The sequence below is a fragment of the Sus scrofa genome, chromosome X (assembly GCF_054392235.1).
Source record: "Sus scrofa isolate SSC_HxYL_T2T_F1_AM1 chromosome X, Sscrofa_HxYL_maternal_Yorkshire_Landrace_v2.0, whole genome shotgun sequence".
Taxonomy (NCBI): domain Eukaryota; kingdom Metazoa; phylum Chordata; class Mammalia; order Artiodactyla; family Suidae; genus Sus; species Sus scrofa.
In genome coordinates, this window is record NC_139401.1 from 93,178,785 (window position 1) to 93,239,732 (window position 60,948).

The 60,948-nt window shown below is 41.0% G+C and overlaps 2 protein-coding genes and 1 pseudogene across 22 annotated transcripts in view; all 3 read left to right on the top strand.

Moving 5' to 3' along the window:
- Nucleotides 1–3,493, top strand: part of ARMCX4 (armadillo repeat containing X-linked 4) — a 9,724-nt gene extending 6,231 nt beyond the window's left edge. For all 3 annotated transcript variants that reach the window (XM_021079813.2, XM_021079817.2, XM_021079818.2), the window contains exon 4: nucleotides 1–3,493. This exon is cut by the window's left edge and continues 5,024 nt beyond it. In XM_021079813.2, coding sequence (XP_020935472.2) covers nucleotides 1–3,146 — 3,146 coding nt within the window. In that variant the 3' untranslated portion in view covers nucleotides 3,147–3,493.
- Nucleotides 3,494–32,501: 29,008 nt separating this feature from the next.
- Nucleotides 32,502–60,377, top strand: ARMCX1 (armadillo repeat containing X-linked 1). 18 transcript variants are annotated; one of them, XM_085007199.1, is made up of 6 exons: nucleotides 32,502–32,617; nucleotides 32,937–32,992; nucleotides 33,098–33,155; nucleotides 33,498–33,601; nucleotides 34,358–34,424; nucleotides 34,725–36,444. In XM_085007199.1, exons 5-6 carry the CDS (start codon nucleotides 34,419–34,421, stop codon nucleotides 36,201–36,203), a joined length of 1,485 nt encoding a protein of 494 aa, XP_084863325.1. In that variant the 5' UTR covers nucleotides 32,502–32,617; nucleotides 32,937–32,992; nucleotides 33,098–33,155; nucleotides 33,498–33,601; nucleotides 34,358–34,418; the 3' UTR covers nucleotides 36,204–36,444. The 18 variants fall into 18 exon arrangements, with proteins under 18 accessions (XP_084863325.1, XP_084863324.1, XP_013846849.2 ...); XM_085007198.1 differs by lacking the exon at nucleotides 33,098–33,155 and having other exon boundaries at nucleotides 32,880–32,992; XM_013991395.3 differs by lacking the exon at nucleotides 33,098–33,155 and having other exon boundaries at nucleotides 32,934–32,992.
- Nucleotides 59,257–60,377, top strand: LOC100621834 (protein ARMCX6 pseudogene; annotated as a pseudogene). The gene has a single exon (XR_014835092.1). The product of XR_014835092.1 is annotated as a protein ARMCX6 pseudogene (transcript).
- Nucleotides 60,378–60,948: the final 571 nt, after the last annotated feature.

A 60,948-nucleotide genomic window follows, 5' to 3' on the forward strand; every position in this document is an offset into this window, starting at 1 on the left:
GAGGACCAAGGCCAGTGCCTGAGGCTCAGTCTACTGGATGGTACTATGCTTACAGTGGGAATCATGCTAGTGTAGGAGGGTCCTGGGCTGGGGCTGGTGGTCAGGTCATTGGAGGACTTGGGCTAGGACTCATGAACCCATCCAGTGGTGGGTCCTGGGCTGTTACTGGGAATCAGGTCAGTGGAGCATCTTGGGCTGGGGCTGTGGGTCAGGCTGTTAGCTGTTCCAAACCTGGATTTGAAGATCAGGCCAGTGCAGGAGCATTTTGGTCTGGTGCTGAGGACCAGGCCACTGGAGGGTCTAGTCCAACGTCTGCAGATCAGTCAGATCAGTCCAGTGGCGGGTCTTGGGCTGGTTCTGGGAGTCAGACCAGTGGGCAGTCCTGGGTTGTGGCTGGTGATCAAGCTAGTAGCTGTTCCAAACCTGGATTTGAAGATCAGGCCAGTGCAGGAGCATTCTGGTCTGGCACAGAGGACCAGGCCACTGGAGGGTATAGTCCAGCATCTGCAGATCAGTCAGATCAGCCCAGTGGTGGGTCCTGGGCTGGTGGTGGGAGTCAGGCCAATGGGCAGTCCTGGGTTGTGGCTGGTGATCAGGCTGGTAGCTGTTCCAAACCCGGATTTGAAGATCAGGCCAGTGGAGGGGCGTTCTGGTCTGGTGTTGAGGACCAGGCCACTGGAGGGTCTAGTCCAGGGTCTGCAGATCAGCCCAGTGGTGGGTCCTGGGCTGGTGGTGGGAGTCAGGCCAGTGGGCAGTCCTGGGTTGTGGCTGGTGATCAGGCTGGTAGCTGTTCCAAACCCGGATTTGAAGATCAGGCCAGTGCAGGAGCATTTTGGTCTGGTGCTGTGGACCAGGCCACTGGAGGGTCTAGTCCAGGGTCTGCAGATCAGCCCAGTGGTGGGTCCTGGGCTGGTGGTGGGAGTCAGGCCAGTGGGCAGTCCTGGGTTGTGGCTGGTGATCAGGCTGGTAGCTGTTCCAAACCCGGATTTGAAGATCAGGCCAGTGCAGGAGCATTTTGGTCTGGTGCTGAGGACCAGGCCACTGGAGGGTCTAGTCCAGGGTCTGCAGATCAGCCCAGTGGTGGGTCCTGGGCTGGTGGTGGGAGTCAGGCCAGTGGGCAGTCCTGGGTTGTGGCTGGTGATCAGGCTGGTAGCTGTTCCAAACCCGGATTTGAAGATCAGGCCAGTGCAGGAGCATTTTGGTCTGGTGCTGTGGACCAGGCCACTGGAGGGTCTAGTCCAGGGTCTGCAGATCAGCCCAGTGGTGGGTCCTGGGCTGGTGGTGGGAGTCAGGCCAGTGGGCAGTCCTGGGTTGTGGCTGGTGATCAGGCTGGTAGCTGTTCCAAACCTGGATTTGAAGATCAGGCCAGTGGAGGAGGCTCCTGGACTGGCAGTGGGGATCAGGCTGGTAGAAAATCATGGGCTGGGTCTAGGCCTGGGAAGGAAGCCAGTAGAGGGTCTAGCTTGGGGCCTGACGAGCAAGCAAGTGGAGGGTCCTGGGCTAGGGCTAGAGACCAGACCAGTGGAAGGTCTCAGGTAAGTGCTAGGATGGAGGCCAATGAAGGATCCTGGCTTGGGGCTGGGAGTGAGGCTAGTACAGGATCCTGGTTCTGGAGAGGGGAAGAGTCTGGTATTGTGTCTAGTCCTGGAGGTAAAAATGAAGCCAGTATTGAATCCAACTCAGGGGTTGGGGAAGAGGCTGTCATTAGTTCCAGATTCAGGGCTGAGAACAAGGCCAATATTGGGTGCTGGATCAGATCTAATGAAGCCACCTGTATGGATTCCTGTTTGGGGGCTGAGTCTGGGACTGAGGTCAGGCAGGAGTCTTGGCTCTGGGATGGAGATGCAGCCACTACAGGGTCTAGGCTTGGGGCTGGGGAAGAGGCTGACATGGGGTCCTGGACTTTGGCTGAGGATGTAGATGAGGATGAGGTAAGTAGAGCATCTAGCCCTGATATTGAGGAGATCAGTTTAAGGTCATTGTTTTGGGCTGAGAGTGAGAACAGTAATGAATTCAGATCCAATCGTGAGAAAAATGTCAATTTTCAGCAGGGGGCTGAAAATAAGACCAGCACCAAGGATAAGCTTGAGGCTGCTGGTGGAGTTGATGTAAAGTCTTGTTTCTGGGATAGTAATGAAAACAAAAGTGAGGAAAAATATGTACCTAAGACTAAAGCCAAAAAGTCAGCAGAATCAAGAGTCACATATCCATCCATGGTTCCTGGGGCAGGAATGGGGTCATGGGCAGGAGCAATGATCTGGACAGAAATGAAATTTCCATACCAAAATGAGTCTTGCTTCCCACCTGAAGATGAGCTCAGAAAGCAGATCAGATCTGGGGAGAAAATTCAGCCCTGGGCCTGCCGCTGTAAACGTGAAACTAACATGGATCCACAAGAGCTTGAAAAACTTATTTGCATGATTGAGATGACTGAAGATCCTTCTATTCATGAAATAGCCAATAATGCTCTATATAACAGTCCTGATTACCCATTTTCCCATGAAGTCATTCGTAATGCAGGTAGAATCTCAATTATTGAAGGCTTGCTCAATAACCCCTACCCCAGTGTTAGGCAGAAGGCTTTAAATGCACTGAATAATATCTCGGTGGCTGCTGAAAATCATCGGAAGGTTAAAACATACTTAAACCAAGTATGTGAAGACACTATCACCTATCCCCTGAATTCAAATGTGCAGCTGGCTGGATTGAGATTGATAAAGCACCTGACTATTATTAGTGAATATCAGCATATGGTTACAAATTACATTTCAGAATTTCTTCGTTTGTTAACAGTGGGAAGTGGAGAAACTAAAGACCATATTTTGGGAATGCTTTTAAATTTCTCTAAAAATCCATCTATGACAAAAGACTTGCTCATTGCCAATGCACCAGCATCACTGATTAATATTTTTAGCAAGAAAGAGACAAAGGAGAATATTCTTAATGCTCTTTCACTATTTGAAAATATAAATTACCATTTTAAAAGAAGAGCAAAAGTATTTACCCAGGACAAGTTCAGTAAAAATTCCCTTTATTTCGTATTCCAGCGGCCTAAAGCATGTGCCAAGAAACTTCGAGTCTTAGCAGCAGAATACAATGACCCTGAGGTGAAAGAAAGAGTTGAGCTATTATTAAGTAAACTCTAATTAGTTGTAGTTTTCCAAACAAATTTGAGTAATATTGTGGTTTTGCAGCCTGGAAGTAATGCACATTGTAAATTGCATTGTAACTTCTAAACTGATGTTGCTTCTGATGGTCTATAGCTGGACCATTTTATGAACACCTAATGAATTCAAACTTGTACTGAAAATACATGTGTTGATTTTTTACCTTGTCTGGATTGAGATATTTTTGGTATGCTTCATGAGCAGAAACTGAACTGATTTTTCATAAGTAAGGTTATCTTTGGTCCTTTGTGTGGACTTATTGTTTATACATTTGAGACTTTATTTTTATGTCATCAATAAAGTTGTGTGTTTTAAGCAGAAAAAAAGACACGTCTTTGTCCTTGAATTTATGCCTGTTTGGAAAGGCAAGATGTATGGAAACAAAAAGATATGAACAAAACTCAAGAACCTCTGATAATGGTCAGCTGTTTCTATTATGCTTAGAGGCAGCAGAAACTTCTGCAAGCAACAGTGGTCAGGGAAAGTTTTATAGAGGAGGGGACACTTAAGTAAGCTGGGCATGAAGGATAGGATAAAAACAGGCTGGCTGGGCACTGGAGGAGGGAGGAAGGACGGGAAGAAGGGCATGGAGGTGGGGATCTTGCTCCAGAGAGGAGGCTGGCCTGCCTGGAGTGCAAAGTGTGGGAGGGGAATGATGGGAAATACAGTCCAGCACTTGGGGTGAGTCCCATTCATGGGAAACCCTGATTTCTAAGCTGAGATGTTTGCATGTTACTCCAGCCACCTCAGGGAGACACCAAAGCCTCTTGTGACTAGAGGAATGACAGGATGAAAGGAAGGCAATGTAGCTGAGTTGTGTGCAGAATGGGTCAGAGTTGGGGTGGAGACAGGAGTGGCCACTGGAGGTTGGAACACTGGTCAGGACGTTAGCACCATAGTTCAGGTATAGATGCTAAAGGCGTGAGATTTCACTGCTGGCCATGGGAGTGGTGAGAGGAGGAAGGAAGTGAGAGATGCTTTGAATGAAGAAGTGCTGAAATCTGTCCTTGGGACATAGAGAGGGGGACAGGTATTTTAGGGTCCTGAGGGTATTTGCTAGGAAAACATCCTCTTTCTTGTCCAAGTCTGGTGTCTATGGGAGTGAATACATCAGTTATTATTTTGAAATAAGAAGGAAATATAATAGAAGAAAGAATATTTTTTAGTGCTTCCGTGAGATTTCTTTTATAAGGTTGGTTGTGGCAGAGCCTTTATGGGACCATGGAAAAGGCTGTTGGCATCCATACTGGTGAGGATCCATCTCTCTTCCACCCCAGAGTGTGATGAGAATGTGGGCGGGCGGGGGAGGAACACCCTCAAACTGTGCTGGTGGGAGGGCACTTGGTACAAGGGCCATTTGGATACATGTTTCAGAAGCTTTCAAGATGTGTGTGGTCTTTGACCCAGTAATTCCACTTCTAGAAATTTATCTTTAGGAGATAATCAAATAATCAACTTGTACAAAGCTGTGCATCTTTTCATTTTTAAAAAAAATTTATTTAAATATAGTTGATTTACAAAGTTGTGTTAATTTTGCTGTAAGCAAAGTGATTCAATTATATATGTGTGTATATATATATTTATAAAGATTTTTATTTTTTCCATTATAGCTGGTTTACAGTGTTCTGTCAATTTTCTACTGTACAGCAAAGTGACCCAGTTACACTTACATGTGTACATTCTTTTTTCTCACATATCATGCTCCGTCATAAGTGACTAGATACAGTTCCCAGTGCTATACAGCAGGATCTCATTGCTTATCCATTCCAAAGGCAATAGTTTTCATCTATTAAGCCAAATTCCCAATCCATCCCACTCCCTCCCCCTTGGCAACCGCAAGTCCATTCTCCATGTCCATGATTTTATTTTCTGTGGAAAGTTTCATTTGTGCCGTATATTAGATTGCAGATATAAGTGATATCATATGGTATTTGTCCTTCTCTTTCTGACTTACTTCACTTAGTACGAGAGTCTCTAGTTCCATCCATGTTGCTGCAAATGGCATTGTTTGGTTCTTTTTTATGGCTGAGTAGTATTCCATTGTGTGTGTGTGTGTGTGTGTGTGTGTGTGTGTGTGTGTGTGTATGTGTGTGTGTGTGTGTGTGTGTGTATCCCACCTCATCTTGATCCATTCATCTATCGATGGACATTTAGGTTGTTTCCATGTCTTGGCTATTGTGAACAGTGCTGCAATGAACATATGGGTGCATGTGTCTTTTTCAGGGAAAGTTTTGTCCAGATATATGCCCAAGAATGGGATTTCTTGGTCATATGGTAGTTCTATGTGTAGTTTTCTAAGGTACCTCCATACCGTTTTCCATAGTGGTTGTATCAGTTTACAGTCCCACCAACAGTATGGGAGGGTTCCCTTTTTTTCCACACCCTCTCCAGCATTTGTTATTTGTGGACTTATTAATGATGGCCATTCTGATTGGTGTGAGGTGGTACCTCATGGTAGTTTTGATTTGCATTTCTCTAATAATCAGGGATGTTGAGCATTTTTTCACATGCTTGTTGGTAATCTGTATATCTTCTTTGGAGAAATGTCTATTCAGGTCTTTTGACCATTTTTCCGTTGGGTTGTTGGCTTTTTTGCTGTTGAGTTGTATAAGTTGTTTGTATATTTTAGAGATAAAGCCCTTGTCAGTTGCACCATTTGAAACTATTTTCTCCCATTCTGTAAGTTGTTTTTTTTTTGTTTTGTTTTCTTTATGGTTTCCTTTGCTGTGCAAAACTTGTCAGTTTGATTAGGTCCCATTGATTTATTTTTGCTTTTATTTCTGTTGCTTTGGGAGACTGACCTGAGAAAACATTTGTAAGGTTGATATCAGAGAATGTTTGGCCTGTGTTCTCTTCCAAGAGTTTGATGGTGTCCTGTCGTATATTTAAGTCTTCCAGCCATTTTGAGTTTATTTTTGTGCATGGTGTGAGGGTGTGTTCCAGTTTCATTGATTTACATGCAGCTGTCCAGTTTTCCCAGCACCACGTGCTGAAAAGACTGTCTTTTTCCCATTTTATACTCTTGCTTCCTTTGCTGAAGACAAATTGACCATAGGTGTCTGGGTTTATTTCTGGGTTCTCTATTCTGTTCCATTGATCTGTATGTCTGTTTTCATTCCAGTACCACACGGTCTTGATGACTGTGGCTTTGTAATGTTTCCTGAAGTCTGGGAGAGTTATGCCTCCTGCTTGGTTTTTGTTCCTCAGGATTGTTTTGGCAATTCTGGGTCTTTTGAGGTTCCATATAAATGTTTGGATTGTTTGTTCTAGTTCTATGAAAAATGTCATGGGTAATTTGATAGGGATTGCATTGAATCTGTAGATTGCTTTGGGTAGTATGTCCATTTTTACAATATTAATTTTTCCAACCCAGGAGCATGGAATATCTTTATATTTCTTTGAATCCTCTTTAATTTCCTTGAATACTGTTTTATAGTTCTCAGTATATAGGTCTTTCCACCTCCTTGGTCAGGTTTATTCCCAGGTATTTGATTTTTTGGGGTGCAATTTTAAAAGGTATTTTTTTGTATTCCTTTTCTAATATTTCATTGTTAGTACACAGAAATGCGACTGATTTCTGAATGTTAATCTTATATCCCTCTGCTTTGCTGAATTTGTTGATCAGTTCAAGTTGTTTTTGGGTTGAGTCTTTAGGGTTTTCTATACATTGTATCATGTCATCTGCATACAGTGTTATCTCTTCCAATTTGGATACCTTTAATTTCTTTTGTTTGCTTGATTGCTGTAACTAGGACTTCCAATACTATGTTGAATAACAATGGTGACAGTGAGCATCCTTGTCTTGTTCCAGATTTTAGTGGGAAGGCTTTCATCTTTTCTCCATTGAGTATTATATTTGCTGTGGGTTTGTCATAAATGGCTTTTATTATGTTAAGGTATGTTCCCTCTATGCCCACTTTGGTAAGAGTTTTTGGCATGAATGGATGTTGAATTTTGTCAAATGCTTTTTCTGCATCTATTGAGATGATCATGTGGTTTTTGACTTTTCTTTTGTTAATGTGGTGTATGACGTTGATTGATTTGCATATGTTGAACCATCCTTGTGCACCTGGGATGAATCCCACTTGGTCATGGTGTATGATCTTCTCTATATGTTGTTGTATTTTGCTGGATAAAATTTTGTTGGGAATTTTTGTGTCTATATTCATCAAAGATGTTGGTCTATAGTTTTCTTTTTTGGTGGTATCTTTGTCTGGTTTTGGTATTAGGGTGATGGTGGCATCAGAGAATGGGAATCTTCCTTCTTCAACCTTTTGGAAAAGTTTAAGGAGGATGGGTATAATTTACTCTTTGTATGTTTGGTACAATTTGCCTCTGAAGCCATCTGGTCCTGGACTTTTATTTGTAGGGAGTGTTTTTATGACATATTCAATTTCATTTCTAGTGATCAGTCTGTTCAGTTGATCAATTTCTTCTTGATTCAGTTTTGTAAGGTCCATTTTTTCTAGGTTGTCAAATTTGTTAGCATACAAATTGTTCATAGTATTCTCTTATGGTTTTTTGTATTTCTTCAGTATCCATTGTGATTTCTCCTTTTTCATTTCTTATTTTGTTTATTTGGGTTTTTTCTCTCCTTTTCTTGGTGAGTCTGGCCAGGAGTTTGTCAATTTTATTTACCTTTTCAAAAAACCATCTCTTGGTTTTATTGATTTTTTTCTATTGTTTTTTGAATCTCTATTTTATTGATTTCCTCTCTGATCTTTATGATTTCCTTCCTTCTGCTGACTTTAGGTTTTGTTCTTTTCTAATTCATTTAAGTAGTGGGTTAAGTTGTGTATTTGAGATTTTTTTTCTTCTTTTTTTAGGAAGACCTGTATTGCTATGAATTTCCCTCTGAGCACTGCTTCTGTGGCATCCCATAGATTTTGAGTGGTTGTGTCTTCATTATCATTCGTCTTGAGGTATTTTTTAATTTCCTTCTTGATTTCCTCATTGACCCATTGGTTTTTTAGTAGCATGTTGTTTAGTCTCCATGTAGTTAGTTTTTTCCCATTTCTTTTCCTGTATTCTTTTTTCTAAAATGTTCTTTTCCATTATGGTTTATCATAGGGTATTGAATATAATTCCTTGTGTTATACAGTAGGACCTTGTGTTTATCTATTCTATATGTAATAGTTTACGTCTGCTAACTCTAACCTCTCAGTCCATCCCTCTTCTAGCCCCCTCTGCCTTGGCAACCAAAAGTCTGTTCTCTATGTCAGTGAATCTGTTTCTCTTTCAAAGATACATTCATTTGCTTTGCACCATTTTGAAGAGTGAAAAACTGAATAACGTGAATGTCTCAAAATAGCCACTTGGCTAAGAAATTAAGGTATGTCTACACACTGAGACATTATGTAGCTGTTGACAATTTTGATGGACAATTACACTTATTTACATGGGAAAAATTCAGCATATAATCTTAGATGGAGAAAATGGGCTGCAAAAGCACATACTATGCTTTTCATGAAGAAAGTGCTTATTTAAATCATCTCTGTGTTATAAACCTTGCTGTGTATGCTCTGAGAATGTGAATAGTTCCTTATGGGTGTTAGATTAATGGACGATTTTGTTTAAATATTTTTTACTTATCTGTATTTTCTGATATTTATACAATAAACCAGGACTTTTTTTGGAGTTCCCGTTGTGGCTCATTGGTTAATGAATCCGACTAGAAACCATGAGGTTGCGGGTTCGATCCCTGGCCTTGCTCAGTGGGTAAAGGATCCTTCGTTGCCATGACCTGTGGTGTAGGTCGCAGATGCGGCTTGGATCCCACGTTGCTGTGGCTCTGGTGTAGGCTGGTGGCTACAGCTCCGATTAGACCCCTAGCCTGGGAACTTCCATATGCTGCGGGAGCGGCTCTAGAAAAGACAAAAATAAATAAATAAATAAATAAATAAATAAATAAATAAACCAGGACTTTTTGCATAATTTACCAAAAGCAAACATGAATTTAGCCCTTTCATAGCATTTATATTCAAGCAATAGTATAAATGGAGGTTCACATATTTACGTCTGAATATTTGGAAGGTCTAAGTTAAAAAGTTAAAATGAATATTATTTAAGCCTTAAATATAAATGTTCTAAAACATTTTTTTTTTGGTCTTTTTGCCTTTTCTAGGGCTGCTCCCATGACATATGGAGGTTCCTAGGCTAGGGGTCTAATCGGAGCTATAGCTGCCGGCCTACACCAGAGCCACAGCAATGTGGGATCCAAGCCACGTCTGTGACCTACACCACAGTTCACGGCAATGCTGGATCCTCAACCCACTGAGCAAGGCCAGGGATTGAACCCGCAACCTCATGGTTCCTAGTTGGATTTGTTAACCCCTGAGCCATGACAGGAACTCCTAAATGTTCGAAATTTTAAATCTCATTAACTGATTTGGAAGTAAAGCTTGTCTCAATTCTAGCATTTGGTGGTTACCAAATTTTCAGTGGAAAATAGGATGTCACACTTGTGGTGAATTCTGCAATCTGTTGCCCTAACCCTCCTTCAGGAATAAAGAGTTTATTATTTCAGTTGCTAGGAGTGCTGCCAGCAGACATCCCTCAGCTGTCAGCCCTCTTCAGGAATTGCCTCAGATAGAGAACCACCTCCCCCAAGGTCATAGCCCCTTCCTGGGGTACTTCACATTCAATGACCGATCTACACGGCCTTCTTGCCCCAAATGGGACAGCTTAACATCTCCCTCTGTCCAATCCTGCTTCCTTCTTTTCCTTTCTACAGGTTTTGATCCTAAGAGCATTCCCTGATAAAAGCCCTTCATGCTGAACACTGTCTCTGAGTCTGCTCTCCAGGAAGCCAACCTACAACAGTTGGTACAAGAAGAGGTTCAGAAAAGCATATACAGGGATGAAATTTTGGAGATGGATAACCTGATGCTTAGTGGCAGTGAGGACCCCATCATTCGTGGTAGGTGGAGTAGATAGATACCTGGAACAGGTGGCAGAGAAGTTGTTAGAGCTTTCACTGGTGGTGAACTGGAATGGTACTGGTGGAAGGGAATGCATTTACTGATGCCATGAGGTGGAACTTGGAGAAATAGGTGAGGAATATTAACTATAAGAAAGGCCAGAAAACTGGGTGGCTGTTTCTCAGCTTGACTGACCTCTAGGAAAAAATAATGAAAAGCTGAATTAAATTAATCAGTAATTTAAGCTATGTGTGAAAGCCAGGGGGTTTCATTCACAGCATATAAAGAGGCCCTCATATTTTCCAGGTGGAGAAATTGAGGACCAGGTCCAGGACTTACTGAAATAAGCTTCAAAGAAAGTTAAAAATCCCAATCAAGGCAAGTCTGTTCTGCCAAGATCAGGGCCCTTGTTCCAAAGGAAGGTGACCTTGACACATGAAATGGGGACCTCTGGATTTATGTCCCTAAAAGTCTTATCTATTAAGAGTTCCCTGAGTCCCTTGAGCATTCAAAAATGCCCCACTCCTTCCTACTAAGGGTTAGTGCCTCACCTCACTTGGACACACAGAGCTCTTTCCCCTGAGAGATAACATGTTTCTTGATCAATCTATCCCCACTTACCATCCTAGCCACTGGGACCATATCTATGATTAAGCCACATCATAACTTCATTGGCATTGTGCTGAACCTAATAAGAAAGGAAAAGGAATACCCCAAAAATGAGCTGCAGGGCCTTTTCAGCATGTTCTAACAGGTGCTGAGGGGGTAAGCATGGGACAGAATTCTGAGTGCCTTCCTCAGGGGCACTAGAATATGACACTGAATAAGGGAGAATTAATTGATTTGAGAGTCTTCTCCCAAGATACAGGATTTAACACCCTGGAAAAGACCCCAGGAGATCATGTGAACTCACTACTAGAATGGCTCCTCAAAGAATGGAAAAAAAGACAATGGCGCACATTAAGTGAGGTATGTGCACCAGAGTTGCCACAGCAGATGGTGGGAGAAGGGATTAAAAGCTCAGGAAAGTGGGAATGATAGAATAACTATATTATAAGGCCAGAAAACCTTCCAGAGGACTATGTTCTTCAGGAGGACCTAAAGGGCACTCCATTTGTTAAAGCTATAAGAATGCACTGGTTAAAGGAGGTACTAGCATCACTAATAAATTCAGTGGTAGCCTGCCTCTGCAGACCAGTGCTCAGAGTAGAAGGGAACATTACAGGACAAGGATTGCTGACAGAAATGATCATGCCACTGAAGTAATAGAGTCAGTATAACTGTATTCAACTGTCAGAAGTCAGGTGAATGCAAATATCATAATGCACCACACGGTAAGAGTAAGACAGGGAGATCTGATCTGCAGAGAGCTTTGGAGAGAGTTAGAACACAGTGCTCCTGGTGGATAGATGGTTAAGAGGTAATAGAATTGGGTGGTCAATATAACATTTGGCCCCAGGGAAAATAGGCATCTGACAATTCATATGATAATAAATAAAAAATCAGAGCTGCCCAGGAGTCTGAGGGAAGATGCCTCAATAAAAAGTCACACTCTCTTGCTCAGCTCTGGCCTTAAGTCAGTTTTTGAGGCAAGGCACACTGTTTGAAGTAGTGGGGCACCCGGGAAGCAGGACCTTACAATATGTTCATAGTAACAATTCCTCCAGTCCTTCCATTTACTAAGGTAACTGTGTACTGGGGAGAGGGGAATATGCAAACATTTTGAGGATTGATGGACCCTGGTTGTGAGTTGATATTGATACTCAGAGATTTAAATTGTAGTCATCCCTGCCTTGTTAGAATAGGAGCAGATGGGAGCTTGGAATTAAATGGGCTCCTAGTCTATGTTGGCTTTACACTGGGTAGACTCCACTGGGTCCATAGATCCATCCAATGGTTATTTTCCTGGTTTCTGAATGTATAATTGGAATAGACATAATGATAGTTGGTACAAGGCTCACATTGGTTCCTTGGCATATGAAGTCAGAGCTATTTTAGATGAGGTCAAGTGGAAAAGTTATAATTGTCTTCCCCTTCCTTAGCAAAGATAGTAAATGAAAACATATAGATAGCATCTGGAGAGGATGGTAGAAGTTAGTGCCACATTTAAAGACCTAAAGAATTCTGTGATGTCAGGAGTTCCTATTGTGGCTCAGCAGAAACTAATATCCATAAGGATGCGGGTTTGATCCCTGGCCTCACTCAGTGCGTTAAGGCTCTAGTGTTGCTGTGAGCTGTGATGTAGTTCGCAGACATGGCTTGGATCCTGCGTCGTTGTGGTTGTGGCTGTGGCGGGCGGCTGTAGCTCCAATTTGACCCTTAGCTTGGGAACTTCCATATGCCATACCTGCGGCCCTAAAAAGCAAAAAAAAAAAAAAAAAAAAAAAAGGATGCTGTGATGTGGTCCCCATCATATCTCCATTTAATACATCAGGTTGGACCCCTGTGAAACATGGATAGAGACTGGTAGATGACAGGAAACCATTGCAAACTCAACCAAGTAGTGGCACAAGTACAGTTACCATGTCAGATATATCTTTGCTAGAGCAGAATGACATGGCCTTAGGTACATAGTAATCAGTTATTGATTTGGAAAATGTTTTTTCCCTATCCTTATCTAAATGGAACATCAAAAAAAGTTCACATTCACATAGAATGGCAATAGTATACATTTACAGTTTTTCCTCAAGACTCTACTGACTCTTCTGTCCTCTGTCATAATATAGTCTGAAGATATCTGGACTATCTGAACATAAATACTAGTCCACTATATTGGTGACATCATGCTAATTGGACCAAATGACCAAGAAGTGGCTAGCACACTGGAGGCCTTGTATGGTACGTGTACTCCTTAGGATGAGAGATAAGGTCTACAAAGATCAAGGGGCTGGCTACATTAAGTTCAGTTTTTAGGGTTTGAATGGTTTGGGACATGCCAGGAGATTACCTTTAAAGGACAAATTATTTCCTTTCCCACCTTCCTCATGAAGAAGGAAACTCAATGTCTGGTGGGCTTTACTGGATTCTAGAAGCAGCACATGTCACATCTGGAATTACTATTTTCACCCATGCATTTGGTGACACAAAAAGCTGTCAACTTTGACTGAGGCTTAGAGCAAAAGAAGATCCTATAGTAGGTCCAGGCTGTGGTTTCAAGCTGTCCTGCCACTTGGCCCATGCAGTACATAAACTCTAAGATATTAAAGGTATATGCATTGGTGGAAGATGCCATGTGAGATTTTTGGTAAACTCCAATGGGAAGGTCACAACTTAGTCCAGAACTTGAGTCCTGGAACAAAGCCATGCCACATACAGTGGAGAATTATATACCTTTTAAAAACAGCTCCTTATACACTACTATATCTTGGTAGATATGGAATGCCTGGCCATAAAACATCAAGTAACCATGCAAGTGACCATGCAGCCAGAACTGCCATCATGAGCTGAGTTCTGTCAGATCCACCACAGTATAAAAGTGGGCAGGTGCAGAAACAAGATGGAAGTTTTACACACAAGATCAAGCACAAGCAGGACTGGAGGATATAAACACCTGTACAATCAGCTAGGGCAGATCCTCCATGACCTTCACTACTGTTAGCACTTTTCACTCACCTTACACCTGTGGCCTCATGGGGGATGTTTTTTGAAAAGTTGACTAAGAAGGAAAAACCCAAGCATTATTTATAGTTTGAGGGGCTTGGTATGTGGGTATAAGTAAGTACAGCAACTCCAACCTGAGAAAGACATGATGATCAGGAGTGAGGGCAAGCCACCAAGACCCTAAGAGTGATGGGGATCTATAATTGATAGTGGAAGAGGGAGGAGGCCGTTTGTAGTTTTGAGACCAGCTGCAATGTTGGGGGCTACAGTTTGTCTTGTTTCCCTAAGCAAAGAAGCCCGCCAGATTCCTGGAAGAGCTGATCCAAGAACTTATATAAAGTGGATCTAGGAGGCACAGGGGGTGGACTGTTCTAGACGCTGCAATGCCCTTCCCAGAGTGTAGATACAGAGCACAGAAGAAATGTCTGACTAAACATATTATAGATGATAACTGAAACCAGGGAGTGAGTCAGGTAGCCCCAGCAAGGGATACAGATTGAAAATCTGAGAACAGAATGTTGAGGAAGTTTAATACGTGTGAGATCTGGAGAGCAGGAATTCAGAGCTGAAATCAAGAGTACAGCCTCCCATCTATATTACAAACATATTTCTATAATTCTGTTTTTCCCTTTTAAAAATATTGTGGTCAAGTACACAAAACATTTACCATCTTCACCAATTTTTTGGTCGTTTTTTAGGGCTGCACTCATGGCATATGGAGGTTCCCAGGCTAGGTGTCGAATTGGTCCTGTAGCTGCTGGCCTACACCACAGCCACAGCAACACTAGATCCTTAACCCACTGAGCAAGGCCAGGGATCGAACCTGCGTCCTCATGGATGCTAGTCCGATTCGATTCCGCTGAGCCACGATGGGAACTCCAATCTTCACCATTTTTAAGTGTACAGTTCAGTGACATTAAGTATATTCTTAGTATTGTGTAACCATCACCACCATCCATCTCTAGAACTCTTCCCAAACTGAAATTCTGTACCCATTAAACAATAACTCCCTATTATCTTCTCCCTCCTGGCAACAACCATTCTTTCTGTCTCTATGAATTTGACTACTTGAGGCACCTCACTTAAGTGGAATCATATAGTATTCATTCTTTTATGACTGGTTTCCTTCACTTAGCATAATGTCCTTGTATTAGTCTGTTTGGGCTGCTATAACAAAATACCACAGGCTAGGTGGCTTAAAAAACAGAAATGTATTTTCTCACAGTTCTAGAGCCTGGAAAGTCCAATATTAGGTATAGTAAATTTAGTTTTCATGAGAGCTTTCCTCCTGGCTTTTGGACAACCACCTTCTCACTATGACCTCACATGGCCTTTTCTTGGTATGTGTATGTGGAGAGTCAGGGGCTGAACTTTCTGCTATCTGCTCTTATAATGACATTGTAGGTTCAAGGATCCACCCTTAGGGACTCATTTAACGTTAATTATTTCTTTAGAAGATCTATCTCCAAATACAGCCATGAATTTTGGGGGGACACATATATTTAGTCCACAGTAGTCCTCAGGTTTTCTGTATAGAATCAGAGTCCTATTCTACATTCAATTTCAGAAACCGGTTTTTAAAAATGTAATTTTTATAGAGTACCATAAGGCGAAACCGGTTTTTAAAAATGTAATTTTTATAGAGTACCATAAGGCTTATAACAGGAACAACAAAAATCCATCAGAACTTTGCTTTATCCTTCCCCACCCAAGATTTCTGGTCTTTAGAGACAATCACTTTAAAATCTTTTACTATTTCTTCTGGTATCACCTCAGTAGGTGCATATATGTATACAACTATTATATATTCATGATGAATTTACTCTTTCATCATTATAAACGGCCCTTTGTTTCTAATTACAATGCTTGGCTTAAGGCCTAATTTTTCTGGTACTAGTATAATCATTCCAGGTCCCTTCTGTTTACTATTTGCATGGTATATCTTTTTATTTGCAACCTATTTGTGTATTTAATTCTGAATATCTTGTAGACAGGATATTTTTGTGAATCATATTTAAAAAATTATTTATTGTAGTGTGGTTGCTATACAATATTATATGTTTTACAGGTATATAGTATAGTTCACAAATTTTAAAGGTTATACTCCATTTATAGTTTTTATAAAATATTGGCTATATTCTCTGTGTTGTATAATATATCCTTGTAGCTTATTTTATACCTAATAACTACATTATTTTATACCTAATATCCCCTCTCCACACTGGTAACCACTAGCTTGTTATCTATGTCTGTGAATCTGCTTCTTTTTTGCTATATTCACTTATTTATTGTTTTTTTTTTTCTGCACCCTTGGCAGGCATGTGGAAATTTCTGGGCCAGGAATTGAACCCACAGTACAGCAGTGACCTAAGCTATAGCAGTGACAACACTGGATCCTTAACCCACTGCACAACAGGGGATCTCCTATTGTATCTTTTTAGATCCCACAGACAAGTTATATAGCATACAGTATTTGTCTTTCTCTGTATGACTTATTTTATTTAGCACAGTGACCTCGAAGTCTATCCATGCTGCTGCAAATGGCAACATTTTGTTCTTTTTTATGGCTGAGCAGTATTCCATTGTATATACACACCACATTTTTATCCATTCCTCTATTGATGGGATGGATACTTTGGTTACTTCCATATCTTGGCAACTGTAAATAAAGCTGCTGTGAAAGATGCATTATCTTTCTGAATTAGTGTTTTTGGTTTTTTTCAGATATATGCCCAGAAATGGTATTGTTGGGTCATATAGTATTTCTATTTTTAGTTTTTTGAGAAACCTCCACGCTATTTTCCATAGTGACTACACCAATTTACATTCCCACCAACAGTGTTTGAGGGTTTGTGGATCACAAACTCAGCCAATTTTTACCTTTAAATTGAAGTGTTTAATCCATTTATATTTAATGCAAATCATTGATAAGGTAGAATTTATATCTGCCACTTTGCTATTTGCTTTCTTTATGTCATATGTATTTTTTATTCCTCTATTCCTCCATTATTCCTTCTTTTATGTTAAATAGGTGTTTTCCTAATATACCGTTTTCATGTCCTTTGTCATTTTTTTTACTATATTTTAAAATGTATTTTCTTAGTGGTTACCCTGGGGATTACAATTAGTAATTCAACTTATAAAAATCAAACTCATATCAATACTGACTTAATTGAAATTCTTTGCTCCTAATATATCCATCCCTTCCTCACTTCTTTGCATTGGTATTATTATACAAGTCATATCTTTATACACTATATGTACATCAGCATAGATTTATTCATATTGCTTTATGAAGTTGTCTTTTAAATCAGATAGAAGAAAAAATAGAGTTACAACAAAATACATTTATATTGTCTTTCATGTTTACCTATGTAGCTGTTGTATGTATTTTAATTTTTTGTTGAGAGCTGGACAGTTTAGGTAATATAACAACTCCCTGGATACTGATAGTCCTCTCAACGGTTTTTGTTTTCTGTCATTTATTTATTGTTTATTCAGTTGCTGAGATTAATTTTGTGAACTAATTTCCCCTTTAGTGTACACCTCTGATGTCCTAGCTCAGATATTTTCCCTTTGTTTTTATCTTTTAGCCTGTCTACCAGGTTTTATCCCTGGGTTAGCATAAGTCACTTATTGGTCAAAAGTTGTGCTTAAGCACTCTTAGCCAATTAGATTTTTACCCTTTACCATTGGATATGTGTATAGCCTTGAGGCTGCTCTCACATCTCACTAAGTTTATACACTTTGCACCTTCCCCATTTAACCAGGGTCTATTAGCTTGGAGGCTCCTTCTCTGATTGCTCCTGAAAGGAGCCTTGGGCATTCACTCATTCTTCGTCTGCCAAGGGTGACTAAGATTTTATTTTTAATCTTGGCTTTCTAGGATTCTTCCCTGAGTTAGAGTAACTTATGGTTCAGTCACTACTTGGTCAGAGGTTGTATTTAAGCTCCTTGTGTCTATAAGGCTTTGCCCCATGTTTATGGGTCTGTGTGTGGCTTGGGGAATCCCTTGTCAACTGAAAGAAAAAATGCACAATGTAAAAGCTCTGAGTTGTTTTACTCAAGGTCTTACTGGAGACTGTTTCCTGGGAAACAGCCTCTCAGTAGCTCTGTGGGGATTTCTCTGAAGAGGTAGAGGGAGAAGCTCGTATATATATATATATATATATATATATATATATATATATATATATATATATATATATATATACAGTCAAGCCTACATCTTGGTAAAATATTACTGCTACTCATAAGGAACAGGTATCTCAATTAATGATTTTAATACTTTTCTATGTATGGGAAGATTCAAGAATCTGGGTTTATTAAGATTTTTCCTGGAGTTTCTGTCGTGGCGCAGTGGTTAATGAATCCGACTAGGAACTATGGGGTTGCAGGTTTGGTCCCTGCCCTTGCTCAGTGGGTTAACGATCCAGCGTTGCCGTGAGCTGTGGTGTAGGTTGCAGATGCGGCTTGGATCCCGTGTTGCTGTGGCTCTGGCTTAGGCCGGTGGCTACAGCTCCGATTCAACCCCTAGCCTGGGAACCTCCATATGCCGCAGGAGCGGCCCAAGAAATGGCAAAAAGACAAAAAAAAAAAAAAAAAAAAAAAAAAAAGATTTTTCCTGAGATATATCTAACTATCTAAAGGGCCTGTTTTCCTAAAGGACAGAGTGCCTAATTCTGTTTTTCATTCTTAATTCTTTTCAGGGTGTACTGATAGTCAGCAGTGGCTAAGAACTTAATCCTTATAGAATTGGATGATGGGCAACATTCTTTATTTTACACCCTTCAAGCCTGTCCCATTTCTTTCTCTGATTCTCCTAAGTGGATGCAGCCTGGCATATGCACACTATCTTTCTGACCCTCACATTATATATGATCACAGGAGGACTCTTATTGGGTGTCTCTTTCCCTGGCTTTTTCCAGTAAACTTGTGACTGTTTTGACATTTTCCTTATGTTAGCACTACCAGTATCCTCTTAATTATTCTCAACCAAGACCTCCATTTTTTTTTCAGTGCCATGCTATAGGCATGGAATTTTCTACTACCTTTTCCAAATTAAGTCAGTTCTCTCAGGCAGGGCTTCAGAGTTCTTCATCCTTATGCCCTGCCTTTTCTCCCGGGAAAAGGCTGAACCACTACACCAGAGCTGAAGGCAGGGACATGCTTTTACATGAGTGACACTCCTGCTCTATAGGATGGTGCTGGGAAGGGGTGGCAGCTCCTGATTTTCTTGGCTTACCTTTCCTGGAATAGAAAAAAATATTTGAGGAAATAATTGTTTAAAATTGCTCAGTTTTGTTAAAAGTCATAAATTGTATATATTCAAGAATGAATCCCAAGCAGGATAAATTTAACAAAAACCATGCCTAGTTACAGCTTTTCAAACTTCTGAAGACCAGAAGGGAGGAAAAAAATTTTGAAAGTAGCTAGAGGAAAATAACACATTATCTGTAGGGGAACAACAATTTGATAGATCATGATTTTCTTATCATGAACAATGAAAGCCAAAAGACAGTGGAACCATATCTTTAGAGTGTTGAAAGAAAAGAATTGCTAACCCACAATTCCATATCAAGAAAAAATATCCTTTAGAAATGGAGGTGAAATAAAGATATTATCAGATGGAGGAAAATCAATAGTTTTTTTTTTTTTTTGTCAGCAGACATGCTTTACAAGAAATGCTAAAGGAAGCTCTTCAGGCTAATGGGGAATGATATCAGAGGTAAATAGGGAATTCAGGAATAAAGGAGATGCAATAGAAATGGTAAATATCTGGTTAAATATAGAAGACTATCCCTTCTGTTCTTTGAAAAACAACAGAAACAACAACATTGTATTAGTTTCCTCTTGCTGCTGTAACAAATTATGACAAACTCAATGACTTAAAATAGGACAAATTTAATATCTTACAATCTTTTTTAAAAGGACAGCCTTGATTTTATTTTAGTTTTTTTAGGGCCACACCCTCGGCATATGGAGGTTCCCAGGCTAGGGGTCGAATTGGAACTGTAGCCGCTGGCCTACACCATAGCAACTCAGGATCTGAGCCGCATCTTTGACCTACACCAGGGCTCATGGCAACGTGGGATCCTTAACCCATTGAGCAAGACCAGGGATCAAACCTGTGTCCTCATGGATGCTAGTCAGATTCATTTCCGCTGAGCCATGAAGGGAACTCCAATATCTTACAATTTTGAAGTTCAGAATTTTAAAATGGGTTGTGTTCCCGCTGAATGCTCTAGTGGAGATTGTTTCCATACCTTTCTGGAGGCTGCCTTAGCCCATCACCTCACATCACTCTGATCTCTGATTCTATCATCACATCTTTGACTCTTATGCCTCTCTCTTTCCCTTATAAGGAAGGACCTTTTTAATTACATAGAGCCCACCCAGCCAACAATGCCCCATCTCAACATCCTTAACTTAATCACACTTCCCAAATCCTTTTCGCCATATAAGGTTAACATAGTCACAGGTTCCAATATGTAGACATCTTTGAGGGGACATTATTCTTCCTACCACAGCCATCATCCAGGAGCCAGAAATTTTTATATAATTTAAGATATTCCAGAGCACAAGAAGAGGTGAAAATCTATCCAATTAATTCCATAAGGCTTCTTAAGACTTAAAACAGAAGGAGAGAACTAAAAAAGTAAACCAGAAGTTAATATAACACAAATATAGATACAAAAATCCAAAATAAGATAGTAAATTCAACCTAGCACTATAACAAAAGAATAGAACAGTGAAAATGGTCCCTCTTTTTCTCCTGTAATATCTTTGTTAGATTAGCATCAATATTATGGAAGCTATGTGTAGGCTCAGCAACATGGATTTCCACTCATCAAGGCTGATCATGTACTAACACTGCTAAGTGTCTAAACTGACAACAAAATAAGATGAGGATGAACCATTCAATACAATAAGGCATTGTTTCCTGGGGTTCCAGTCAGACCCATGGTGACAGGATTATAATATGGGATACCATTTATCATGATGAGAACAGAGATTTTTCTTCATGGAAATAAGTTCCAGACACATACTTTCTTTCTTTATTCACAATAATTCTGTCAGTGCCACCATCCATGGACTTCTAGAATATCTTAATTATCATCAGGGTATCCTATACAACATTGTCTCTGACCAAGGAACTTATTTAATGATAGATGAGATACAATAATGGAGTCATATCAAAAGATGCTCTAGCTTCTATCACTTATTCCATCATGCAGAAGCAGCTTGCCTGATAGAAAAGTAAGTGACTACTAAAGGCTTAGTTATGGGATCACCTTTCCAGGTTGACAGTGCTGTACTACAAGAATACAACAGCTGCCTTAAAACCAGTGACCAATACATGGTGCCATCTCCCCTCATAGTGAGAATACACAGGTCTGGGATTGAGGAGGTGGAGGAGGGAGTGGTCCCTCTCACTATTACACCTATTAATTAGGTAGAGGCTTATTTTATTTTTATCTGCACAACTTTGGGCTCAGCAGGCTTAGAGTTTCTATTTTTCTAAGGAACGAATGCTTCCACCAAGGAATAAACCATGGTTTCATTCAATTGAGAACTGAAACTGCACCTTGGCCATTTTGGTCCTCTCATGCTATTGAACTGACAGGCAGAGACAGGGGTTACTGTACTGGCTTGAGTGATGGAATCCTATCATCAAGGGGAAACAATGTTGCTGCTATACAATGAGAACAAAGAGAGGTATGTTTGGAGCCCAGGGATGGTCACTGGGGCACTTCTTAATGTTCACTTGCCCAATAGCCCTAGTCAATAGGAAAGCACAGAAATCTAATAAAAATAGGATTGAAGGTTAAGGTCACTTCATCAGGGAAAGAGCTTTGACCAGTTCAAGGGAATACGAAATGGGGTGGTGGATGAATGAAGTTATGATTTGTTTTTTTTTTTTTTTGTTTTGTTTTTGCTGCACCTGTGGCATGTAGAAGTTCCTGGGCCAGGGATTGAACCCCTGCCACAACAGCGACCTGAGCCACTGCAGTGACAATGCCAGCTCCTTAACCCACTGCACCACAAGGGAACTCCTCTTTTAATGTTATGATTATTGATTTTGGCTTCATGACCACCTACAGAAAGGAATTGTAGCAGCTATGTATATCTTTTTTTTTTTTGAAGGATTAAAAGATAGGTTTATTGCTTTGCCAGGCAAAGGGGGCCACAACAAGCTAATGCTTTAAAGACTGCGCCCTTCTTCACAGCTATATGTATATTGGTTAATATCTTTTCCCATCATTTCTTTAATATATGAAACATGCTGGAGATGATTATAATAAATTAGGTTTCAAGTAGAGAGCAAGAAGTAGCATTATTCCATGACAGTACAGAGGCTGATAGGACTTTTTGTCTCTACCTCCCTGTTGGAGATGAGAGTTTCTACATTGGAATAAAGGACAAGAACAGAGGCTGAATGGTAAGAGTATAGCTGAGCAGAGCTCCATAGGGCCTTCCTGGGACAGACCCCACTCCCCCGTGTCTTCTTTCTGCATCTTGTTTCCAGAAAAACGTTAGCTTCCTAGGCTTTCCCAAAGTTCCAAAGAATAAATTTAATCAGAAAAGTGAGAAAATGCAGAAACAAAGGAAAACAGTCAAACAAGACAAAATAATAATAGTTTAGTCATTAAACAAAGTCAGGGATATTTAGTTCCTTCTCAAGGGCTATAGATAATATCCTGATCCATATTCTCTGATCCGTTTTGCAAATTCTGAAACCCCCACTAGGTGGAAGAAGTTACTTGCCTGCTGACCACAAGCACTCAGACCCAAGACAGTTTGGAACCAGAAGGTTGATGATATTGACTCCTGATTACATCACTACCAGCCAATCAGAAGAAGGTCCACGAAACCTCCTCCCTCACCTTGTCTTTAAAAACCTTTCCCTAAAAGCCACTGGGGAGTTCAGGTCTTTTGAGCATGAGCTGCCTGGACTTCTTGCTTGGTGCCCTGCAATAAATGCTGCATTTTCCTTCACCACAACACAGTGTCGGTAGATTGGCTTTACTTCATGGACCGAAATTTGGTTCAGTAACAATTTGTCCATCTATATGGGATGGCAGTTCCAAGTAAGTGCCTTGCCCATGGAACATTGGCTCCTTGCTGGTGGTAGCTCTAGGATCCTGTCTAGCAGCTGAAGAGCACCTTTTTCTCAGGGTCAGCCCCAAGGACTTGCCACTGACCAGGCGTCGCTGGCCTGTGGCACTATCAATTCTGTGGTGAAGGAAATAAGGCTCTGTCTGTTTGTTTCCAGTAATATCCCCTTTTGATAAATAAATCTTTCTCTTTTAACTGACAGATGTTTGGGGCTCAATACAGTAGAGCGAGTCGCTTTGGTGTGCACAACTGAAAACTCCATTTGTCGCCATCCTGGGCTCTTCCTCCCCCAAATAAGCCCATTTGTTTTGTATTTGTGTGGGGTACCCTCTTGGAGAGGAGAGTGGTACCCCAATTTGTGAACCAGTCTGTTGTTTCTTTGAATGCTAGCATTTGGTTTGGGGGAGGCACCATTTTCATTTTGTCTTTCTGTTTTTAAAGGCTGAGGAACCTTTCATCTATTCCTAATAGATTTTGGAAAAATGGTTTGATTATAACTATAAATCTATGACTAAGGAAAAAATGATTTTTTAAAATATTGCATATTCACAATATTCTTTAGACTCCAGAGAAAATTGGTTAAGATGAAACTCTTGAAATTCCAAAATGGCTCCTTTTTGCATATAAAGTTAGAGTAGCTGGCTTGATAAAATACTTCTTTCAGAATTTTGACCCTGAGAAAACAAAAATATTTTGCCCCACCTCCTGATCCATTTCCTGCCTTCCTCAGTCCTGTTCTATGCCCTAGGAGGCTTATCCATAAGGACTATATCCCTCAAGCTCCGTTTCTGGTTGGAGTCTCTTTGGGATTGATTATTCAATGAAGTGTACTGACAGAACTTTGGAAGGCAGAGAGTGAAGACAAGGTTTTGTTTCTTTCTCTCTCCCTGATTTGGGCTGTGTTTTACTTTTATTTTTTATTTTTTTGTCTTTCCTGGGCCTCGCCCATGTGGAGGTTCCCAGGCTAGGGGTCAAATAGGAGCTGTAGCCGCCGGCCTACGCCAGAGCCACAGCAACACAGGATCCGAGCCGCGTCTGCGACCTACACCACAGCTCATGGCAACGCTGGATCGTTAACCCACTGAGCAAGGCCAGGGATCGAACCTGCGACCTCATGGTCCTTAGTTGGATTCGTTGCTGCTGTGCCACGATGGGAACTCTGAGGGCTGTGTTTTATTAACAGTGACTGCAGTAATTTTATTGGTAGTGATGGGCCAAGACTATCTCCTGCAAAATGGTATCATCTCCATAGCTCTTGCTCTCACTAGGTTCTATTTAAAAAAAAAAAAAAAAAAAAAAGCTCTTGACTTTTTAAGCCTAGGGTAACAGATTCCTGCTATTGGTAGTCTCTGGGTACCTTGAAACCCCCTATTTGGTCTCTTAACCTTGAATATACCTTTTTGAATAGTCCCTACATTCAAGTCTTTTGAACCAGCTGAGTTGGATACTTTTTCCTGCTGGGACTCTGTGATGATAAAGATTTGCTGATGTAATGTCTAGATCTAGTGCAGCTATTTTTGTTCCATCAGAGAGGCCAGCTCAAAGAGGAAGCTTATACATAAGGAAGGGCATAGCAGAGAGACTCTTAATCAAATTGTACTTGAAGCCAGATATCTTCTGGATACAATTTATTGGAGTAAGAAGAGGTATATACTTCTTTAATATGATAAAATATATAAGTTTCTAACAAGAAGTCCTTCATGCTTGAGGAAGCACAAGCATGAAACACTAGAAGCATTTCTATAAAAATCAAGAAGGAGGCAAAGATGCTAGTTTTTATACAATTATTTAACATCATTCTGGAAATACTAGTTAATAAGTCATCCAAGAGAAACAAAAGTGATAGTAATATTTGTAAGGAGGCAAGAGTATTATTACTGCAAGTGAAACAAATATGAGAGAATCAACTAAAAACTATTCCAAACTTTAGGAAATCTGTAAAGAGGATGGTTATAAAATCTATATGCAAAACCAATCACTTTTGTATGTAAAAATAATAGAAAATGTAAGATAAAGATTCAATTTCTAGTAATCACGGAAAAGGGTAAGCCACTTAAGAATAAGCTTTTAGGAGTTCCTGTTGTGGCGCAGTGGTTAACGAATCCAACTAGGAACCATGAGGTTGTGGGTTGGATCCCTGGCCTTGCTCAGTGGGTTAAGGATCCGGCGTTGCTGTGAGCTGTGGTGTAGGTCGCAGACGCGGCTCAGATCCCGTGTTGCTGTGGCTATGGCGTAGGCCAGCGGCTATAGCTCCAATTCGACCCCTAGCCTGGGAACCTCCATATGCCGCAGGAATGGTCCTAGAAAAGGCAAAAAGACAAAAAAAAATAAAAAAAGAATAAGCTTTTAAAGTATGAAAGATATTTTCATGCATTCAACAAGTATACTAGTATTTACTGGCAAACTACAGTGTGCCAAGCAATGTTCTAGGAGCTGTATTTTTTAACTGAGAAATTCTGCTGGAAAAATAATTGAAGGCAAATAGTGAGAAAAACTGGGTCCTTGGATAGAAAAATATTCTCTCCAATGCCCAGCTTTATTGTGATATAATGGACATGCGATATTGTGTAAGTTTAAGGTGTAAAGTGTGATGATTTAATACACATATATAGCAAAATGATTATCACAATAAGGTTAATTCGCACATCCACCATAATTGCCATTTTTTGGTAGCTGTTGTGGTGAGAACATTTAAGACCTAGTCTCTTAGCAACTTTCAAGTAAACAATACAATACTGTTAACTAGGGTCATCATACTCTTCATTAGATTCCCAGAACTTATTACTCTTACAACTGGAAGTTTGTACCCTTTGACCAACATTTCCCCACTTCCCCTGCCCCCCAGCCCTTGGCAATCACCATTATACTCTTTGTTTTTATGAGTTTGGCTTTTTCCCTATTTTTTTTTTTTTTTTGGTCTTTTTAGGGCCACACCTGCATCATATGGAAGTTCCCAGGCTAGTGGTCAAATCAGAGCTATAGCTGCTGGCCTACACCACAGCCAGATTCGAGCTGCGCCTGCGACCTACACCATAGCTCACGGCAATGCCGGATCCTTAACCCACTGAGCGAGGCCAGGGATAGAACCTGAGTCCTCCTGAATACTAGCCGAGTTCGTTTACTGCTGAGCCATGACAGGAATTCCACTTTTTTTCTTTTTAGGGCCGCACCTGTGGCATATGAACGTTCCCAGGGGTGGAATCAGAGCTGCAGCTGCTGGCCACAGCCACAGCAATGCCAGATCTGAGCTGAATCTGTGATCTGTGCTGCTCACACAATGCTGGATCCTTAACTCACTGAGCCAGAGCAGGGATCAAACCCGCATTCTCATGGATACTAGTTGTGTTCTTAAACTGCTGAGCCACAAGGGAACTCCGAGTTTGGCTTTTTTAGATTCCACATACAAGTGAGATCATACAGTATGTGTCTTTCTTTAACTTATTTAACGTAGCGTAATGCCCTCAAGGTTCATCCATGTTGTTGTTGCAGTGGCAGTATTTCCTTCTTTTTTAATGGCTGAATAATATCCATAAGGATATTTTGCAGTAAATTTAACCAAAAATCTACAAGGTATATTCATTCATTCAACAAGTATTTGATAGCCTACAGGGTGCCATATATACATGATGCTTTTTTTTTTGTCTTTTGTCTTTTTTTAGGGCCACACCCTCAGCATATGGGGGTTCCCAGGCTAGGGGTCTAATTGGAGCTACAGCTGCCGGCCTATGCCAGAGCCACAGCAGTGCCAGATCCAAGCCTTGTCTGCGACCTACACCATAGCTCATGCCAATGCCGGATCGATCCTTAATCCACTGAGCCAGGCCAGGAATCGAACCCACAACCCCATGGTTCCTAGTTAGATTCGTTTCGTTTCCACTGCACCACGATGGGAACTCCTTGATGCTTGTTTTTAATCCATTCATTCACTAATGGACCCTTGGTTGTTTCCATGTCTTGAGTACTGTGACCAATGCTGCATTGAACAAAGGGGTATAGATACCTCTTTCAAGATAATGATATCATTTTCTTTGGATATGTACACAGAGCGAGATTGCTGGATCGTACAGTAGTTCTTTTTTTTTTTTTTTTTTTTAGCTGCATGTGGAAGTTCCTGAGCCAGGCAGTGAACCTGTGCTGCAGTTGCAACCTGTGCCACAGCAGTGGCAATGAAGGATCCTTAACCCACTGCACCACATGGGAACTTCCAGCAGTTCTAATTTTTTGAGGAATCTCCATATTGTTTTCCATATTTACTACACCAAATTGTATTCCCACTGAAAGTACACAAGGCTTGCCTTTTCTTGATATCCTCACCAGCACTTGTTATCTCTTATCTTTTTGATAATAGCCATTCTAACTGGTGTGAAGTGGTAACATACCCTTATAAAGATGTCAATTATCCCTCATTTAAACTAAGAACTAACTGTAATCCAAATTGAAATAAAAACAGGATTTTAAAGGAAATTTAGAAAAATAATACATTTTATCTCTAAATAAACACATGTAAATTATGAAAAGGAAGAATAATTGGAGAGGCCTTACCCCTCCAGATATTAACATATATTATAAATATACTATAATTGAAATAGTTTGGTACATTAAGAATGATTAAATGAACATAGAGAATCAAAAAATATGTCCAAATATATATGGATATTTAACTCATGATAAAGGCGGTGCTTAAAAGTGAGCTAGAGAGGGATTATTTGATAATTGGTATTAGGACAGTTTGCTAACTATTTGGAAAAAAATAATTTCAAATGCTCAATAAAATTGGAAAGCACATATTCATTGTAGCACTAAGATGTTATTTGCTTTGTTCACTATATTGAAGTTATATAAATGATGCAAAAGCAATGGTAGGTAAAATTTCTGGCTTACTGATAATAAAAGCAGCATCACCAAAAAATTCTATATAGACCAAAATTTAAATATAAAAAACCACACATAAAAGTTAGAAAAAATTACAAGGCTTCCTAAGGAGGACACAAAACCAGAAAAAAGTGTAAAGAAAGAATTGATAAATTTTGTATCATAAAGATTAAAAATTCTATATGGCAGAAGTCCAAAGAAAATTATAGACTGGGAAAATATTTATAAATACTTATGACAATCAAATAACTCATTTCCATAATTTACGGAAAGTTCTTATGTATTAATAAGAAAAAGGTGAAAAACAGTGGAAAAAATGTAAAGGTACTCCAGAGAAGTAGAAATATAGGAGTTCCTGTTGTAGCTCTGTGGGTTACGAATCCAACTAGTATCCCTGAGGATGCGGATTTGATCCTTAGCTTTGCTCAGTGTGTTAAGAATCAAGCGTTGCCCTGAGTTCTGGTTTGGATCCTATGTTGCTGTGGCTGGCAGGTGCAGCTCTGATTTGACCCCTGGCATGGGAACTTCCATATGCCACAGATGTGGCCATAAAAAGCAAAAAAAAAAAAAAAAAAAAAAAAGAAGAAGAAGAAGAAAGAAAAGAAAAAGAGAGAGAGAAATACAAACGATTAAACCTATTGGAAGATGCTTTTGCTTCAACTCACTTGTAATTTAAAAAAATCAAAAATTTTGAAGCACAACAAAGAATATATAGATCAAAATTTAAGAGGTGAAAGTTGGTAGCATGGATAAAGTTTAAAATGAACTTCCACTTTGACCCACTTGATTTCAATTCTAGGAATTTATCCTAAGGAAATAATGACACAATTGTCAAAATATATGTGTACAAAGATCTCTATTGTAGCATCTTTGTAATAATCAAAGATTGGGAAGAGGCTAAATATCAATCAGTAAGAGATTGGTTAAATTTGGTAAATCCACACTACAGAATATTATTGTAGGTGATAGAATGATGTACATGGTATAAAAATAGTTTGCAGAATAGTCTGCATAGTATGATCCAAAATTATTTTTAAAAGGTATACATGTACACACACTCACATATAATGTATCTACATTATTTTTTTGGTATATATACAACAAACAAACAAACAAAAAACTCTGAAAGAGTCTATTGAAAAGTTAGCAGTGGTTTTCACAGGACTTATCCTGCGGTTGAGGTAGGTGGTTTTTCATGATGGTTATAGGAAGGGTGATGAATTTGAGACATTTTTATTTTCTGCTTCCCTTTTCCGCTAGTTAACTCCTGCTTCCATTAATCTCAGTTCAAAATTTCACTCCTCTGTCCCATCAAGGAAGACTTCCCTTATCCCCAGACTCTGCTACTTCTTTTATTTTGATGTAGACAGTTAAATTTTTCTCACTCTTACATAAAGGGTTATGAAAGTGCAGCTTTTAAAAATCCCCCCCATCACTCAAACACAGATGAAGAAAAACACAACAGAAATGAACAGCAAACATCACACTAAATGGTGAAATACTAGAGGCATTCTCATTTACTTCAAGAACAAGATCAGAAGACTCTCAATCACCATTATTATTCAACATAGTTCAGGAGGTTCTGGTCGATGCTGTGCATCAGAAAATAAAAGATAAAGGATATAAATATTGCAGAATATGAAATAAAAATCATCATTTTCAGATGATTATATATGCATATCTAGAAAAACTAAAGCTCTTAGCTGAAAAAACTATAGGCATATCTTAGAGATACTGAGGGTTCCGTTCTAGATCACTGCAATTAAGCATATAAAGTGAGTCATGTATTTTTTGGCTTCCCTCTGCATATAAAAGTTATATTTATACTATACTGTAGTCTTCTAAGTATGCTATAGCATTATATCTACAAAAGCAATGTACATACCTTAATTTAAGATACTTTATTGCTAAAAAATTCTAACCATCATTTGAGCCTTCAGTGAATTGTAATGTTCTTGAAAGAGTAATATTGAAGATCACAGATCACCATAACAAATACAATAATAATGAAAAAGTTTGAAATATTGTGAGAATTACCAAACTGTGATACAGAGACAAATAGTGAGCAATGCTCTTGGAAAAATAGCACCAACAGACCTGCTTGTTATCAGAGCAGAGTTATCACAAACCTTCAATTTGTAAAAAACAAACAAACAAACAAAAACCCTCAGTGCTTGTGAATCAAAATAAAGCAAAGTGTGATAAAACGAGCTATGCTTGTATTAAAAATATTAAGAAAGGTCACTAATGGTAAATATATCATAACTAGTTCCTTAAGCAGACAGTAACTTGGTAGAAAATATAATCTTAAAAGGAACATAATACCACAAAACAACAAAACAATAAAATTCCTAGGAGTAAACTTAATAAGTAATGACTATGACCTACCTGAAGAAACATACAATTTATTGAAGATCATAAAACACAATTTTAAAAGATGTCAGTTCTCAATTAAAGTGCAGATTCATTGCATTTTATGTCACTCAGTATCAACCTTTTTGTTCTGTATATTGTTAACTTGGAGCTTGACACATATGCATACATAGACTTTATATTTGCAGGAAGAAAGGTGGAAACTTAAAAGTGGTAGGCATTGCAGGGAACTTTCATATTTTACTTTATACATTTCTTTTTTTCTCTCTCTCTTTTTTCTTTTTACTGGGCTAAACGTCAAATGGGAGCTGCAGCTGCCATCCATACCACAGCCAGGACAACATGGGATCTGAGGTGAATCTACAACCTACACTGCAGCTTGCAACGATGCTGGATCCTTAACCCACTGAGCAAGGCCAGGGATTGAACCCGCATCCTCAGAGAGACAGTGTCGTGTTCTTAATCTGCTGAGCCACAGTGGGAACTCCTACTTTATACATTTCTGAGTTGTCTGCCCATTAAAAAAAAAGATAAAGACTGTGTATAATGTGTGTTAGAGAGAGGCAGGTATTGATTTCTATTGAGAGGATGCATCTTTTTTTCTCTAGTTGAGTAATCCTTATTTTTAAAAAAAATTATAGATGCCTACGAGAACTTGAACAGAACTATGACCCTTCTTTCCATTAAAATGAACAAATGCATGCACATGACTTAGATACTATTTTAGGCAGAACACAGAAGTGGCCAGTTGAGAAAACCTACTCTAGGTTAATTAGTATGGTCAGTGGAAAGAGTCCCTTGGGCCCAGGCATACTTTTGGCTGAGAGGGCACCAAGGTGGGTGTGGGCTCCAGGCAGTGACCCTACCTCTAGACTGAGTTCTCTGGTGCCCTGAAGTAAGGTGACCAGATGTGAGAGGCCAGCAGGCTGCACATCTCATGCCAGGTGGTAGCAGCAGACAGGTTAAGGAGCAAGGTTAACTCAGGTATCCTGAATAGGGCAGGGCAGGCAGCCCTAGTGCTTTTCGAGGCTTCATGGAAACACACAACTGCAGGGGTAGGCAGAAGCAGCAATCTCTTTTCTGTATCCCTAAGTTACATTTGTGGGAATTTGAGGGAGGGATGGAGGGAAGAAGCCAAAGGCATTTTTTACTCAGGTTTGTTACCTGAGTAAAAGTGGCATTTACCACCTTGGTCACCTGGCCATGTATATTTTTGGCATGAGCAACAGAGTTACGTGCCAGAGTGCAGGGGATGAGGGGCTCTGGAATTGAAAAGAGATAGGAGGGCAGCACATTGCTCCCTCCACTCTAGACAAGGCAGGGAGAATCTGACCATTTCTGCATCCTTTACACCCTCAGCTGCTTCAGCCTTAATAGACTGAAAGTTAAAATCCAGGGCAGGTGTTCAGAACAGCCATCAAATCACAAGAGGTTCACACGGCAGTCGGCCAATACTTTGAGACACTGAATACATGACATTGTTTAATCAAACAAGATGGGATTGTGTTGCTTTTGTTTTCTCAAATTGTAAGTTGATTCAAAAGTAGAAGAGTGATAGTTCATTTATCTAAAATGGCCAAGATTAGACTACTAGATCATCTTTTTGTGGACTAATTCATAGATCATGTGAAAAATAAGTTTTCAATTTTAAAATAGGTCACTATGCTTTGAAAGCTGCTTTTTGTCTGTAACCAGTGGAAACATTTTCCTTGTGTTATAAATAAATGTAATAAAATCAACAAGGCCTCTTGGGTCTTCCCCTCCCACTTAAATTATTCTCCATTCAATGAAAATAGCATCATTTTATTTTCTCAATACATTCTTTTATTTATTTTTTCTAAAAGGGCCGCACCTGTGGCATATGGACATTCCCAGGCTATGGCTCCAATAGGAGCTGCAGCTGTTGGCCTATGCCACAGGCACAGCAACGCAGGATGCTTAACCTACTGAGCAATGCCAGGGATGGAACCCACATTCTCATAGATACTAGTTGGGTTTGTAACTCGCTGAGCCACAACGGGAACTCCTAATTTTTTATTAATGAACAGAAAAGTTTAAGAAAGTAAGACACTCCCACTACCCATCTCCTTTTCTGAGATCTTGAATCCCATTTCGTATAGGGGTGCAGGGGAAATGCTGGACCTTCGTGCTGGGTTGGGGGCAGGGGTGGATGGGCAGGGAATAGAGGAGAGAAATTTTATTCCTCAAAAGAGGAAGACAAGACTAATGACATAGGTGCAGATACGGAAAGACAAATTCCAACCACAAGAGAAATACTTCTGGTCTCTGGGATGGTTAGAGGAAAATGAGTGGCAGGTTCTGCTGTGGAGAGGAAGGAAAAAGGGGCGGGGGGGGTCTCCTGCCGCACTGCTGGTGGGAGTGGTGATTTGGGGTCCTGAGCTCACGAGTGACGTGGCCCTCACGTGAGCTGGAGCCGACGCATGCAGACGTCCTACTAATCCCGGTCTCCGTTTGGTCCGGTTGCCATCTCCCTATTACCTCGAGGGCGCGCGGGCCTGCGGCCAGGAGAAGAGAAGGAGGAGGGAACTGCTCTGATCTCCGCAGGTCTGTTCGTGGATGGGCGCTTGCCTGGGGGATCCCTGCGGTGCGGGAGCGGAGGGCGGAGACTGCAGAGGGACAAGGCCCGCTTTCTCCACACCCTTGCACTATCCCGGGCCCTTCCAAGAACAAAAATGAAGATTTGGGGGCCAGAATCCAGGGGAGACCCCAGCCAGGAGGAGGGGAAACTTGAAACCTTTGGCATCCAGGGCCTGGAATCGGGAAGGGCCGATGTTAAGATTCTTGTCCTGTGTGTTGGTCCATCTAGCAAGCCAGAATCGTGGGGCTGTGCGTCTGTCTTGTCATTCCCCGTGTCTTTCAGTAGGGCGCTGTACCACTCGGAGCAAAGGAATAAAGAATCTGCCCCAGGTCCGCGTAAAGGTGGGATTGCCCCGCGGCCCCCAGAAGGGCGGGGATGCCTGAGGTCCTCGCCTTAACTTGGGCGCATTACTGACTCTCCAGCCACCTCCCTGCTCTTTTATGTAGGAAATAGGACATGACAGCGCGTACAGGAAAAATGGTTGTCGTTTGGCGCCAGGAGCGGGTAGGGGAGGGGGAATCAAAGGGATCTTTAGGTTTTCTTTCGCTCCTTGGGTTTTCCTCACTCACTCGCACCGCCTCTCCTCTTTCCAGTTGTTGGAAAGGGGTGTGGTTTTTGCTGGGAAAATGGCCGACCCGCTGGGGCTGGGGCTGGGGCTGGGGCTGGGGGCGGGGGGGGGGGGAGGGGTGGGTGGATGCCCTTGCAGGAAAAGGGCTGCGGTCAGCGGAGTCCGGGGAAGTGGGGGTAGGGTGGGAGACCAAAAGTTGAAATCCGTTTGACAACCAGGACCTTAAATTCCGAAAAGCTGGTATTGGGACTGTCTGAAGTGCTGTTCTGTCCGCCTAGCCATCCGTCTCTGCTGTGTCGCCTGTCTGTGTCTGTGGGATCTTGCGCCTGACAGCCAACCCAACCCTAGGAGCGGGAAGAAGAGGAAAATTGTCCAGAAACAAGTAGGTCAGAGTGAGGGTGGTGGCACTATTTAGGGATCCCTGGGGTGGAGAATGGTGGAGACTGCAAACTCCAGTGGGCCCATGGACCTCCCCCACAGCCTCTTCCTTTCCTCCTCTCTGAACCAATTGCGGAGCTTGCAAAAGAAAGTGCTCTGCAGGGGAAAAAAGTTGCTGAGAAGACAACGGTGTCACAAGATTTCTGGGGTAGATGTGGAGAAAACCTTCCTCCAAATTACTCCAAGCACTAACTAGGTCCCAGAGTTGTCAGTCCTTAGATTTGGTGGAAGAAACAGAGATAAGGGAGGAAGGAAATTTCTCCAGAGCAGTGGATATAATGGATGAGGGTAGGAGTGTCCTGGTACCTCTGAGATGGTGGCGGTGTCGGAAGCAAGGGAGGAGGACAAGACCTTTGGACATTTTCTGCCTGTCTGGCTACTAGACAGACACCCTTGCTCCACTACCATCCATTTCATTACAGAGAAGGAGTTGTGGTGTCACCTTTGAAGGAAGTGATTTGTGGGGGTAGGGGTGGGGTGGAAGATTGGGGGAAATGGAAGAAACGGGGTGGGAGGCAGGTCATAATAAACTACAGAGCCAGGGCTCTATAAAGAGGACCAGAACCAAAGGTGGGAGGAATTGGGCTAGGCAGGGCTAAGGCTAGTGGTTCTGGAGAGGGACACGTGTCCCATCCTTGGTGTAGTCCATTTTCTGTCCCCTGAGCATTCAGCACTACCCTCCCCACCCCTTTGTATGCAGGTTTGCAGGACGCAGTGCTCGTCCAAGCAAGATGTAGAAGGAAGACATTGCCTGGACCTGTATGGGTGTATGTGGGGGTACTACTGTCCTCAGGAACATCTGGAGGGGGAGGGGAGGTAGGGAACTGATTAGATATCTTAACTTTAACATATCAAGGTGTGGTGGTTGAATATGAGGTTGGAGAATCTGGAGGTGGGGAGAGTTTTCAAAATTGCCTTCCCTGTTGAAGACAGGAATCAGTGATCTAGCCCTGAGACCCTGCCATGTCCCCCATTTGTTTGGTCTGTTTGTCCATCTGGAGGTTCAGTCTGCATAGAAAGGCACAAAAGGAGGAGACTGAAGCCTCAAATATTTCTTTCATTCCTAGGTCCTGCAGTATCTGCAGCTGCAGCAGAGACTGCCAGCTGTAGCTGAGGACTCCACCCCCTACGTGGGAGCACTTCTTTGGGCCAGAGAAAGCCCTTCAGACACTCACCCTAGCATGGGCCGCACTCGGGAAGCTGGCTGCGTAGCTGCTGGTGTGGTGATTGGGGCTGGTGCCTGCTACTGCGTCTATAAACTGACCTGGGGAAGAGATGAGAGTGAGAAAATCTGGGAGGACGACGATGATGATGAGGAGGAGGAACCTAGTGATATGGCAGAAACTGGGAAAGGATCTAAGGCTAATTCTGGGGCGGGGGCTGGAGCTAGACTTCAGGGTGACTCAAAGGCCAAAGCTGAGGTGGCCGTGGAACTCAAGAGTGGATCCGATATAAAGGCAGAGGCCCACTCGAAGGCCCAGAGTGGAGGTGGCCTAGAGGCCAAGGCCAAGGCCCTTTTCAGCACCTTGAAGGAACAGGCAAGTGCAAAGGTGGGCAAAGGGGCCAGGTTGGGTACCATCTCTGGGACCAGGACCCTTGCACCTGGTTTACCCTGTCCAGGAGTGAGGGGTGGAGGCTGCCACCCAGCGAGGAATGGAGCTAGGGTTGGGGGCAGGGCCAGTGGCAAGTCTAAAGGAAGGACCCGAGGTAAGAGCACAAGGACTCCAGCTACGTCATGGCCTGTTCGAAGGGGCAAGTTCAACTTTCCCTATAAAATTGATGATATTCTGGGTGCTCCTGACCTTCAAAAGGTCCTTAACATCCTAGAAAGATCAAATGATCCTTTCACTCAAGAAGTAGCCTTGGTCACTCTGGGTAACAATGCAGCATATTCATTTAACCAAAATGCCATTCGTGAATTGGGTGGTCTCCCAATAATCGCAAAGCTGATAAAAACGAAAGATCCCATTATTAGGGAAAAGGCGTACAATGCCCTTAATAACTTGAGTGTGAATGCAGAGAATCAGGGCAAGATTAAGACATATATCAGTCAAGTGTGTGACGACACTATGATCTGTCGTTTGGACTCAGCTGTGCAAATGGCTGGACTAAGACTGTTAACCAACATGACTGTGACTAATCATTACCAACATTTGCTTTCCTATTCTTTTCCAGACTTTTTTGCTTTGTTATTCCTGGGAAATTACTTCACCAAGATTCAGATTATGAAACTAATCATAAACTTTACTGAAAATCCAGCCATGACAAGAGAGCTGGTCAGTTGTAAAGTACCATCAGAATTGATTTCCCTTTTTAATAAAGAATGGGACAGAGAGATTCTTCTTAATATCCTTACCCTATTTGAGAATATAAATGACAACATAAAAAATGAAGGGCTTGCCTCATCCAGGAAAGAATTCAGCAGAAGTTCACTTTTTTTCTTATTCAAAGAATCTGGAGTGTGCATTAAGAAAATCAAAGCATTAGCAAATCACAGTGATCTGGTTGTGAAAGTAAAAGTCCTGAAAGTATTGACCAAACTCTAATTGGGGGTCTGTCCCAAACAACATTGAGGTAATTTTTTTTTTTTTTAGTTTGCCCTTGGGAACAATGCTTTTTGTAAATTCTTTGCTTTTCACTGTGATTATGTGGCCAGGAGATCTTTTCAGCTGCTCTTTTGGAATAATCAATATCACATATCATCAACAGCAGTGCTGGTTGTGATGTTTGGTTTTAGGCTGGACCATCTTAAGGATATCAAGTAAATACTAGACTTGTACAAAGAAAGCATTTATTGATTCCATCTTTTTTTTTTTTTTTTTTTTTTTTTTTTTTTGTCTTTTGTCTTTTTTTGTCTTTTGTTGTTGTTGTTGTTGTTGTTGCTATTTCTTGGGCCGCTCCCGCGGCATATGGAGGTTCCCAGGCTAGGGGTTGAATCGGAGCTGTAGCCACCAGCCTACACCAGAGCCACAGCAACGCAGGATCCGAGCCGCGTCTGCAACCTACACCACAGCTCACGGCAACGCCGGATCGTTAACCCACTGAGCAAGGGCAGGGATCGAACCCGCGACCTCATGGTTCCTAGTCGGATTCGTTAACCACTGCGCCACGACGGGAACTCCTAAATTTTTTTTTTTTTTTTTTTTTTTTTTTTTTTTTGTGATTCCATCTTGCTACCTAGATTGAGGCATTTTTACTCTTAAACTGACAGCAAACTAATTAAGGATAAGCTACACTTTTTTGTAATGGTTTACACTTGTTATTCTTAGACTGGTGTTTCATCAATAAAGTTGTGTGTTTTAACCAGCAAAAATATATCATGTTCTTGAGTTTATGATCTGTTTGGAAAGGCAAGATGTATGGAAACGAAAAGATATGAACAAAACTGAAGCATGGTCAGCTGTTTCCTATTAGTGCTTAGAGGCAGCAGAAACTTCTGCAAGCAACGGTGGTCAGGGAAAGTTTTATAGAGGAGGGGACACTTAAGTAAGCTGGGCATGAAGGATAGGATAAAAACAGGCTGGCTGGGCACTGGAGGAGGGAGGAAGGACGGGAAGAAGGGCATGGAGGTGGGGATCTTGCTCCAGAGAGGAGGCTGGCCTGCCTGGAGTGCAAAGTGTGGGAGGGGAATGATGGGAAATACAGTCCAGCACTTGGGGTGAGTCCCATTCATGGGAAACCCTGATTTCTAAGCTGAGATGTTTGCATGTTACTCCAGCCACCTCAGGGAGACACCAAAGCCTCTTGTGACTAGAGGAATGACAGGATGAAAGGAAGGCAACGTAGCTGAGTTGTGTGCAGAATGGGTCAGAGTTGGGGTGGAGACAGGAGTGGCCACTGGAGGTTGGAACACTGGTCAGGACGTTAGCACCATAGTTCAGGTATAGATGCTAAAGGCGTGAGATTTCACTGCTGGCCATGGGAGTGGTGAGAGGAGGAAGGAAGTGAGAGATGCTTTGAATGAAGAAGTGCTGAAATCTGTCCTTGGGACATAGAGAGGGGGACAGGTATTTTAGGGTCCTGAGGGTATTTGCTAGGAAAACATCCTCTTTCTTGTCCAAGTCTGGTGTCTATGGGAGTGAATACATCAGTTATTATTTTGAAATAAGAAGGAAATATAATAAAAGAAAGAATAATTTTCAGTGCTTCTGTTGGATATATAAATATCTGTTAGAGAAATATATATATTTATATGAGAGATTATTACCACCATAGCATTAGCTGTCACCTTCATCCTATCACAAAATTACTGTTTTTTAGGTGAGAATATTTAAAAATCTGCTCTCTTAGCAACATTCAAATATGTAATACAGTATTATGAGATATAATCACCATGCTGTACACTAGATCCCTAGAAGTTGTTTATCTTATAACTAGAAATTTGTACCCTTTGACCAATAACTACCTCTGAGTTCTTCTTTTTTAGATTCTACATATATGTGATAACATACAGTATTTGTCTTTGACTTATTTCACTGAGCATAATTGCTCTGGATTTTCATTGAAGTTGTTGAAAACAGCAAGATTTCCTTCTTTCTCATGGCTGTGGTATATATACTACATCTTCTTTATCCATTAGTCCGTTGGTAAACACTTAGATTGTTTTCATATCTTGGCTATTGTTAATAATGCTGCAGTGATCATGGTTGTGCAGGTATCTTTTCGATCCTGTTTTTGTTTCCTTTGGTTTTATATCCAGAAATGGAATTGCTGGATCATATGGTAGTTCTATTTTTCAATTTTTGAGGAACCTCCACACTCTTTTCCATTGTGGCTCTACCAATATACATTTCCAGCAACAGTGGGCAAGAGTTCCCTTTCTCCGTGCCCTTGCCAATACTTGTTATCTCTTGCCCTTTTGATGATATCCATTAAAACAGGTGTGAGGTGACATTTTTGCTGTGTTTCTCTGTTTATTTTTTGCTTTTTAGGGCCGTACCTGCAGCATATGGAGGTTCCCAGGCTAAGGGTCAAATTGGAGCTGCAGCTACCAGCCTACACCACAGCCACATCAAGGCGGGATCCACGGGATCTGAGCTGCAGCTCAAGGCAATGCCAGATCCCTTAACCCACTGAGTGAGGCCAGGGATCAAACCAGCATCCTCATTGTGGTTTTGATTTCCATTTCCCTGATGATTAGTGGATATTGGGCACCTTTTTGTGTACCTGTTGGCCTAGTAAATTTTAATAAGCTCTTAAAATAATTCCTATGAGGAATAGGGTCTTTGTTTCCTTCTAAGAACTGAAAATGCTTCCTCAATTCTATCTCATCAATTTTTACAACATTCCTAATGTCTGAGTGATTTTACTGTGGTTTGGACATGAAGCCTAAGTCAATGTTTCTCAAAGTAGTGTTGGTGGAAATGCATGTTTCTGGGTTTAACATGTTCTCTATAAATGTTTTTTAAGTGTTCTGTTTTCATTAAAGAAATTCATTATAAATATATTCTAGATTTTCTTTCTTTCTTTTTTTTCTTTGTACAGCCACACCTGCAGCATATGGAAGTTCCAGGGCTAGGGGTAGAATCAGAGCTTCAGCTGTCAGCCTATGCCACACCCAAAGCAATACTGGATCCAAGTCGCATCTTCCATATATGTTGCAGCTTGTGGCAATGCCATATCCTTAACCCACTGATCTATGCCAGGGATTGAATTCACATCCTCACGGACACTATGTCAGGTTCTTAACCCACTCAGCAACAATGGGAATTCTATCTTCTGTATTTTCAAGTATCACTCGGTGACTTGGGAGCCAAATTTTTTGTTTATGTTAAGTGTTTTCATAGCACAAAGTAGTGCCACTGTATTCATTGATCATAAGATAGATGTTTTCCTTCCATAGTTTTGGGATTTTTAAATTTATAATGAATCTTACAGTTGGTGGTATCTTAGCGTTGTGTCATAGTTTAAATAAAACTATGCTTTTTCATTCTTAGTAGTATATAAAATAATGATGCATCTGATAATCAGAGGTATCTTAGATCACTTTCACACAATTGCCTCTCTTCCTTTTATCTAATATATAAGCATTTAGGTTTTGCCCCCTTTTTTGGCATATCATTTCCTTATGAATGCTCTTACCTCCCATCATGTAAAACTTGTGTTAAATAAATGTGTATGCTTTTCTCTTGTTAATCTGTCTTTTGTCAGAGAATCCCAGCCTAGAACCCAAGATAGATAGAGGAAAGGGTTTTTTTCTCTCTACAAGAGCTATAAGTAAAGGTATTTAGGCCTTTTTTATATATGTAAATATTTAAATAAGTTTATAATAATAACTTCAGACAATATTGGAAGCCATTGGGTTTTCTCCTTTTTTGACTAATATTACTCAAATTTGATAAGCAAGGTATTTATGTCAAGGATGTGTATATTATGGAAGAAAAGAGGTGGGTGGTACCTAATATTTGTCAGACACTTGCACCCTGCCCCTGTGCTTTAACCTCAACAGTCCTCTCAAGTAGATATTATTATTCATTCTCTGAAGAAGAAATGGGACTTGAATAAGTTGGGTAAGATTCCCAAGATCATTCCATTAGTAGTGGTCTTCCAAATATGAACAATCGATGGCTTTAAAATTACTTAAGTATGGAGACAAACATCTGTATAATGCCTCCACAGATACTCAACACATAACTCAACTTGATGAATACAGAGATGGAGGTGGGGATGGATATGAACAGAGATGGAGATGGAATCTATATGTTGATTCCATAACTTTGTAGATACCCACACATCAAGGTGTACAAGAAAGAGTAAAGTCTTAGGAGTTGCCAATAGGTGAAGCTTGGGTGAAAAACAGAGGAATTGATATGTATCTGGCTTCTTCTGTGGGTCAGGAAGGATGAACAGTTTGGGAGTGGAGGAAACAATAATAAAAAAAATCCCTTCTGTATTGATACCTCGGACTGGGGATGCTGAGTGACTTTTATTTATTTATTTATTTTTTTTAACTACGCAAATGAATTTATCACATCTGTAGTTGTATAATGATCATCACAATCCAATTTCACAGGATTTCCATCCCATAACCCAAGCACATGCCCCCACCCCCCAAACTGTCTCCTCTAGAGACCATAAGTTTTTCAATGTCTGTGAGTCAGCATCTCTTCTGCAAAGAAGTTCAGTCTGTCCTTTTTTCAGATTTCACATGTCAGTGAAAGCATTTGATGTTGGTGACTCATTGTCTGACTGACTTCACTTAGCATGATAATTTCTAGGTCCATCCTTTTAATGGCTGAGTCATATTCCATTGTGTATATGTACCACATTTTCTTGATCCACTCCTCTGCCAATGGACATTTAGGTTGTTTCCATGTCTTGGCTGTTGAAAATAGTGCTGCAATGAACATCGGAGTACATGTGTCTTTCTGAGTCATGGTTTTCTCTGGATAGATGCCCAGGAGTGGGATTGCTGGATCAAATGATGGTTCTATGTGTAGTTTTCTGAGGCATCTCCATACTGTTTTCCACAGTGGTTGCACCAATTTACAATCCCACCAACAGTGTCCTACGGTTCCTTTTTCTCCACACCCTCTCCAGCACTTATTGTTTGTAGACTTTTGGAGGATGGCCATTCTGGCTGGTGTAAGGTGCTACCTCATCGTGGTTTTGATTTGCATTTCTCTAAGCATGAGTGATGTTGAACATCTTTTCATGTGTTTCTCGGCCATCTGTATGTCTTCTTTGGAGAACTGTCTGTTTAGATCTTCTGCCCATTTTTTGATGGGGTCATTTGATTTTTTGGTATGGAGCTGCAGAAGTGTTTATAAACTGTGGAGATTAATCCCTTGTCAGTTGATTCCTTTGCAAATATTTTCTCCCATTTTGTGGGTTGTCTTTTCGTTTTGTTTTGGGTTTCCTTTGCTGTGTAGAAACGTTTAAGTTTAATTAGGTCCCATGTGTTTATTTTTGTTTTTACTGTTATGACTCTAAGAGGTGGATCTGAGAAGATGTTGCTGTTGTTTATGCCAGAGAGTGTTTGGCCTATGTTTTCCTCTAAGAGTTTGATAGTGTCTGGTCTTATATCTAGGTCTTGAATCCATTTTGAGTTTATTTTTGTGTATGGTGTTAGGGAGTGTTCTAATTTCATTCTTTTCCCTGTGGCTGTCCAGTTTTCCCAGCAGCACTTATTGAAGGGGCTGTCTTTTCTCCATTGTATCTTCTTGCCTCCTTTGTCATAGATTAGTTGGCTGTAGGTGTGTGGGTTGAATTCTGGGCTTTCTACCCTGTTCCACTGATCTATATTTCTGTCTTTGTGCCAGTACCATGTGGTTTTGATGATTGTTGCTTTGTAGTATAGTATGAAGTCCAGGAGCCTGCTTCCTCCAGCTCCATTTTTCTTTTTCAGGATGTCTTTGGCTATTCTGGGTCTTTTGAGCTTCCAAACAAACTTTAAACTATTTTGTTCGAGTTCTGTGAAAAATGTCCGTGGTAATTTGATAGGGATTGCATTGAATCTGTAGATTGCCTTAGGTAGTATAATCTTTTTGATAATATTAACTCTTCCAATCCACGAGCATGGCATATCTTTCCATCTATTTGTGTAATCTTTGATTTCTTTCATCAGTGTCTTAATAGATTTCAGAGTATAGGTCTTTTGACTCTTTAGGTAGGTTTATTCCTAGGCATTTTATTCTTTTGGATGCAATGTTAAAAGGGATTGCTTCCCTAATTTCTCTTTCTGCTCTTGCATTGTTGGTGTATAGAAATGCTGTTGATTTCTGTGTATTAATTTTGTTTCCTGCGACTTTGCCAAATTCATGGATGAGCTCTAACAGCTTTCTGGTAGAGTCTTTAGGATTCTCTAGGTATAGGATCATGTCATCTGAAAATAGTGATAGTTTTACTTCTTCCTTTCCAATTTGGATTCCTTTTACTTCTTTTACTTCTCTGATTGCTGTGGCTAGAACTTCCAAAACTATGTTGAAGAGTAGTGGCAAGAGCAGACATCCTTATCTTGCTCCTGATCTCAGCAGGAATTCTTTCAGCTTTTCACCACTGAGAATGATGTTTGCTCTGGGTTTGTCATATATGGCCTTTATTATGTTGAGGTAGGTTTCCACTATGTCCACTTTCTGAAGGGTTTTATCAGAAATGGGTGTTGGATTTTGTCAAAGGCTTTTTCCGTGTTTATTGAGAGGATCATGCGGTTTTTATTCTTCAGTTTGTTAATGTGGTGTATCACACTGATGGATTTGCGGATATTGAAGAACACTTGCAGCCCTGGGATAAATCCCATTTGATCATGATGTACAATCCTTTTAATGTATTGTTGGATGCAGTTTGCTAGTATTTTGTTGAGGATTTTTGCATCGATGTTCATCAGTGAAGTTGGCCTGTAGTTTTCTTTTTTTGTGGTATCTTTATCCGGTTTTTGTATCAGGGTGATGGTGGCCTCATAGAATGAGTTTGGGAGTATCCTTCCTCTGCAATTTTTTAGAAAAGTTTCAGAAGGGTAGGTGTTAGCTCTTCTCTAAATGTTTGATAGAATTCGCTTGTGAGGCCATCTGGTCCTGAACTTTTGTTTGTTGGAAGTTTTGTAATCACTGTTTCAATTTCAATTCTTGTGATTGGTCCGTTCCTCTTTTCTATTTCATCTTGGTTTAGTCTTGGAAGATTGTACTTTTAAGAATTTGTCCATTTCATCTAGGTTTTCCATTTTATTGGCTTATAGTTGCATATAGTAGTCTCTTATGATCTTTTGTATTTCTGTGATGTCTGTTGTTACTTCTCCTTTTTCATTTCTAATTTTATAGATTTGAGTCCTCTCTCTTTTTTTCTTGATAAGTCTGGCTAAGGGTTTATCAATTTTGTTGATCTCTTCAAAGAACCAGTTTTTTGTTTGATTGATCTTTTCTTTTTTTTTTTTTTTTTTTTTGTCTTTTTGCTATTTCTTGGGCCGCTCCCGCGGCATATGGAGGTTCCCAGGCTAGGGGTCCAATCGGAGCTGTAGTCTCCAGCCTACGCCAGAGCCACAGCAACGTGAGATCCGAGCCGCGTCTGCAACCTACACCACAGCTCACGGCAACGCCGGATCCTTAACCTGCTGAGCAAGGGCAGGGATCGAACCCGCAACCTCATGGTTCCTAGTCGGATTCGTTAACCACTGCGCCACGATGGGAACTCCCTGATTGATCTTTTCTATGGTTTTCTTCATTTATATTTCATTGATTTCTGCTCTGCTCTTTATGATTTCTGCTAACTTTAGTTCTTGTCTCTTCTTCTCTCTCAAACTGCTTTAGATGTAAAGTTAGCTTGTTTATTTGAGCTTTTTCTTGTTTCCTGAGGTGGGCTTGTATTGCTATAAACTTTCCTCTTTGAAGAGCTTTTGTTGCATCCCATAGGTCTTGGAGTGTTTTATCTTTGTTTTCATTTGCTTCTAGGTATTTTTAAATTTCCTCTTTGATTTCTTCAGTGATCCATTGGTTGTTTAGTAGCATGTTGTTTAGTCTCCACGTGTTTGTGTTTTTTGCAGTTTTTTTCTTGCTGTTTATTTCCAGTCATACAGTGTTGTGGTTGGAAAAGATGCTTGATATGATTTCAATTTTCTTAAAGTTACCGTGGTTGGATTGTTGCCCAGGATGTGATCAATTTTAGAGAATGTCCCATGTGCACTTGAGAAGAATGTGTATTCTGTTGCTTTTGGATGGAATGTCCTATAAATATCTATTAAGTCCATTTGGTTTAATGCTTCATTCAGGGCTTGTGTTTCCTTATTGATTTTCTGTCTGGATGGTCTGTCCATTACTGTAAGTGGGGTGTTGAATTCCCCCACTATATTGTGTTATTGTTGATTTGTGCTTTTTAAGGTTGTTAGTAATTGCCTTATATATTGTGGTGAACCTAGGTTGGGTGCATAGATATTTAAAATTGTTGTATCTTCTTCTTGGATTGGTCCTTTTATCATTATGTAATGACCTTCTTTGTCCCTTAAAATATTCTTCATTTTAAAGTCTATTTTGTCTGATATGAGTATTGCTACTCCAGCTTTCTTTTGATCCCCGTTTGCATGAAATATTTTCTTCCGTCCTCTCCCTTTCAATTTGTATGTGTCCCTAGAAGTGAAGTGGGTCTCTTGAAGACAGCATATATATGGGTCTTGTGTTTGTATCCATTCAGCCAGTCCATGTCTTTTGATTGGGGCATTTAGACCATTAATATTTCAGGTAATTAATTGATATGTATGTTCTTATTGCCATTTTATTAGTTGCTTTGGATTTGTTTTTGTTGCTCTTTTTTCTTTCCTTCTTCTCCTGTTCTCTCCTCTTCTGGATTGATGACTATCTGTCATGTTGTATTTGAGTTGATTTTTCTTATTTGTTTGTGTATCAATTGTAGATTTTTGGTTTGCAGTTATTCTGAAGTTTTGATATGAGTCTGTATGTATATGAGATTGTTTTAAGTTGTTGTTCTCTTAATTGCAAGTTTATCTCCAGTGTCCTGCATTTGTACCCACCTCTTCTCATGATTTCTGATTTTGGTGGCATAATTGTGCATGGATGATTTCACATCTTTACTGTATATATACTTTTACTGGTGAGCCTTGTCATTTGTGGAAGTTTTGTTCCCTGTTGCTGTCTTTTCTTTTCTGCCTAGAGAAGTTCCTTTAGTATTTGTTGTAAGGCTGGTTTAGTGTTGCTGAATTCTCTCAACTTTTGCTTACTTGTGAAGGTTTTGATTTCTCCTTCAAATCTGAATGAGAGCCTTGCTGGGTAAAGTCATCTTGGTTGGAGGTTTTTTCCTTTCATCACGTTAAGTATATCATGCCACTCCCTTCTGGCCTGCAGAGTTTCTGCTGAGAAATCTGCCAATAACCTTATTGGGGTTCCCTTGTATGTTACTTGTTTCTTTTCCCTAGCTGCTTTCAAGATGTTCTCTTTGTCTTTCATTTTGGTCAGTTGGATTAATATGTGTCTTGGGGTGTTCCTCCTTGGGTTTATTTTATATGGTACTTGTTGTGCTTCCTGGATTTGAGTGAGGGGTTCCTTTCCCATGTTAGGGAAGTTGTTGGCTATTATCTCTTGGAATATGTTTTCTGTCCCCTTCTCTCTCTCTTCTCCTTCTGGCACCCCTATAATACCGATGTTGGTGCATTTGACATTGTCCCAGAGTTCTCTGAGACTCTCTTCATTTGTTTTCAATCTTTTTTCTCTTTTCTGTTCTGCATCCGTAATTTCCACTAATCTGTCCTCCACCTCGCTTATTCGTTCTTCTGCCTCCTGCACTCTGCTGTTGGCTGCTTCTAGTGAGTTTTTTATTTCAGTTATTGTATTTTGCATCTCTTCTTGTTTCAGTTTTAAATCTTGTATCTCTTTGCTCAGTGTTTCCTGTAAGTTATCCATCTTTGCCTCCAGTTTATTTCCAATGTCTTGCATCATCTTCAGCATCAACAGTCTAAAGTCTTTTTCCTGGAGGCTAAGAATCTCCTCCTTGCTTAGCTGATTTTCTGGAGTTTTTCCTTTCTCCCTCATCTGAGTTATAGTTCTCTGTCTTTCCATTTGTATAGGTTTTTGGTGTGGTGACCTTTTTACAGATAATAGAGTTGTAGCCTCTCTTACTTTTGGTGTCTGCCCCCGTGTGGATGGGGTCGGTTTGGGGGCTTGCTGTAGGCTTCCTGATGGTAGGGGCTGGTGCCTGCCCACTGGTAAGTGGAGCTGATTCTAATCCCTCTGGTAGGTGGGGCTCAGTCTCTGGATGGGATTAGAGGCAGTTGTGTGCCTGAGGGTCTTTAGGTAGCCTGTTTACTGAGGGGCAGGGCTGTGATCCCACCTGGATTGTTGTTTGCCCTGGGGCTTCTCAGTGCTGACTGAAGGGTGGGGCCAGATTTTCCCAAAATGGCCCCCTCCAGTGAAAGGCAGCTGCTGAATAATCCTGAGAGCTTTGCCTCCAATGTCCCTCCCTCACAACAAGCCACATTCACCCCTGTTTTCCCAGGATGTCCTCTAAGAATAATAGTCAGGTTTGACCCAGATTCCCATGGAGACTTTGCTTTGCCCTGGGACCCAGTGCACGTGAAAGTCCATGTGCACCTTTTAAGAATGGGGTCTCCATTTCCCCCAGTCCTGTGGAGCTCCTGCACACAAGCCCCACTGGCCTTCAATTCCAGATGCTCCAGGGGGTCTTTCTCCCAATGCCAGATTCACGCACGTGAGGGTTTGATGTGGGGCTCAGAACTCTCACTCCTGTAGGTGGGTCTCTGTGAACCAGTTAGTTTTCAGTCTGTGGGGCTTCCCACCCGGGAGGCATGGGGTTGTTTATATCGTGAAATCGCCCCTCCTACCTCTTGATGTGGCCTCCTCTTTTTCTTCTGGAGTAGGGTATCTTTTTTAAGGTTTCCTGTCCATTTGGGTGGAGATTGCTCAGCCTTTAGTTGTGAATTTTGATGTTATTTGGAGAGAAGTTGAGCTCCAGACCTTCTATTTGCCATCTTAATCCCATCTCCTCCTGAGTGACTTTTCTTCATGGGCTGAAAAATGAGGTTAACTTAGGTAGTGAAAAGCCATGATGAGGCAGGGGCACAGGCCTGACTCTCATCCCTTTCTCCCTTCCCATTCTTCTTCCCTCTCCCTCCCTCACACCTCTATCTTTACTTCCTCCTTCTGAAAGACCATTGGCACTAGTCTCTTTGTGTGTCTGTGTCTTTTGGGGGTGACTGTTTGATCCCCATGACACCAGGTCACGCACCAGTGGGCATTTACTATAGAATGATAATTGTTGCTTTGGTTATCTGGTGACCCTGGGCGTGCAGGATGCTAGGATTTTTTGGACCTTGGTGGAACAGAGACTGAGAAGGCACTAGTCGTAGCATGGCACAGCCCTATGGTCACCGCAGGTAGTTTTGATGTCCCACACCTGGTATCATTTGGAACCGAGTCACCTGGACTTTGGGTTGGGAAGTGCTATGTGAGACAGATGTGTGACCGCCTGGTCCAGGCAGACCACAGGGCCAGCCCAGCCACATGCGGATGTCCCGATGCTTTCCCATCGGAGGTTGCCCCTCTCCATCATCTTGACAAGGGCATAGTTCTAGGATTGTGGCCGTGATGATGGCAGCTCCTGGGGGCAGGGAGGAGGCCATGCATGTCCTCTCTTTAGAGAGGATGGCAGCTTCTGGGAAACTGAGGGAATCAGAAACTCAGAGGATATCCTGCTATTTTGGTTTTTCTCTCATCTAATGGTTTTAGGAATTTAAGTGGGCCTATCCCAGTCAAATGTGTTCAGAGGTGACTTTACAGAGATGGAGTTTAGTTCTCTTATAAATCATCACCCAAAGCATGCTATTTCAAGGCTCAGGAAACTGGTTTTCTATTTTTAAAGTTGTATGTCACTTGCCTTGTTTCAAACAGATTCTAAGTGTAGCAAATTGATGTGGTTGAGGCAAATTTTGTGTTTGTACCTCTGTTTGGTTAATTTCTCTGCTAAATTCTCTTGGGAATGGTTTTACCGAGAATGATAATGACTATTTTCAGTGCTATCTTTTTACGTTCATTTTATATCACATCCCAGGCTGAAGGTTTTTTTCTGATTTCTCTGTTTACCAACTATGGCTCTTTTCTTGCCTTTAAACCAGAACTATCATGCTGCCATCTGAGGTGCAGAAGCCTCGCATAATGGTTCCTGGTGTGCCCTGCTCTGAGGTGTGGTATCAAGCAGGATAACACATGTTTACTTTCAGAGATGTGTATCTCCATGCTTGACCCTCTCCGTTGGGTCTTTCTGGGGCCTTGTGTTAAGGGCTTGGGCAATGCTGGGTTTGGGGATAGGCCTGAGAAAAGGGATCAGGGAAGGGGCAGGAGAGAAGCCTTATTGGAGGGGTCACTTTATTCTGACAGGTTCATGCCAATGGAATTCAATCCACCACTGACAGTGGGCTAAGGGCAACTCTGCGCCTGTTGACCATTCACATTTTAAAAAGTGAAAGAGTAAGTGTGATACAAGCATTTTTGTTTGGGCTCCAATGAGCCTTCTGTTTATTGAGCATTTCTAAGTTTGCACATGGACATAGCATGTTATTAAATGGGGTGGAATTTCTTTTTAAAAATAAAAAAAGAACGACAATCTATGTTCTTATAAGAAATGTAATTACCGAATAGGCCAGGTTCTTAGTGTTCACTGCTCAGAACATTCTGTCCCTAAGATCAATGTACTTCACAAAGCAAATTATTATCAGAACGTTGTTTATTTAGCGCTCAGGGAATCAGGGCAAGTTGACTTAGCTAGATGTTAGTACTGTCAAAGTTGATGGATATCTAATTCATGTTTGTCATTCACGTTTTTTTTTTTTTCCCTTTATAAGTGATCATATTTTTCAAATTTTACTTTTATGGCCTCTGGATTTTTGTTCATCCTGAGGAAGGTCTTTCCTACCTTTAGGTTATAAAAATAGACTCTTTATAATGTGTCTTAATATTTGGTAGCCTAAGTTATCCATATTGATTTTTTCAGGGTTATCTTGTTTATTCCTGTCTCTGTGTTTGCATATAGATTTTAAAAATAAACTTGTCAATTTATACAAACACAGACACACATTCTCACACCACCCATTTGGATTTTAATTGGGGTTGCAATGAATCTATAGAGCAATTGGGGAGGAATTAATAAGTTTACAATATTGAGTTCTCCAATCCATTACTGTGATAATCTCCCATCCTTTATTTATGTCTTCTTTACTTTCTTTCAATAATGTCTGGACCTTTATCTTCACACTTGCACATATTTTGTTAGAATTATTTCTAGGACTTGGTTGTTTTTCAGTGCTATTCTTGAAGGCATGGTTTTCTAGTTGCTTGCTGCTGGTATAAAGGTAGAGGTCATATTGAAAAATATATTGACATTGTATTGTGTGATCTTGTTGAAATCATTTATTACTTTTAATGGTTTATAGATTCTTTTGGACTTTTTTTTTTTTTTTTTTTTTTGTCTTCTTAGGGCCATACCCCTAGCATATTCCCAGGCTAGGGGTCAAATTGGAGCTGTAACTGTTGGCCTATGCCTCAGCCACAGCAACACCATATCCAAGCTGCATCTGAGACCTACACCACAGCTCATGGCGATGCTAGATCCTTAACCCACTGAGCAAGGCCGGGGAGCAAACATGCATTCTTATGTATACTAGTTAGATTCGTTTCCACTGAACCACAAAGGCAACCTCTGGGCTTTCTACATATGCAATGATTTTGTATGTGAATTATCTTTCTTCCTTTTCAATTCTTGTATCTTTTATCTCTTTTTCTTCCCCTATTGTACTATAGCATCCCCAGCGTGGTGATGAATAAAAGTAGTGATAATAGCCATCCTTTTCTTGTTACTTATCTCAGGTGAAATCTCCCAGTATTTCATTATTAACTATGATGTTTGTTTGTTTTTGTAGATAGTTTTAAATCAAATTATGAAAGCTTCTTTTTATTTCTAGATGGCTAAAATTTCATTTTTAAAACTTGAAGTATATTTGATTTACAATGTTGTATTAGTTTCAGGAGTATAGCAAAGTGATTTGGATATATATATATTTTCTATTCTTTTCCATCATGTTATTACAAGATTTTGAATATGTTCCCTGTGCTATACAGTAAATCCTTGTTGTTTATCCATTTTATATATGATATCAATCCCATACTCATAATTTATCCCTACCCCTTCCCCTTTGGTAACCATAAGTTTCTTTTATATGTCTGTGAATCTTTTTCTGATTTGTAAATAAGTTCATTTGTATGATTTTTTAGATTCCACATACAAGTAGTATCATATAATATTTGTCCTCTCTGTATCTGACTTACTTCACTTAACATAATACTCTCAAGGTCCACCCATGCTGTCACAATAGCAAGATTTTACTATTTCTTATGGCTGAGTAGTATTTCATTATACTGCCTATGTTTTCTTCTAGGAGTTGTATGGTTTCAGGTTGTATGTTTTAGTCTTTGATACATTTTGAGTTTATTTTTGTACATGATATGATAAAGTAGTACAGTTTGATTCTTTTGCTTGTAGTTTTACAGTTTTCCAACTTTTTTTTTTTTTTTTTTTTTTTTTTGTCTTTTTGCCTTTTCTAGGACTGCACCCGTGGCATATGGAAGTTCCCAGGCTAGGGGTCGAATTGGAGCTGTAGCCGCCGACCTACGCCAGAGCCACAGCAACGTGGGATCTGAGCTGTGTCTGTGACCTACACCACAGCTAACGGAAATGCCAGATCCTTAACCCACTGAGCGAGGCCAGGGATTGAACCCACAACCTCATGGTTCCTAGTCAGATTCATTTCCACTGTGCCACAATGGGAACTCCCTTATTTCAGTTACTATATTTTTTAGCTCTGATTCTTATATTTTCTACCCCTTTGTTGAAATTCTCACTGTATTAATCTATTTTCCCAAGTTCAGTGAGTATCTTTATGATCATTACTTCGAATGCTGTATCAAATAGATTACTCTCTTCACTTAGTTTTTCTTCTGGGGTTTTGTCTTATTCCTTCATTTGGAACATATTCCTCTGTCACCACATTTTGCCTAACTCTCTATTTCTATGTATTCAGTAGGTAGTTATGTTTTCCAATCTTGGAAAAGTGGCCTTATGTAGGAGATGTCCTATAGGGCTCAGCAGTGCCCTTCCTTCTGGTCACCAGAGTTTTATGCTCTAGAGGTACCCTGTTTGTGGGATATATGAGCCCTTCTGTTGTTATAGGGTTGACTATTGTGGGCATGTGATAGATTGGGCCAGCCCTTGGCATGGTTGGCTTCCACGCCCAGCCTCTTGTGGTGGCTGCCAGCCTATTGATAGGTGGGGCTAGGTCCTGGTACAGCTGGATGCATGGCCTGAGGGGTTTGGGGGCTGATGCCAGCTAACTGGTGGGTGGGGCTGGGTCCCTGTGGTGTCCCAGGACTGATGCCTGCCTGCTGGTGGGTGGGCAAGCCCATGGCATTAAAAGACTACAGAGAGGACTCAAAGATGGTGCTTATTAGTACCAGTGTCCTCATAGCTCCCCAAAATAGCTGCCATCAGGTTTAAGAGCAGAATCATTGTTTCATTGGCCCTCAGGGTCTTCTGTTTGCAAACCCCACTTGCCTTCCAAGTCAGACATTCTGGATGCTTGTCTTCTTAGTGCCAAGACCCTCAGCTGGGGAGCCCAATATGGGGCTCATATCCCTTGTACCATATGGAGAACCTCTGTGATTGTGTTTATGCTCCCATTTGTGGGTCACCTATGCAAGGGTGTGGGTCTTGGCTATACTGTGCACTTGCACCTCCTACCCATCTCATGGTTGTTCTTTCTTTATATCTTCAGTAGTGGAAAATGTTTTCTACTAGAGTTCAGGTCATTCTCCTTGATAGTTGCTTTGTAAATAGTTGTAATTTTGATGCACCTGTGGGAGGTGGTGAGTTCAGAGGCCTCCTACTCCACTCTCTTGGCCACATCTTCCCTCCTTTTTGTTTTCTAATAAAGATTTCTCTTGCTGCCCAAAAGTAGAGTGTTCCTGTGAAAACTTTCACAAGCCAAAATGGCTTAAAGTGAAGAAACAGTTACCTTAGAACAGATGTTGTTAATGGATGCACAAAATAAGTGGAGATAAAGCACAGAGGCCTACAGACACAGTTCAAGGCTATGGTGGCTTGATGCTGAGTGTAGTTCACAGGGAAGGAGCTTGGTAGTGCTACTCTTGCTGCTCACAGTACACACTGCCTCCGTAATAGCTCAGCGTGCTGCAAAACATGCTGAAAGCTATTTTCTCTTTTAACCTTTTTTCATAATAGCAAAAATTATCTTTGGATTTCTTTCAGTTAGTGAAAACAGGTACTAAATGTAGGTGATTTGTAAAAAAAGAAGGAGCATAAAGCAAACTTTCAAAAGGCAGGAGAAAAAAAAAAATCAGAGTTCCATGGCGGCTCAACAGGTTATGGATCTGGCATTGTCCCTGCTTTGGCACAGGTTCGATCCCTAGCCTGGGAATTTCCACATGCCATGGGAAAAAAATACCTTATGAAATTCCCTGTATAATGTTTAATGATTTGGTGTTGTCACTGCTTTGGCTCGGGTTGGAGCTCAGGCCCTGGAAATTCCACATGCCACGGTATAGCCAAAAAAATAAGTAGCATCTTCAATGTCTTTTTAAAAAGCAGGGGAAATTTGTATGTGCATTATATCCCATAAATTTTCTCTAGGCACTTTTCACTAGATCCCATAATTTTTGATAAGATGTATTTTCATTTTCATTTATTTCAAAGTATTAAAAAATTTCTTTTGAGACTTTGTCTTTGACCCATGTTTTATTTAGGAGTGTGTTGTTTAATCTCCAAATATTTTGCAGCTTTCTGTTATTGATTTCTAGTTTAATTCCATGTGATCTGAGAGAATACTTTGTATGCTTTCTACTCTTTTAAACCTGTTAATATGTGTTTTATGACTTAAATGTAGTCTATCTTGGTTAATATTTTATATGAGCCTAAGAAGTATGTGTATTTTTTGGTGTTGTTGGATTAAATATTTGACAAATGTTAATTAGATCCAGTTGATTAATGGTGCTTTTTTTCTCCCTTTACATGAGACAGGAAGTCTAGATGGAGCTGGAGCCAGCCAGTGTTTTTCCCTCAGGTCAGATAAGGCCCTTAAAGTAGTTTCCCTTTCAGGATAGACTTTGTTGTGGAGAACACTCTGGATGTATTTCAAAATGACTATTTTCCCCCTGGGCATAATTCAGAATGGTTAGTTTCCCTTCCCCCTGACAGGAGCATGAGAGAAATTTTCACCAATCTTTATCATGAGAACCTGTTGGTTCCTTCAGGTAAAAACAATGAAAATGTGATGATCCCCCCAAAAGTGCCCTTGCCCATAGATTTTTTAACTCTTAAGTTAGTCCAAACTCACCCTCTAGCAATTCAAAATAACTAAGCATTCTGACCAGTAACTGGCTCCTGAGCTTTCCGCTTCAAGTAAGCTAATCATAGCTATAATTCTTCCTGTACCTCCAGACTCTGGGAGTCGTGGTTTGCCCTGTGACCTCAATTCTCTGACAGATCTTAGAAAAGTTGATTTTCTATTTGGTCAACATTTTTCTTATTGTGAGAAGACTAACAAAGATTTTCAAGGTCTTTATATGTTGGTGCTGAAACTGAAAGTCACTATAGCAATTTTTTAGTTTTTAGAGAATTTCCACTTAATTCTTTTCCCCTCACTTTTCAGTTCTTGAGTGAAAATGTCTATCTTGCCCTCTGTTTTCTTGAATATATTAATCACAATTATTTAAAAGCCCATGCTTGATGCTTCTTCTTCTTCTTCTTTTTTTCTTTTTAAGGCCTCACCCGTGGCATATGAAGGTTCCTAGGCTAGGGGTCAAACTGGAGCTATAGCTGCTGGCCTAAACCAAAGCCACAGCAACACCAGATTTGAGCCGTGTCTGCGAACTACACCACAGCTCATGGCAACACCAGATCCTTAACCCACTGAGCAAGGCCAGGGATCTAACCTACAACCTCATGGATACTAGTTGGGTTCGTTAACCACTGAGCTATGACAGGAACTCCTAATAGCCTGTGCTTGATGCTCTAATAGCTTAATCTTCTATAGGTTCATTTCTATTGTCTATTTCTTCTTGGTTTCTTTTTCTCCTTAAAAAACTTCTGTCGTATCTCTTGGTATGCTTTTGCTTGAATGCTAAACATTATATATATACATAAGTAATATCATATGGTGTTTGTCTTTCATTGTCTGATTAACTTAGTATGACCATCTCCAGATCCATCCATGTGCTGCAAATGGCATATTTCATTCTTTGTTAATGGCTAATATTCCATTGTGTGTGTGTGTGTATCTACATTTTCTAATCCTAAATTTTATCCTGCTTGAAATTTGAAGGGCTTCTTGAATAGGTAGCTTGATGTTTTGGAATGTTTCATAAAACTGCCAACCATTATTTCTTCAGATATTACTTCTGCCTCATTCAGTCTCTCCTCTGTTCTTGAATTTAAAATACACATATGTAACACCTTCTCTCTGTATTCTCTATTACCCACTCTTAATTTTTTTCATCTTTTTCTGACTGGCATTTTTAATGGAAGTTTCTTCCAACCTACCTTCCTGTTCAATAATGTTCTCTTTATCTGTTAAATCTCTCCATTCCGTTCTTAATTGAGATTATTTTATTTTTCAGTTCTAGAATTTCTGTTTTATACTTTTTTATAATTTCCATTTATCAGCAGAAATTCTCTATATTGCATACTAAGCATACTAAGCATATTTATTTTAAATCTATGTATGATAAATCCAATGTCCAATAGAGTCTTTTTCTATTGTCTGCCATTTCTGATGGTTTTTGTGAATTTTGTCTTCTTGTGTACTTGGTAGTTTTCTATTCTGTGATAGATATGGTAATTTACAAAACTTCAGAAATAATTTGAGGCTGATATTATTTCTCTCCTAAAAGAATTTGTGTTTGTCCCTGCAAGGCACCTAGGGGCATTAAAACTCTGGAATTACCTTAATTCAACTTCTAGTGATTGAGATTACTCAAAGTTAAACTGAAGCCCTTGTGAGAGTGTCTAGATCTCCTTCACTCTGACTCTGAGGTGCAGCTCTTTCAGCATCACAATCCAAATACCTTGAGGTTTACCAGCTATAATTCTTGGCAAGATTCCAATATCTGTATCCCTACTTCCCAGAGCTATTTTTTTTTTTGTCTTTTGTCCTTTTAGGGCCACACCCGCGGCATATGGAGGTTCCCAGGCTAGGGGTCGAATCGGAGCTATGGCTGCCAGCCTACCCCATAGCCACAGCAATGCCAGATCTGAGCCACGTCTGTGACCTACACCACAGCTCACGGAAACGCTGGATCCTTAACCCACTGAGCAAGGCCAGGGATTGAACCCACCACCTCATGGTTCCCAGTTGGATTCGTTTCCGCTGTGCCACAATGGGAACTCCCCTCCCAGAGCTATATAAAATTCTACATGGCCTCTCAGCAGTCCCCTCACTTTTCCTTGGGCAAAGTGGCCCTAACATTAAGCTCAAGTTCTCCCATTCCTATTCTGAACCAAGTATTCTTCATCATCTTGTTAGCCCTCTAGTGCCTTCGGGGAAATGAAAAATTACGTTTTGTCCAGCTTCCCTAGATCAGCAGGAGGATTGATTTCATTTATTCACCTCCCATTTCCCTAACTCACTATTGAGGACTTTTGGTAAATTTTTTGTAGAAGTATAACATATATACAGAAAAATGTAGAAATCCCAAGTGTTCAGCTCAACAAATTTTCACAAAATGAGTAAGGAACAAAGCAGGAACAGGATATTGGAAGCTCCCTCATGCCCTCATCTAGTCAATGATGGATCCCAGAGATAACTACTATTCAGACTTCTAACACCATGGATTAGTTTTGTGTGTATGTGTGTGTGTTTTAACTTTATGTAAGTGGTGTCACACAGTATATATTCCTTTTTTTTTTCTTTTTATGGCCACGCCTGCAGCATATGGAAGTTCCCAGGTTAGGGGGTCAAATCGGAGCTGCAGCTACCGGCCTACACCACAGGCACAGAAACACCAGATCTGAGGCACATCTATGAACTATGCCACAGCTTGAGGCAATGCCAGATCCTTAACCTGTTGAGCAAGTCCAGGGATCAAACCTGCATTCTCGTGGAGACAATACTGGGTCCTTAACCTGCTGAACCACAACAGGATCTCTTATATATTCTTTTGCATATTTTTTTCTCTATCTCTCTCTGTATATATATATACACACATACACATACATATATATGTATGTATAAATATATATAGCGCATTGTCTGTGAGATTAATCCATGCTGCTGCATATATAATATTCATTGACATTTATGAATATAAACCCCATTTATGAATATACTGTATTTCACTTATCCATTCTACTGTTAATAGATATTTGGGGAGTTTCCAGTTTGGGGCTAATATGGACAGTTCTCTATGAACATTTTTATTCTTGTCTTTTTGTGGACATACATATGCATTTGTGTTGTGTATAACATCATCAGTCATGCAAATTTTTAGTGTGAATTCAAAATTAAGATTTGGACCCTGGAGTGTGTGAACTCAGCAAGGTAAATGCTGCTTTGTGGGGGTCTGTCTGAGAAACCAAGTGGTCTTTCTCCAGAGACAGATCTGTTCATCTCATTGATCTTAGTTGGCGTTGCACCTTGAATGTATTGTGCATTAAATATATGCTTCAGAAATAACCAGTGGTGACATTTTGGCAAATAGCACTTCAGAAAATCCCCTATGCATGTACAAATCTTTCTTAAAAGCTGGTATTTCCAAGAAAATGAGCAGGGGCAATAAATATTTGAACTCGCTCTATGCCTCATTTCATGAAATCTGCTCTGGGTCTAAGAAAGATGATGGATATTAGTAGCTAAATGGAGGGGTAGTGAGGAGATGGGCTGTTTCCCTATATTCTAGAAGAAGGCAAAGATATATAAATGGAGACAGTTGTTCCAGGAAAAGATAGATCCCTTCCTTGGAAATTAGAGAAAGGCAAATTTCAAAAAACTGGAAATGCTTATCTTTTGGTTTCTAGGATTGGCAAAGTCTGGTATGCTGGGGGGTGGGGAAGGAGAGAGGTGGGCACACTCTTGCATCACTGCTGATAGGAGGGAAACTTGGGCATCATGGCTCATTGGTGACGTGTATCTCAGGTGATCAAGAATTGTGGGGAGGCGTTCTTTTTAGTCTGGCCATCAGCTTCCCGTTGATCTTAGGGACATGTGTTTGTAGCCAAATGAAGAAGGAAGAAACATATCTATGTGCAGGTTGGTGTGAGAGTGAGCATTGCCTGGGAAGTCTGGGGTCACAGTGGAATCAGGTGGGAGAGAACTGAAGGAGCAGAGTCAGCTTTCCCTGCATTCTCAGGCTAAGCATCAGCTCGTTTTATTTTACTAAATGGTGCATGGGGTTGGGGGAGAGCTTATGCTAGGATCCAGGAGTGAGAGGTGGGCATCCTTTGGCACTTGAATCAGTAAAATGTAGGAACTGTGTGGCCTAACTAATGCCCAGCACTAAATGTTCACAGAACCTTAACTGTTGGTTTGCTTGTCTGTCTGTAGGGGGCGACACAAACCAAAAGAAACGAAGAGGATCTTTAGCAGACACAAAGGAGCGGTCCTGCACGGAAATGTGGGGCCTGAACCGGTCACACGGTGGCGATAGAGGCAAGCACGAAACCAGACCCGACTATGACCACTGTCTTCAGAAAAAACGTTACTTAATCCCCATTATTTTTAGCTCTGAGGAAGCAGTGTCTCTGGAGCAGAAACGACCCGTAGAACAGAAAAATGGGCATTTGAAGCGATGCCAAGAGAGTCACTGGGGTGCAGAGAAGTGGAAAAGGTGGGCATTTATTGGGCATTTATTGGAGGACGGATGGGGTGATGAAAGGGTCTGTAAGGCAGGATGGAGGATATGCCTAAGACCTAAAAGGAGATATTTGAAACCCAGATTTCTCACTCTGGAGAGAGGGAATTTACATGCTAGTACATCTACTAATCTCCATTCTCTCTTGTGTGTCTACCTGTAGACATAAATCTAGGCAAAGGAGGAAGGAACTTCCTCCACACAGCGTGATATCCTGGAGACAGGATGGGGAGAGGGATGTTGGAGTCAGAATGCAGGGTCTAGAGGCACCTTGGCTTTCCTCTCCCAGACTTTGTTCTCCTCTCCTCTTATTTGGGTGCTGGAAAAGTCAAATGCTATCAAGGGAGGTAATTTCAGAGGTGAAACATTTGAAAATTAAGACCATACATCAAGAAAGAGATTACCCTTATATCATGAGTGTTGACATGTATGTCTACAGAGACTCATATTAAAGCTCATATTAAAGTTCTTGTTGTGGTACAGTGGAAATGAATCTGACTAGTATCCATGAGGGTGTGGATTTGAGCCCTGGCCTCGCTCAGTGGGTCAGAAATCCAGTGTTGCTGTGGCTGTGGTGTAGGCCTGCAGCTGTAGCTCTGATTCAATCCCTAGCCTGGGAAATTCCATATGCCACAGATGTGGCCTTAAAAAAAAAAAAAAAGCTCTATGTATTTGCATTGCCCCCAATACCATATCACAAAACACTTAGTACAGATTGTGTCCAGGAAAATAATGTCCAACAACCCACTATCTAGAACACCATGATTAGATGATGTTTTAAAGAGTGAGAATCTCCTCCGACATGTTACGCAGAAGGGAGATGCTCAAATTTGTGGTTTAGTGAAAGCAATTGTGTAGGTTAGGGCTAGAATCTGCTACAATGTTCACTCACTAATCGGAGGACGATGCAACCACAGTAAGAAACCACCAGACTGTAGAAAACTTCAGATATGTAAGAACAAGTAAGGGCTCTAGAATATGCTTAAAGAAAGATGTAAGAAAAGCCAAGTCATGGGAATGAGGCTAACATGAGCCTTAGGTAGTAAGCTCTACCTCTTTGAGAGCAAAGAGAAAAGAGTCCAAATGAAGAAAATGATGACTATTTTGGTGGTGCTTAAGTTATTAAAAATTTCAGTTCTATCAACTATAAGAAAAAAGAGGGGGAAATAAAACACTGAAAAAAAATTTCAGTTGTGTTCTTGGCCTCTCCGAGTGCCCTTTCATTCAGGGAGAAATGTTCTTGGGTCAGCCCAAGAATGCTGGTTTTCCATTTAGCTGGGATCTCAGTAGTCAACTGGCCAGCCTCTCCCTTGCTGGAAACATAATCCCTATTCCTGACTCTGCCATTGAGGAGGGGAAGGCTCTCTGGGCCGCAGATAACCTTTGGAACGCCAGTGTTGAAAATCAGGGCCAGATGAAGATGTACATCCATGAAGTGTGTCGGGAGACTGTGTCACTCTGCTGCAACTCATTCCTGCAGCAGGCCGGATTCCATGTGTTAGTAAGCATGGCAGTTATTAATAACATGCTGGCCAAGTCCATTTCAGACTCGAAGTTTCCTTTGCTATCTGGGGGAAGTGAATGTGCTGAGGGGCAGGTTTTGAAACCCTTGATGGGTTTGTCTGAAAAGCCAGTCTTGGTGGGGGAGTGGCTGGGTTCCCAAATGCTGCCCTCTTTCCTGTCCCTCTCGATCAGGAACACGCACAGACAGCTTCTCCCGGACACCCTGGCCTCCTAAGTGACCCTCTCCACCAGGATGGGACTGATCCACCCCAAACCAAAATCCGATCGGTGATCGCGCACTTGTGTTCTCATTCAGAGACTCTGCAGTGGGTGCTGTTAAAGATCCAGCCTTAGCCGATCACCACATGTCTGGGTGAAAGTCACACTTGCCGAATCCAGGACCACACTCTTGTTGGCCAGGCAGGGTTCCCACAGAGCTTGCAGGAAGCTCTTGGTCGTGCAGTCCACAGGCAGTGTGCGTTGTAAATTGCTCCCTTACAGCCTTCTTCCTGGGGGAAAGGGCTCATTTCAGCTGCCAGCCGTGGTTAAAGAACAGGGTACTCTAGCCTCACAAGGGATGGCTTGCCTGTGCTGGTCTCCCCGTCTAAGCCGGACCGGACCGAGTGATGGAGGCCAGACGTCTATGGGAGCTTGTGCTGAAAATGCATTGGTTGCTGCTGCTTAGGGTGAATTCTTGTTCATTTACTCTCTTCTTCCCGAGCCCATGGGTGGTAAACTCTGCTCACCCAGAACATTCCCCTCCCCTTGTACGTGCCCTACTGACTGAACCTCACCCACCAAGTCTGCGTTGGTATGTATCATCAATAAACGTGTGTGCTTTGATGGGCAAAACCGAGACACTGCTTGTCCTTGAGTTTCCAGGCTGTGTGAAGAGAAAGACCAAAACATAGGATCCATGCTGACTCACTGGGCCTTTTGCTCCCTGACAAATGGCCGTGTAACAGCGAGTGCCCACAGGAGGCAGGGGAAGAGATGGGTGCCAGGGTTCAGGATAAGCGTCCAGCAGGGGCTGGGGGTGGGGGGCGGGCCAGGGGGAGGGGGTGGAGTTGAGATGGAGTCTGAATTGGTCACAAGCAAAAGCAAACCAAAGAGGTCACCAAAGGGGAGGGGATGGGGGAGGGGTAAAGTAGGAGCTTGGGATCTGCAGACAGAAACCACTGTATGTAAAATAGATGGACCATGGGGTTCTGCTGTGCAGCACAGGGTAGGAAAAGAAAAGCAAAAAGGTGGGCTGTTGGGAGGACTCAAAGGGACAACAGCTGTGAAGCAGGCAGCACATGCCTGGTGCAGAGAAATACCTCCCTGCATGCGGGTGTCTTTCCTCACCTGCTGGTCTAGAGAGGAAGGTGCGTGTCCCTGGGCTTGTCTCCCCATCCTTGGGGGCCGCTGGGCGACCCACCCC

Bases quoted from the DNA above. Each gene is read 5' to 3' on its own strand.
- ARMCX1 (XM_005658221.4), top strand. From the start codon at position 32,746: ATGAAGATTTGGGGGCCAGAATCCAGGGGAGACCCCAGCCAGGAGGAG. The intron at 32,993-33,497 runs GTGGGATTGCCC...CTGTCCGCCTAG, and splicing joins TGCCCCAGGTCCGCGTAAAG to CCATCCGTCTCTGCTGTGTC. The intron at 33,602-34,724 runs GTAGGTCAGAGT...TTTCATTCCTAG, and splicing joins GGAAAATTGTCCAGAAACAA to GTCCTGCAGTATCTGCAGCT.